The sequence below is a fragment of the Phodopus roborovskii genome, unplaced genomic scaffold (genome assembly GCF_943737965.1).
Source record: "Phodopus roborovskii unplaced genomic scaffold, PHOROB, whole genome shotgun sequence".
NCBI classification, from domain to species: domain Eukaryota; kingdom Metazoa; phylum Chordata; class Mammalia; order Rodentia; family Cricetidae; genus Phodopus; species Phodopus roborovskii.
The window spans coordinates 37,062,481-37,134,569 of record NW_026126418.1 but is presented as its reverse complement, the minus strand read 5'-3'; the positions used below and the strand labels follow the sequence as shown (position 1 = coordinate 37,134,569).

At 37.0% G+C, this 72,089-nt stretch overlaps 1 protein-coding gene across 1 annotated transcript; it reads left to right on the top strand.

Moving 5' to 3' along the window:
• Nucleotides 1-13,433: 13,433 nt before the first annotated feature.
• Nucleotides 13,434-68,565, top strand: Xirp2 (xin actin binding repeat containing 2). The gene is made up of 8 exons (XM_051184546.1): nt 13,434-13,511; nt 19,940-20,077; nt 50,414-50,500; nt 50,873-50,945; nt 52,263-52,393; nt 53,137-62,431; nt 64,480-64,597; nt 67,077-68,565. The coding sequence occupies exons 1-8, from the start codon at nt 13,455-13,457 to the stop codon at nt 68,563-68,565; spliced, it is 11,388 nt and encodes a 3,795-aa protein (XP_051040503.1). The 5' UTR covers nt 13,434-13,454.
• The last annotated feature ends 3,524 nt before the right edge of the window (nt 68,566-72,089 follow it).

Sequence of the window (72,089 nt, the reverse complement as noted above, 5' to 3'; positions counted from 1 at the left end):
TGATGAGTACAGAGCAGATTGTTTGTCTCCTTGTACTCTGACTTTGTTGGACAGGAGGTCCAACAAAGACTGATAGAATCGGATTTATAAATCTTTTTTTCTACATTGAATTACATGCTGATGAAACATAAGAGAAAGGGGAAGTAGTGGGGTCTGACACAGACTCAATAAGGAATCAAATATTTCTTTTAGAGAATGTACCACCAATATATCCCAGGTTTCAGAATCAGGAACTTTCTGCCTCGGCCTCCCTAACACCGGAATTTAATAGTTTTCATCATACCTGAGTTTGAAGTATAGTTCCTAAATATTAAGCTCCATTATTTAATTTAATTGGGAAAAATTGAAAGGGAAAATAAGTTGTCCTTAGATTAGTTTTAATTCCTTCATCAGTTTGGGCTGTATTCATTTTAACCTATTTTTTTATGCAAATCAGTGTGGTTTGGGGTTTGGCCAAGATATATACAATGTATGCCACTAGCTTTCTAATGATGACTGCATATGAAATGTCTTCAGAGAAGCTGGATTCCTCAGAAAGACTGACTAAATAAGATTTTTTTTTTGTTTAACTCATAAGTCAGCAATAAAATGACACAATCTGTTTTATTTCTAATTTTAGAAATAAGGGTCAGATGAACACTTCTTAGAATACCATATTTCTTGATGATTTCCTTAGTATTTTTCTTTCCAAGAAAAACATGACTGAATATAATAAAGATAATTTGTGTCCATGGTACTGACAGGCCAATGATTGACTGCTCTGCAAGAATAGGATATTAGTTCCTTTCAATAGTGGGGAAAGGAAAATTTAAGCCAAAGAAAAAGAGGAGCATCATTCGACCCTTCATCTGGGGGAGGAGAATAAATCACTAGAAAATTAAAGCCATGACCCCTGCAATGCATTTTCTTCATCTTTCAGTGAAGTCCATTTCGTTCCCTGTTGTCTTTGTTTATACCTTGCCTTTCATTAATGTGATCTCTGTAATAACCAAAGCAATGTAACTTAACAATCTGCTGTGATTTTCACCTCTAGATGCAAGCTTGTAAGAAGGAAAAAAGTTTCCACTTAGAGCTGTAGAAACTCAATTCACTGTTTTTCCTTTAATCTGCCTTAGATTAGACTGAAATCAATATCTAGAAATGATAAATATGTAGATATTTGGGAAGGAGACAATATTCATGCCCTAATTTAAAATTTACTTGGAAATATAAACATCGTATTTTAGTAAAAGGATCTTTACTAAAAGACTATGCAGGATGAAATAAGTGCATATAAAGAAACTCAAGTAGGTCCAGCCACTGTGCATTTGGTTCCATAGTTGTATGCACAGTGAATGTATAAGTTCAAATTCATGTGTGTGCACATATGTATGCTTGTCTACCTGCATGTGAGTCCCAGAGGTCAGCATCAGGTTTCTTATTGCTGTTTGTTTTATTTTGAGAATCATCTTTCCACAAACCAAGAGCTCGCTGATTTGCTTACTTAGTTAGCCAGTCTCTGTAGTGATCCACCTGTCTACCCCTCAAATATTAAGATTACAGGTGTGTATGATCAAGTTTTTGAAAATATTTTAACTTATTCTTGATAATTTCATACATGTACAATTTTGGTCAAATCCACCCCCTAATCTCTTCCCTCAAACTCCTACTAGAAGAGACCCATCATTTCTTCCTCTCAATTGTGTGTTCTCTTTGGTAAAACCCTGAGTCCATTAGCACTGCTAGTATATGCATGGATATATTGGATCATTCACAGGAACATGGACAGCATACAAGGGCCACATCCTAGCTCCCCATCCAGGAGCCATTAACTAGCTACACCTCCTCAACTGTGGGTGGAGCTTTGTGAGACCCTCCTTCATTCTGGCTAGAATTTTGGCTGAGTCTTATACATGCATGCAACCATGGGTCACAAGGAGTTCATGTGTGTGTGTGTGTATGTGTGTGCAATGATCTTGTTAATTCTAGAAATCACTGTTTCGATCAGCCCTCTAAAATCATTGGCTCTTACACTATTTTATGTGTGATTGAGTGATCTAAACTTGAATCTTCATGCTTACATAGCAGGTACTTTACTACTGCAATGTTTCCCCAGAACTTGATTTAATCTTCTGTTCACTACTTCATCAGTAAAATAGGAATACAATCCCTACCAAATATAAGAATCAATGTCTAATGCAAGGAAAATGAGGAGCCCATAATAGGCACTCATTAACTAATAGCTTATTATGGTGGGAGAGGTCTGATTGTTCTAGAAAAGAAAAATTGCCAACAGGAAACTTATGCTGAGAATTATAAACCATCTATAAGCATTTAATGGTTTGACTTATTTGACCATTCCATTGAAACTTAAATCATTTTGTTCAATTATTGATTTTTTTAAACAGGCCAATTATCTAAGCTAAGCAATTAATTTAAAATGTTTAATACCAATGTGATTAAATTCTCAAATATGCCCAAACTGGCAATATTTTCATTCTAATGATTATCAAATTTCTTCTTAAATCCTGCTCATTTATAATTGCTCTCCTACAAGAATTCATTTCCATTGTGATTGGGATCTTGAAAAAGCATCTAGAAAATCTATAGAGCAAATTATTTTCAATGAATTATTGATTATAAATTAAATGCTCATTTGACCCAAGTGTGGTTCAGTCTCTCCCTCTTGTATATGTGTATGTGTTCTTACTTGGGCAACTATCTGTATGTGTATAATGATTATATTCGTTTCTATCATAGTTTGGGTTTATATTGCTGTGATAATCAACTTGACCAAAAGCATATTAGGGAGGAAAGAGTTTATTTTATCTCACAGATTGTAGTCTACCGTCCAGAAAACTGAGAGCAGGAATCTAGTGACAGAAGCTGAAACAGAAACCATATGTCCAGGGGTGATGCCACTCATAATAGAGTAGGGCCTCTTGCATCTGTTACTAATTAATAAAATGCACCATATGATTGCCCACAGGCCAATCTCATGGGGGCATTTTTTCCTAAATAATCTAGGCTGTGCCAAATTCACAAAAATAGTCAGTACAATTTCTTATTGCTTTAGTCTCAAATAACCACAAAAATCAGGAAATATTGTTATACTGCAGTTTTAGGAATCCTGTGTCCTAAAGGAGATTCATTGAAGTTCTTTGGGATTGTGATACAAGGAAATCATCCCCTATAAAGATCTTTAGCTCCACAGCATTTGTAAAAAATAAATTTTTAAATTTAATTTATTATTTTACATGTCGATACCAGTTCCCTCTCCCTCCCTTCTTCCCTCCCTTTTACCCTCTCTGCCCCCTCACATACACACTAACCACCCTCCCCTCACATCCGTCCACCCCAATTCCACATGTAGGGCAATGCCATCCAGGGGCGTTCATGTAGAACTGACAGGTCATTTGAAGTAGGGACTAGGACTTCTCTACTGTCTCTAGGTTAAGGCAGTTATCTCTACATGTGTTAACAAGGTCCCTTTGTGCACCAGGGATACATCCTGGCTCCACTGTCTCAGGTCCCTTAGATTGCTCAGTACTTCTGGATGAGACCCATATTCGGGGGCCTGAGTCAGTCCCATGCTGGCTTCCCAGCTATCGGTCTGGTGGCTCATTAGCTCCTCCTTGTTCAGGTCAGCTGTCTTTATGTGTTTCTGCAACCTGGTCTTGTCCGAGAGGGAGACCTCTGCATCTGGGTTCTAGTTCGACTCAGTGTTTAGGTATGTGTGTATTCTTCTGTTTCAAAGAAATTAAAGAAGATACCAGAAAATTGAAAGATTTCCCATGCTCTTGGATAGGTAGGATAAACATAGTAAAAATGGCAATCTTGCCAAAAGCAATCTACAGATTCAATGCAATCCCTATTAAAATCCCACCACAATGCTTCAGTGATCTTGAAAGGATAACAATCAACTTTATAAGGAAAAACAAAAGACCCAGGGTAGCCAAAACAACCCTATACAATAAAAGAACTTCAGGAGGCATCATCATTCCTGACTTTAAGCTCTACTACAGAGCTATAGTTCCGAAAGCATCCTGGTATTGGCACAAAAATAGACAGGTAGACCAATAGAATCGAATTGAAAATCCTGATATTAACCCACACATCTATGAACACCTGATTTTCAACAAAACAGCTAAAATTATACAATGGGGCTTCAACAAATGGTGCTGGCACAATTGGATGATGGTGTGTAGAAGACTGCAGATAGACCCATGTCTGTCACCATGCACAAAACTCAAGTCCAAATAGATGAAAGACCTCAACACCAATCCAGCCACACTGAACTTCTTAGAAGAGAAAGTAGGAGGTACCCTTGAACAAATTGGTATAGGAGACCACTTCCTGAACATTACTCCAGGGGCACAGACACTAAGATCAACAATTCATAAATGGGACCTCCTCAAACTTAGAAGCTTCTGTAAGGCAAAGGACACAGTGGACAAGACCAAATGGCAGTCCACAGACTGGGAAATGATTTTCACCAATCCTATATCTGACAAAAGGCTGATCTCCAAAATATACAAAGAACTCAAGAAACTAGTCAACAAAACACCAAATAACCCTATTAAAAAATGTGGTACAGAACTGAAAGAATTCTCAATAGAGGAAATCAAAAAGGCTGAAAGACACTTAAGAAAGTGCTCCACATCCTTAGCTATCAGGGAAATGCAAATCAAACAACTTTGAGATACCATCTTACTCCTGCCAGAATGGCTAAAATTAGAAACACCAATAACAACTCATGCTGGAGAGGATGTGGAGAAAGGGGAACACTCCTCCACTGCTGGTGGGAGTGCAAACTTGTACAGCCATTTTGGAAATTAGTATGGCAGTTCCTCGGGAAAATAGGAATTAGTTTACCACAGGACCTGGCAATCCCCCTCTTAGGTGTATACCCAAATGACCCACATCCATGCAACAAAGACATATGTTCAGCTATGTTCATAGCAGCATTATTTGTAATAGCAAGAACCTGGAAGCAACCTATATGCCCCTCAACTGAAGAACGGATAAAGAAGATGTGGCACATCTACACAAGGGAATACTACTCTCCAGAAAAAAATAATGGAATCTTGAAATTCACAGGCAAGTGGATGGCACTTGAAGAAACCATGCTGAATGAGGTAACCTAGTCACAAAAAGAGGAACATGGTATATACTCGCTCATATATGGATTTTAGACCTAAATCAAAGAATCACCAGCCTATAATTCACACCACCAGAGGAACTGGGATACAAGGTGTATTCTAAGAGATTCATATAAAGTCCCTCACAGAAGCAGGAAGTGACAAGTCCTGCACAGCAAAGTGGAAGTGAGGGAGGCAGTGAATGGAGAGAGAAGTAGGAGAAAGGAACGGGGAGGAGAAGAAAATATGTGCAACTAGGAAGATTGAGTCAGGGTGGGAATAGAAGATGAGAGAGAGGGGGGGAGAGAGAGAGATAGTGAGAGAGAGAACATAAAAGAGGGAGCCAGTATTAGTTTGAAGAGAAAACTGAACCCAAAGAAAAGTCTATAGACCTACAAGACTACCGCCAACTAACAATTTGAGCAACTGTGGAAAGGCTACCATAAATGCTCTTCCTGGATAGTGAGATCAACAACTAACTTATCCATGAACCCTCACCTAATACCTGTTGGAAGCAAAAAAAATATTTTAAGTTAATATATGTTATAAGGTCTGGTCTATAAACAAAAATCTTTAGGTAAACTACTACTTTGTTCAATTTACACTAAATCTTCTCTTCTTCCTCTCCTGGGTAACTTCATTCACAAGCTGTCCTGTGGTATCTGGTAAACAAGACTAGTTGGAGAAAACCTGATAAGGAGACAAGAACCAGTCCTCTCTATTTCAGTAAGAGACACATCTTTGGGAATGAACAGTGTGATGCAACATCATGATGTTTGGGGAAAAATAAGATAATAGGGTGATGTGTTGAAGAGACAGTGTCCCCACATTAAGAGGATGGTACAAGACAGTTTTTGTTCTGCTGTGCCTTCCATTGGTGCTCATTTTATTCCCCTGCTCTCCCTCATTGTAGTTAAGAGCTGTGATTTATGCAAGTCTGGGCTAGACACTTGCTCTTTCATTTTGTTATCTATTTCCTTGTTTTAGAATATTCAAATAAGGATAAGAATATAAACTCTCAAACTTATTATGTATTTGTCATGACAGGAGTATTTGAATGCTTACAGAGACGGATTTTCTTACTAGCTAAGAAGTATGCAAATATTAAAATTAGATAAAAATGTATACTTGCTAATGGAATGTTATATCTAATGGTATTGTGTTTGGCACCCAAATCCAAACTTGGTTATAGGTCATCTATTTAGATTTGATAGAATTTAGCTCAGCCTTTTATCATTCAATTCTAAATCAATTTCCCAAGTACTAAACAGTTGACTTCTTTATTACACATCCAGACTAACACAGCAAGACAACTACTGCCTCAATGAAATGGGAGTTGCCTTCTCAGTTGCAGTATCTAAAATATCCTTGGCCTCACAGAAATCCATGAGACCTCCTTCACATTAGTTTCCTGCATCCTGGAATCAATTGTTGATATCAGAGAAATTTCATAGAAAAGGGGTTCAAATCACTTTTTTCTTCTAAGCTGTTTAAATTTATTTTGAACCTTAGAGTCTCTTTTTAGTCATTTACAATTGTGTTAACCATCCAGGAGTCTTTTAGATGTTTTATCGTACCTGTGATGTAAATCAGTTCATAACAGAAAGACAGTGTATTAGTTAGTGTACTCTAGAGGAACAGAACTGATAGAATGCATTTTTATGAACTCAAAGGGCATGTATTAGTATTAGATTGGCTTACAGGCTGTGCTCTGGCTAGTCCAAAAGTGTCTGTCTTCTGGGTGAAAGGCCAAGAATCTGATAATTATTAAGCACGCAAGGCTGGATATCTCAGCTGGTTCTCAGTATATGTCAGACTCCCAAAGAAGTGAGCTCTAATAGCAGAGAAGGAATGTCTCAGCAACACAGCAGATGAACATGGCAGCAAGACTGAAAGCAAAAGACAAAAAAGAAAACCTTCCTTCTTCTATGTCTTATTTGGGCTGCCACCAGAAGATGCAACCCAACTTTACAGTGGGTCTTCCTGCCTCACATGATCCAGCTAAGAAAGTCCCTCAATGTGTGCCCACCTAATTAGGCTTTAGTTGCTTCAAGATGTGGTCATACTGATGACTATTATCTATCAAAGACTCTTCTTAATTTTTTCTTCAGGTGCTAAGTAGGAATGCTAATAGTTGCTGAGTTCCAGACACATGTCCTTCCTAAAAGATGACTGAGACTTGTGCCTAAGGCATAAACTGGAAACAGAGATTCTAGCTCTACAGCTCACCAGCCATGTGACAAAAAGGAAATTTTAAAAGCCTTCTGTATCTTTGCTTTCTTGCCTGGAAAAAAAAATGTCAAAACAGTCTTTCCCCCTCAGCGTGATCAGGAAGGAGTATTCAACAAAGCTGTCTGATTTACAGAGGCCTGTTCTTGTTTTTCACTTGTAAATCATTTCTAGTTCTTTTTCACATAGTTCAGTGATGTTAGCATTTTCTGGCTTGTCGGTGTTCTTTATTGAAGTTGAACACTTAAACTCATGGCTTATTCTCCACCACTAGTTTTCTTTCCTCCTACAGACTTTGTCTAAAATATTTGACCTTCAATTTTTTGTTCCTGACATCCAATCCCAGCTTTCTTCTTGCTAGAAACTTTGTGTAAATATTTTGAGGTATTTTTATATCATGACATTCTATTGAAAACATTTTGTAAACTGCCCATTATCTTCTAAAGATGTTTTTTACTTTAAAAAATACTTAACACTTCATCCAAACCTGTACTTGATTTCCCATGTATGGTATTCACAAAGTCACCCTTTTTCCCCCTACACAATTTCTTGATGTTGCTTGATGTTTCATACTTTCTGCATCCCTTTCTCTCTCTCTCTCTCTCTCTCTCTCTCTCTCTCTCTCTCTCTCTCTCTCTCTCTCGCTCGCTCTCGCTCTCGCTCTCGCTCTCGCTCTCTCGAGCTCTCTCTCTCTCCCATACATGGCACAGCAGGTGTTTCAGATGTTATCTCCTGCAAGGCCCCCAACCCCCACTCCAACATCACACACGTGTTGCCTGCAAGCTCACACTTCACCTTGTAAAAGCAGACTACCCTATGTTCTTTGTGGATTTACTAAAGTAAACCTTATTAACTACATTATTAGAATTATTTGTTTTTAATCTACTCTGGCAAACAAAATCAAAGGAGATACTTATAGGCAGACATTCCTAAATGTCCCCTTTCTTATTGCTGACCTTATCGTGTGTTTCTATACAATGATAACTAGCACATGGAGAGTTGTAGGTATTAGATGAGCAGTGTCTTTCACCAATAGAATGCTCTTCTATCTTATTCCATACAATTTGTTACCATGAAGATTTTTGTTTGTCAAGAATATAGATTAGAAACCTTTTCTTCATTTGTATTTAACATAATTTGCCCAACAACTTCCTTCTAAATGGTTTTAGATTTATTGCCCATTCTGAGTTTATTCTTAATTTCTGTCTTTCAATATAAAGGTCAGTCAATCTGAAGTTTGTGTGAGTTATAATTGAGGAAGTACTAGCTAAGAGCCTTTGCTTGTTTTTGACTAGTTGTTGTTGTTACCTGGCCAGTATAGATAATGTTATTCTTTTTCTTATGGTTATCGATTTAGCTTCTCACAGACACTTTGGGTCACACAACTACCTTTCCATTAGCCAATATCTGGTTATATAGTTCCCCACGATATTCAGTTTATAAAGGGGATGTCTGAATTATGCTCTTTCATCACAGAAACTCTTCATATGTCTAATTAATTATAAATTTCTGATTGCATCTTAAACTTAAATGCTCACAAATTTTTATCAATAAAATGATATGGTATTTGATTAACTTCTGGGTTATGGTAATTATGTCCAATTATAATGGAATTTCATCTTCAACTATATATTTCCTCTACTTATACCTCACAGGGTGATGTGGGTAGCTTAGATTTTCCTCTGCTCTCAGTCTGTCATCTTCTTTCATGCTGTCCTTTATTTTCAGTCTATGGTTTGCCATAGTGTCTAATTTTTTTTTTCTAGTCTTGAAGCTTTCTTGTCTTTTGGTTTCACCTTGATCTCCACTGAGAATTTGGCTTGACTGATGTTGATTATATACAACAATGAGTTTCATTGTGATATTTCAATATATTATAGGGTTTTGCATAGTCAGTGCTTGGTAGGCAAAAGAGAAAAATAATATAATTCACATACATTTAAGTTATATATAAATAAGTCGGTTTTAATGTGTCTAATGCTTGTGTTTCAACCTAAGGAATATATTATTTTATTATAGAGTCATCCTTTTAATAAGACTTTTTCCAGAGCTACAGTCAGGGAATGTGCCTCCTGTATTTCAAAAGCAATGAGAAGTATATACATTTAGAAAACCTGCTGACAGGAAATCTGGCTTTATAAATGAGTCAGTGACAAAGCTCTTGTCCCTATGAGCCCTATCACACTGAGCCTTTTATGTGTGGACATTTTTTATGATTCTGGCAGCATTTTGTAGTAACACTCTGACCCTGGATTTATGTATCAGGATGCTGGCCTTTATTTCACATTGCTACTGTATAAAGATATTAGGACTGAATTTACAACATTTAATATTTTAAGATAAGTGTGTGATGAGGTATGCTTGTCATCTTTTATTTTTATTCTAATATTTAACTTGTGTAATTTTTTAAATTCAAATTCGAAATGTTCTAAATGGCTAGTTCATACTTGGATAGTTCATACTAAATGTGTGAATGACACTTTTGGGGTGTTTATTAATGGGAGCCTCTGAATATTGTTAAGTACTGTTCCTTTGACAACAGACTTGTGAAAGTAGGAGAAGAATCCAGGTTGAAATAATCTCATTGACTGACCGATGTTATATTTAGTATCTGGCCACTGATATTCATTATTAAAACACCTCAGACAAACACCAACTGGTAAATCCACAATATTCTTGGATTTATTGTTCAGACATGATTAATTTGTCAGGAATTCCCAGATAATCAATATTGCACTGGTGTTCTTTAAAAGCCACTTCTATCATGAACTCTCTACAGAAAGAAAAACTGAGACTAGTATAATGAATTTTTGAGGCCTGGGAAAAAATAATGAATTGATTAATTGAGTTTGTTACTAAAAGTTGTAGAAGAAAAGCTGTGTGTAACCTCTAGTTGCATGATGTTTTTTGAGGTACAAAAACAAGAATGTACATAACAACTTGGATTTAATGTACTATCGAATGAATTATATTACAAAAATGATCCTGTACATCTCTTTCCTAAGACAAATGCAACACTTAATTAAAAACATTCTTGCCTTTGGTCTCTGAAACTTGTCTTGAAGACATTGTATTTTTTAATATTAATTTTCTTTCAAAGTACTTCTTTGTATGTTATTTCTTTTTCTATAGTTTATTATGTTACATAAAGAATTAATGTTTTAATGATTTGGCAATTACATTGGTTTAAGCAATATATGGGGATAGATTCTAAGCAGAGAAATGCCATTAGCTCAGGAAACAATGGAATCTACCCTACTTCTGTGGATATCTTTACTTACTTGCACAATGAATTACCTGTAAGGCACATAGATAAGTAACTTCTAATAAAGTCTTTTTGTGATGAATAGTACCTATGAGGCTCCCTAACAGGGTATGTCCTAATATTTGGAAATTTCTCTTCTTCATGGAACACTTTTACGTTATTCTCTTGTCTTATTTATAGCAATGATTTTTGACTTTTCTCTGGGTACTATTTGACAACAAACATATTTATTTGTTCTTTTTATTGCCTTCTACTTTAAAAAAAATATTCCAAACTCATTTGTGTTGTTCTCTAAACTCAGATGCCCCGTTGTGTTTTTAGATGAGGGAATGATGAGGTCCAGTGACTCCCCCCACATGCCCTTAATGAAAGAGGAGTCTAGTCAAGGTTGACTACCATGTCAGATGTGATGAGTACCATATTAAGAGTATATGATACCTGGCTTAGTCAATAAGGAAAGGAACTTCATTTTGTTTCTCCATAAAGAAATTAGCAGATGTTGACTTAGAAGATTTGGAAGCATCATGGTTTCCTGTTGGTTCACTATTATTTTTCTATTCCATGCCCATAAAAGAACATACAGTTACTTATGAGGTTGGAGAACACATCAGAAATGCAGCCAAAAGGCTATGAGGCAATGATATCCAAAGTTCTGAACTTTGGTCGCTGATTAATAATAACATTGAATACTTTCCCAGAAAGTTAAATAAAAGAGTTGAATACTTCCTACCAAAAGACTATCTGTAAATTTGAACAAAAAGAAAAAAAAATGTTAGGTTAGGCTAAGATTAATCACAAAGGAATGATATTTGAAACTAGTAGTATACAAAATAACATTTCTAATATGAATGTTTAGTGAGTCACATTCCATAAAAATCTATATGGTTCTTACAATGAAGTGAGACCAGTGTAATTGAACATAAGATGGGCTATGCATGGGATAAAATTAGGATATCTCTTCTTTAGCATGTGAAGGACTTAGGGTGACAGTGGCAATTCTTTTGTCAGAAATGTTGTGATCTTATATAAGATTTTGGATGGCAGTTGAATTTAAAGAGAGCTGATCTTTGTGAGTCTATCAGTGTAGTAGCATCAATCACAGTGATCATAGAATCTAACTTCTTGATACTCTACAGCTTATATTTTAAAAACATGTTAAATAAGATACTTCCATTAAAACATACAAAAAATGTGTACTTGAACAAGAGTTCACAAATACTTAGACAGGGAGTTGAGTTGCAAGTTGTCCTGATTATTGTGAAGCCACAGAAGCTGTGCTTACCATCCATTGTGTACATAAGTCTGGAAGACACAAAGAAATTAAAAGTGAAGTACACAATAAGTGTTTTAATATGGAGGCTAAGTGTTGAGGAGAAAGAAGGAAGTGGTTATGGCTTGTAGTGGTTTAGACCTTGGACCAGAGAGGTTATATTAAACCACCTACACAATAAAATATACCAAACGGTTGTACAGGTTGTACCTTCTTTGTCCTGGAAGCTACAAGTCCTATGTGTGAGAAGTATGGTATGCATGATTAAGAGGTAAATACACACACACACTCATATTAGTGTGAATAGTAAACCATCTATGAAGTGGTATCACAAAGGCACTAGTTTAAGATTCTGGAAGATGTAGTAGAGAGGAGTCAAGATGTAGGACATGAGAGAAGAGGTCCAGACTCTTTCTCCGGTAAGATAAGACCGCAAAAACTCTTATATTGATAGAAATAAGTTAATATTTAAGACAGGGCTAGCCAAAAAGAAATGCTAGTAACTGGCCAACAGTTTTTTAATTAAAAACAAACAAACAAAAAACAAAGGTACTAGATTAAATAAGAAAACCTGGCTTTGAGACCAGTTCTGACATCCATGAGCTATCTAACAGTGGATAGTCAAGTAACCACAAGAGTTTTCATGCTCCTTTTACCAAAAAGTAGTACTAAGGCGCATGTTGTCTTATGTCTAAGGATGTATTTAGATTGTCTTAGAGTTACTGAGGTCCTTCTGCTTCTAGCTACCATCATTCTGTAAGCTTGTAATTAGTCTTTTTCTCTGGAATCTGGTGTACAGCTGAAATTTTCTGTGCCTGGGAGATGGTTTAGTAGGAAAATACCAAACTCTCTGACATGGGTGACAGACAAAGCTGTTTCAAACAATACTATTCATCTTTCTTATGTAGCATATGCCTTTGCAAATCACAGTAACAAATCAAAAGCATGTAATCCTTGGTTTTAGCTACATGCCTTCAGTGTTGATGCAAAAGGAAATATGCAAGGAACAATGTTTTACTTGCTCAATATTCAAACTTGCCCCCTTAGGAATTATGTGATCCTGGGGAGGCTCTGTGTTGCTGTTCTTTGTATTGTTTTAACTATTCTGCACTTTTTTTTTCCTGATGTAAACTTTAGGGAGTAGCATCTACCCACAAAGTTGTTTGTGAAGCCTATGAAACGTTTATGCAATGTTTGGCATAAACATAGCATATAGTGTTTTAAGAATGTTAATTATTTAGATTATGTATCCATTACTAAGTCATCATACTAGCTGAAGAATGAAGGGATAGGCATTTTCCAGCTTGGTCCTAAAGCTTGAAGAAGAAGAAGACATTAACAAAGAATGCTTGAAAGTGCTGTGATATTTTGCAGGCTGGTTAGGGGACCAAGAACATTAGGAGCCCTTGATAGTCATAACTTGATGCTGTTTTCTTCTCAAGTTGACACCTATCTGAAAATGCTACATTTGTTTTCAGTGACCTTCAACCAAACAAAGCCCAGAGAAGCCAGTACTGCTGGGAGTGAGGGTGAATCTAAGCTACTTGAGGCACTCTCCCTGAAAGAGCGGATGGCAAGGTACCAGGAAGCTGTTTCCAAGGGTGACACCCGCAGCTTCTCAGCTAATGTAAGCAACACTGTAGAACTGTGAATGAGGTGATATGCATGCTGTCTATACATACCTCTTAATATTTTTGAAAACAAGAATAGTACTAGGTGTTATGATACTTCTTACAAAAGAGAAAAAGAACAAATACATAAAAATGTGAATGCAATCCAGACCTTCTGACTTGAAGGACAGGTGTGCAGTTTGATGGTTCAACAAATCTGAACTATTTATTCTCTTGACCCCTCCCTGAGCTTTATTTTTCTGCACTGAACAATGGCACTAATCATCTACTATATAGGGTCTTGGGGAAGAACAGGGAGATAGCTTGTGTGGAAGCCAAGAGGCACTGCATAAATGTGTTATTATTGTCATCATTATAACACTTAACCTATAGCTATTCTCCCCAGGAAGGTTGAGAATTAATTTCATATTTTAATAATGTGGGCTTATGTGCTGCCCTCCTTCTTTCTGTGTATCATTCATTTAAATTCTCTTGCAGTGTAATTTCTTTTGCTTTTCTCTGTATGTACTGAATCCATTAGGAGAGGCTTAATCAACATAGAAATGAGATTATCAATGCAGGCACTTTACTAAGCCAATTATGATTATGGGAAACTCTGAGATGCAGAAAGACCACCAATTTTAGAGCCAACCCATAATAAAGTGATATTCAAAAGAATTTGTTGGATTCTGCATTCTGTGCCCTTCAGCTTGATGAAATATAACAATGTTCTTTTATAATTATAATCCCCAAATTAGTCTTGAGTGTATGTGCATGAGTGAGAGAAAGACAGTGAGTGAGACAGAGAGTTTCCCAAAGGTAGAATTTAAAAATAGCTATTCAACATTTACAAATTATTTAGAGGCAGGGCTGACTGTGCCAAACTCATTAACAGCCCTGCAATTTCAAATGACATTTAAGTTTCTACATAGTCATTAAAAACATTTTGGATACTGCATAGATTTAGAATGCATGTGCAGAAGTGACATGAGTAACTCGATCATTTCCAAAACAAACACTGTCAGCTCAACATCGCTTCCTGCTAGTCTTCCTAGTGAGCACCCCCTGCTGGAGTATTTAAGAATGTTACCAAGTAGTTTTAAATTACCAGGGAGTCGACAGAGAAATATATAAAACCTTAGAAGAAAAAAAAAATGTAAGCTATCAGATAGTTTCTAAGATGAGAAAATGCCTCATTAAATATGTGTTATTTAATAAACAATGGTTTTACTTAGGAAGACTTAGATCTCTTCCCATAATTGGATAATGTGTCAAAAAACAGATTAGTATCATAGCATGATTTATACTTCTAAAAATTAGAGCACAGTTGATTTTCAATTCAAAAATTCTAATAATTAAAAATACTTCTATAGAGGATGTTAACTCTGTTTAGTCATTGACTGATCTTTCTCTAGCCTTAACATTTTGTGATTTATTGACCTTTGCTACATTTATTCTATCCCTTCCATTGTCTAGCTGCTAGAAATACCAACATTTCCCCAATGTGTTCATACTCAGTGCCCTGTTTATTATTGCCCATTGTAGTTTCTGTGCCTTCAAATGGGCAAAATTTGAAATGCTACTTTAAAAAAAAATCCTTTGACCTTAAAAAGCAACTAGAAAAAAAACTCTTTTGTAATGGGAAACTCTTTCTTTTGAAAATTGTTCCCGTCCAGGATTTAGTAAAAAGAGGCCTATTTCAACCATTTTGACATTTTGTTACTGTTTGCAAACAATGTTCTTTGAGCCAGGATCACTCCTTATGCTTCTTTTATGCCCAATGCTTTTATCATGGTGATCAGAAATGAGATCTCACTGTATGCTGGAAGGAGTTCTTCCCCAATTCATGGTTAGTGAAGAATGAGCTGCTGTTGGGTCTGATTAACTGTCCATGGACTAGGAATATGCTGTGTTGTATCTGGAGGCTACTGAATGCCTAAGTAAAATGTATACAAATAAATTGAATGATTCTGTTCAATAAATGACAGAAATTAAGATGGATATGGAAGTTTGCTGTGTAAAAGAATACAATAATTATTTTTATTTCTGCCCATGTTATAGGCTGAAAATTTATCGAAAACTACTTGTAAAGGATTGTACAATTACTAAGTTAAATTCCTAGATCTATAATGCCAGTGCTATTCTTACTGTATTTAATGTTCCGTTTTCATACAAGAGAGTGTTTTAGCCTCCAAACTTCAAATGTGTCTCAAATATCATGACCAAGAAAATATTGCAATAAAGAACAACATTTATAAGCTCAAAAGCATTCTAGTAAATAGCATAAAACAAAGTAAAATGAGGTCTTGTCAGTGGTCTCAAATGCTGCATCACTTAGGTAAATTAAGCAACTTGTGATTATCCTACACCACTGACACAAACTTTGCAAGTGGAAAAACTAGAAGCCACAGATTCAACCCAAACTGAGTACAGTGTGCTTGAGCAGCTGACAGTGAGCAACATTCCCATTGTGCTAACTGCCACCTGGTATGTGTGTCTCTAGATGCCCACCATGCCCATGTGATAGTAGCAGTCTGTAGACAGCCCTAGAAGAAAGAATGAAGCAATATGTGCAGAGCAACAAATTAAATGCCAGATTCTGCAGTGTAGCTATACTCTTTATCTTTTTTAGCAGACACCAAAAATCTGCAAAGAGACATATTGCTCTGTCCAGTTCATAAAAAAAAAAAAAAAAAAAAAAAAAGTAGCTTCAGGAACCGGAACGTTAGCTCAGGATTTTTTTTTTTTTTTTTTTTTTTTAATCAGAGCAAGGAGTTTTGCGACATCCTAAATTATCCTGCTTCTCTTTAGTCCTAGTACCCAAAACATTTTCTTTGTCATTGGTTACAATTTGCATCTTAAATTGGTATTTACCTAGGTTTAAGTAGCGGGCATTTAAATTAACTCATTATTATTATTGACATACCCATTAGATTCCTGATCTTATTTCCAAGTCTAAGCCTCAGTTAAGAGTTCATTAAAAGTAATACACACTAGTTGAAGCATTCAGAGCACTGTAATAAACAAAGCAAGACCACTGGGGTGTTCCTATGAGTAGGTGTCACTCCAGATACAGCTACCAATGGCAAATCTTGCCATCTCACATGGGAAGTCCTTCTAAAAGAATATTTCAAAGCAGACTTAGCACCATTACTGTTCTCCTTTGGAGAGAAATCTATCTGACTCAGTTTGACAAACAGCAGCAGCAACCCTATGCACTTGTGTATGTGTAATGTCCCTGCTCCCAAAGTAGATGTCAAAGAAAAGGAAGGGTAAAGCTAAATTTTAATCCATATGGTAGGTAAGAAGTGAGCTGTACCTGTAAGCAAAGAACTAATACTTCTTTGAAGAGTACCTTGTATTCAACATAATTACTGAGGCTTTAAAAATAATTTGCATATGATTGTGCATTGCTTATAGATTTTTAAATAATGAGGTCCTTAACAATAATCACTAAATTCCTATAACCTAAAAGATATTTTATTTTCATATGGTCTATTCTAAGAGGAAACGTTCAAAATATTGGTAGATGGGATTAAAGGAACTATTGTGTCTTTAATGTTTCTGATTCTTTTTTGTTTGTTTGATTTTGTTTTTATTAATTTTTTATTTGTATTTTACATATTGATCCCAGTTCCCTCTCCCTCCATTACTCCCTCCCATTTTCCCTCCCTCCTATCTTCTCATACATCCTGACTACCCTCCCTTCCCATCCCACCCCACTGCACTTGTAGGGTGATGCCTTCCAGGAGGGGGTCATCTAAATCTGTTAAGTCATTTGAAGTAGGGACTAGGCCTTATATCCTGTCTCTAGATTAAGGGAGTATCCCTCCATGGGGGATGTGCCCCCAAAGTCCTTCTTTTGTACCAGGAATACATCCTGATTCCACTGTCTGAGGTCCCTTAGACTGCTCAGGCCTTCTAGCTGAGACTCATGTTCAGGGGGTCTGAGTCAGTCCCATGCTGGATTCCCAGCTATCAGTCTGGGAGGGGCCCATTAGTTCTTCCTTGTTCAGGTCATCTGTCTGTGTTTCTGCAGCCTGGTCTTGTCCTCCATCTTTGCATCTGGATTCCAGTTCGGCTCAGTGTTTAGTTGTGGGAATTTGTTTCTATTTCCATGAGGGCTCCATGATGGTAGATAAGTTAATTAGTCGTCGATCTCATTATCAGGGAAGGGCATTTATAGTAGCCTTTCCACTGTTGCTCAAATTGTTAGTTGGGATCAGTCTCGTAGGTCTCTGGACATTTCTCTAGGTTCAATTTTCTCTTAAAATCTATAATGGCTCTCTCTTTTATACTCTCTCTCTCTCTCTTTTCTCTCATCTATTCCTCCCCTGACTTCCTAGTCCCTAGTGCTCTCCTCTCCTCTTTCTCCTAGTTCCCTCTCTATTCACTGCCCCCCCCACTCCCCAATCCCCATATGTTCTGGAGATCTTGTCTCATTCCCCTTCTATGAGGGACCTTATATGAATCTTTTAGAATCCTCCTTATATCCTAGTTCCTCTGGTGGTGTGAATTATAGGCTGGTGATCTTTGTTCTAGGTCTAAAATCAATATATGAGCAAGTACATACCATGTTCCTCTTTTTGTGACTGGGTTACCTCATTCAAGATGCTTTCTTCAAGTGCCATCCATTTCCCTGCGAATTTCAAGATTCAAAATTTTTCCCCCACAGAGTAGTATTCCTTTGTGTAAATGTGCTATCTTTATCCATTCTTCATTTATCCATCTTCTTTATCCATTCTTCATTTGAGGGGCATCTAGGTTGCTTCCAGGTTCTTGTTATTAAAAATAATGCTACTATGAACATAGTTGAGCACATGTCTTTGTTGCATGGATGTGGATCATTTGGGTATATGCCTAAGAGGGGCATTGCTGGGTCCTGTGGTAGAATGATTCCCATTTTCTGTTTCTGATTCTTTGCTCTTTTAAATTTCAAAGTGAACATCAACCTTTTTGTGACCTTAGCATATACTAAATGTTGTAATTGTTTAGGAATTGCATTTAACATTTCAAAGAACTACAGAATATATATGGAATACATGGAAGAACACAACCATTTATCTTCCCTTTGAGCAATTCTGAAATGACTGAGAAAGCATGAAGCCAGAGAAAAGTTGTTATGGTAATACAAACACTCTAGTGCTTGACAGCATTTCAAATAACACTGCAAGAGCTCAGACTCAGGTAATTCCATATCAGTTCCTGAGATAGATGTATTTCTCACAGCCATTCCAGAAACCCCAGGTTATGCACCTAACTGTCAGGACTCCTGTGATTTCATGACTAATACGGTCCTAGGCTCGCAGGCCTATTTGTATCAGTACTGGACCAGAACCTCAGGAGTTCTGCTATAGTATGAAATGTCACTGAATCTCCACCCAACACATGTAGAGCTATAAGTTTCCTAGGGAAAGAGCTGACATGGGGTCAGGTTGCTTATCACTTGGCATCCAATCTGGATGTGAATTTCTAGGCTATTGAACTGTTTAATCATCAAAATGAAAGCCCTAGGCACTTTTGTACTTCCCTGGGAGTCATATACTATGACATGGCTCCTCGGTACCATGCAAGCTGTTTCCCAAGTTATGTATAAAGATCAGTTTTCTCATCTGAAAATGTGCCCCTCTAGCCAAACCTCCTATTCATGCTACTTGGTTCTGACATGGCAGTGCTCAAGGCCAAATTGGAACACACCAGCTCTAGTGAAGAGTAGCAGTGTCCCTGTCTAGTCATTGAGGTTATGACTGAGACAGACAGGAGTGATTCAGATTTGATGCCTTAACTTAATAGCCTGCATTTCAGAAAATAAGCTGTTTTACATTTCTATGGCTCATCTTCTTTAGATTAAAATGTAAATAAATGATGTCCATAGCTCATAGAATACCAAGAAGCATGAACTGTTGGAAATATAATGTATCCAAAACTCACCTCACACTGTAACTCTGGAATGTTGTGTTTTTACTGATATTTTTAAGTCGTTTTACATAAAGCACTTTATTTTGTTCATCCAAAATAATTTAAATAAAACTTGGTATTACTAAAAAAGATTTGAATAAATATTCTTGATAATGTGTCTGTTGCCTGTACAGGTGTTTGAGATTTTAATGACAGCTTTAGTTTGAGTAACAATTGATTTCATTATTCTCATACACACAAGTTATCTAGTATATTATTAGAGGAACATGGTACTCAATCTAATATAGACATCAACATTTACCTGGAAGAGGGTAATATTATTCAGTGTTATGAAGATATATTATATACAACTCTAGTAAATGGCAAAGCTGGACAATTTAGTTTCAATGGAAGGCTATCACAATCATTTATGTTAATATCTTTTTTGTGTTCCACCCATAAATAATTGTCAACTATAATGCAAAAATAGCCTGAGCATACCATCTGCACAGATGAAATGCTGAAATATCTTCTTAAATCACCTTAGGTCATGGAAGAATCAGAAGTGTTCACAGTGCCTGGTGGTTTAGCCAAGATGAAGAAACAATTTGAAAAGGATGAAATGACTTCAACCTGTAATGCATTTTCTGAGTATCAATACCAACACCAAAGCAGATATGAACAGGTAATGCCACTATGGTTGATGGGTAAATCATTTAGAGGCAAATTTGTTCTCACTGATGTAGAAATACTCCTTTTATGGTGGTAGAATTATTTTCATTGCTCATTTAAAAATGATCATTTAGAAAATCATTTAAGCATATTGATGTGTTGATTTACTCAGCTGGAATACTTTGCCATGTGAGCCATATTGGAATGTTCTCTTTCAGCATCTTCCATTTCAGACATAAATGAAAGTTAAATAGTATAACTTAGTCAACAAGTAAATAGAAATGCTGAGAGCAATGTTTGCATTGAGCTTCTGTTTCTAGGATGTCATTCATAAAGGGCTATCTGTTGGTTTGTTTACATAGTTGAAATATGAAGCATTATTCAGCTTTTGTGTGGGGAGTTTTATTTTGTTTTCTTTAAAATCACCAAACATTGTGCAGTAGAACCCAGATGTTACATAAAATCACATAATATGACTTCTGTTACACATAATGTTTCCTCTTCTACTACTTCAGTATCATATATCATTAGATATTTTCATGAGGTATAATGGTTTTTAAGTGTGAAAACTCAAGAAATAAAACCCATCAGACAGAACTTGTCACTCAGAATATTCACTTCAGCATAAACAGCTATACTTTGAGCCTGTGTTTTCCATGAGGAAGGAAATAACTGGGTTGTAAAATTTTGCATCAGGAAATAATTGGGTGTGTTTTATTATTTTAAAAAACCCAGAGTAAATGCATAGCTAAATAAATTTTATGAATATAAAACAGTCAGGCACTACATGTGCCAAAGAGTTATTAAAGCATCTGGTGGAATGATTAAAGTCTAATACCTCAGTTATAGTTATCTTGTTTTAATTCTGCCAAAGCATGGAAACATGTAATGTAGTTAGCTGAATATACCTACTACAGTAACTCTAATGATGGCTAAATGCATATAATGTGAGCAAGAAAGTAAGACATGGTATATCTTTGATCACATATGTAATTGTTGAAATATAGGAAACTAAGTGGGTCAAGTGTAGATGGAGCATTTAACTGAAATTTGTCAAAAAATACAATATAAATATGTTAATAAATTAAGTAATCAATTCCTCACAGAAGCAAGAATATGTTTGTAGACACATTACTCTTAAGAAAACGGTGTTCTCTAAGACCATAAGTTTTTGGGATTCACAAATCAGAGTTTCAGAGTAGGTTCAATCCTTGATACTCATCTGTCGAATGACCTAGAGCCTCCTTCTTTAGTATACACAGTTGTATAAGGCCTTCCCACAATGCTTAGGAGGGCCTGTTCTTAGTTTAACACTGCACTCTCCATTCTGAATTCTGCAATAGTTTTCAAGCAAATGACTCCATGCTTTCATTTCATTTGATTATGAATATGATATTCAATATATGATTGTTAAATTGTACTCACATATGTAAACATAACAAAAACACAAGATCCTCCTAAATGAAATTCACAAGTAAGTAGTTAGTTTAGGCTCCTTGTAAAATTTAGGCTGACTTGTAAAATTCTCTAATCTTTACATTTTAGGTAAAGTTTGCAAAACAGATGCTATATTAGTAGCTGGAAGATTGGCATAGTGTGGCCTCTTTGTAGTAGTCAGGGACACAGATATTAGATTCAGAACAGAGGTTCAATTATCTACTCCTTTAGTTATACGAGTGACACCTGACAGGGCCCTTAACTTCTCTGTGATTTAAGATTATAATGGAATCTATCTCCTGAATTTATTTACATAAACAAGTTAACATTCAAAGGGATTAAAGCAATGCCTAGAGCCTAAGTTAGGTAACTCAGTGATGAAGAGTATATACTGCTCTTACATTTGCATCATGACTCACAGTCACCTGCTTTTGAGCTCCTAGGGATCCATCACTCTCTTTTGGCTTCTACAGACACTATTTGCTCACAGACATGAATAAACCTACATACATAAATACATATATACATATGCATATGCACACACACACAAAATTAAATTTAAAAAGAAAAATTCAAAGGACAAGCCAATGCCTAGACCATCAAATAGACTACAAACTACATATTTGTTTACTAATTTGTTTCATTTTTCACTTTAATTATATTTCTTCTTATCATTAAGTCTTGTTCCATCTTAGTCTGTCTGTCACTCATATTTACTGAGAATGCTTTTTCCAGGGTTAAGACACACACACATACATCATACATACATTCACATAGAGAGAATAAATAAATAAACAAACAATAAAATAAAATAAGTAGCAGCCTTCAGCATCCTGCCTCTGAATGGAGGACACACATTCATCATTGAGCAAATTGCTGTGGCCAGAGTGCACTGTCTAGCTCAAGTTCCTACCTGCACCTTGTTTACCTACAAGGAAGTTCTCAGCATATGTTTATCAATGAAGAATACATCCTGTAGAAACCAGAATAAAGGAAGCACAGGGGCACTATGTGCTTCTTATGAGTTACTAAGATACAGACATGTTTTGTGGCTAAGAAACACAGAAGTACATGAAAGCAACAAGAACAACACATCAAGAAGTGTAGTTACTGTCTAAGCTTCACTTTCATTATTTACCTATAGATAGTGTAATAATATATGAAAATTCCCTAAGGATAAATAGACCTATGTCTCTACAATGCACTTTATAATACAAAGCAATCACAGGGAAATTAAGCTAACAAGCAGCATTTATTTAATGCCTCTTTCATATAGAATCCTATGAGAAACAAGTTATCTTTACCTTTAAAAAAAGAAAAATCTTTAGTTGAAATCTTGATTAGAAAACTGATATTTAAAAAAAAAAAACTGTAGAAATGATCCCTGAGAGGGAGGAGAGATGAGCAAATGGGTCAAGGCTGTGCTAGAGAACCCCACAGAAACAGCTGACCTGACCAAGTGAGAGCAAAGGACCCCAGTCATAAAGCTGGGGAACCAGCATTGGACCAAACCAAGCCCCCTGAATGTGGGTGCCAGTTAGGAGGTCTGGGCAGTCTATGGGACCTCTAAGAGTGGAACCAGTATTTATCCCTAGTGCACAAAGCGACTTTGGGAACCCATTTCCTATGGAGAGATACTCTCTCAGCCTAAATACACAGAGAGCCTAGGTCCACCCCCAAATGATGTAACAGACTTTGATGATCCCCCATGGAAGGCCTCACTCACCCACCCTGGGGAGTGGATGGGGGTGGGATTTGGGGTTCAGTGGAGGGAGGCAATGGGAGAGAGAGGAAACTGGTATTGATATGTAAAATAAGATTGTTTCTAAATTAAATAAAAAAGAAATATGAGATAAATGTTAAATCTGATTCTAGAGGAGAAAGGGAAAAGTATCTTAGATATCCACTTAGACTTTTTAAACAATCTAAATACATACTAAAAATGTATATTTTTTTTCAAGAGATGAAGGATGCATGCCAATAGATGGTTAGTTAATTTTGTATTTACATAGATATTTTCGGCTCAGATATTTGGTGTATTGAAAGTACTTGAGATCTATCTTCCTGCTCAGTCTTCCTTTGGCCAAAGATATTTAATTTGATGACATGCAGTAACTGATTTTAATTTGGAAGGCAATTTAATTAGGGTGAAAAGAAAGAACATTTGTATTGGGTTTCTGACAATATTTAGTGTCACTGTTAGTAATGTTTTCATTACTTGTAATAATTAAGTCCAATCTGCTCCTCACCTTTCTAATGTATTGAAGTCAGAGTTTCAAGGTAATTGAGATTTGGTAACAGTTTGCCTTAGAATCAGCAATTGGCTTGAAAACAGAGCTATATGTAAATTAGAAGTTCCTTATAGTTGCTTTATACCTTCTGCAAAGAAAATGCTTAGTTATTTTCCCTATAACAGACACCTGAGAGAAAGACCATGAGGAGAGTGGAGTTTGTTTTGCCTCAAAGTTTCAGGGTATTTAGTCCCTTAAAGTGGAGAAGGCAAGCAGAGAGGCCCGGCTTGTGACAACAGATTGCTGCTACTCACATTGCGGGAGGTCAGGAAGCAGACACTTTAGAACTGGAACCAGACTTAATGAGATTAATAATTAATGTATGTGCCATCATAGAGCCCTCATCTAGTAGCTGATGGAAACAGAAGCATACACCCACAGCTAAACACTGAGCCAAACTCCTGGAATACAGATGCAGCGAGGGAGGAGTGATAAGAAAATGGGGATAAGACCAGGCTACAGAAACCCACAGAGACAGCTGACCTGAACAAGTGAGAGCTCATGGACCCCCAGATTGACAGCTGGGAAACCAACATTGGACCGACTCAGATTCCTTGAACGCGGGCCTCAGTTAGAAGGCCTGCGCAGTCTAAGGAACCTATGACAGTGGAAGCAGGATGTATTCTAGGTGCACAAAAGGACTTTGGGAGCACATTCCCCATGGAGGGATAGATACTCCCTTAGCCTAGAGGCAGGAGGGAGGGCCTAGTCCCTACTCCAAATGACTGGATAGATTTTGATGACCCCTCCTGGAAGGCATCACCCTGCCTGTGGAGTGAGTGTGTGGGGTGGAGAATTGGGTGGGAAGTGGGCTGGGGGGGGGGCGGAATAGGAGGGAGGGAGAGGGAACTGGGATCGATATGTATAAAAATAAATATGAGCAATAAGCTGACTTCCATCACCATTGGCAGCCTTTCCAGTAGCTAGGCAACATACTAAAGATTCCATAATCTCCCCAACAGCACTACCTGCTATGAATGAAATGTTCAAATCCATGAGTTTATTTGTTAAAGTCAGCCAAAACAAGGGAACCAAGACATAGGAACATTCATTGATGCTAGAGACATTAATCATGATGAAACCTCATCTCAGATGGGGAACTACCCAGGCTATATGGTTCCATTTAACAGCAGCCTTACTGCTGCCCAGTGAAATAGCCAAGGGAAAATTATTAGAGGCATCCTCAGTCCCTGGAAGAAGAGGGATTAGTGGTAGGACAAATTTACCTTTGTAGAAGAAGAGAATTGTGGCTGGGTGGTAGAGCATGCCTGTCATCTGTTATCCCAGCATTCAAGTAATTTAACAGAAAGATCACAAGTTTGAGGCCAGCCTAGGCTATTATGCAAGTGGCCAGCCTGTGCTACATAAAAAGACTGGTGTGTGTGTGTGTGTGTGTGTGTGTGTGTGTGTGTGTGTGTGTGTTAGGGAATATTCATTCCTGAGTGGTTGCTCCACTGATTAATACTAGTTTTTAACAGCATTCATGTACACCTTGCCTTTCATAAAAACCAGTTTTGCTTCTAGTAGGAATGATTGACATCTGTCTCCCTCTAGGAATATTGAGACACTCAGAATACCTCCTGTTTATTATTTATGTCAGATTTATCCTATCAACCTTTAATTTTCTTTTCATTTTAGGAGTGAGTCTTCAGCATTCTGCATTAGAAAAAAAAATTAGTTGATCCTTCATGCTAAAAGGCAAATATCACTTAAACGGATACCTTTTTTAACTTTAATTTTTTCGTTTTAGATTTACTTATTTTGTTTGTATGGTTGTTTTGCCTGTATGTATGTATATGTATTTATTGTGTACCTAGTACCTACAGAGGACAGAAAAGGGCATCAGATGTCCTATAGATGGTTGTGGCTGCAATGTGGTTTCTGGGAACTGTTCTGGTCGCCGTAGAAGAAGCCAGTGCTCTTACCTCTTACCTGCTGAGGCATCTTTCCAGTTATAGAGGACAGGTTTTCTTTTTCTTTTCTTTTCTTTTTTTTTTTTTATTCATTCATTCACTACAACAGCCTCTGAGAGGAATATATTAAAAATTCTCTCAATCTCAAATAAGGACCTCAAAATATACTGTGGAGCAGCATGTAATGGGAAACAGACTCCCGCTTGTCTCCCCGTGTTCTTGCCCATGTGCCAGTCTACTGTTTCTGAGGGTTTTCATCATCTTGTTTAGACGCTTCATTAACATATCATTTGCATGCCACAATATTCACCCACTTTGTGGGTACAGCTCAGAGAGAGCTTTTTACACTTTCAGAGTTATTTAATGTCAGCAAAACCTAGTTCTAAAATGTGCACAGCCCTCCGAAAGAACCCTCAGATCCCATGGCACCAGTCCAGAATTCTGCGCTCTTCCTAAGCTCTGCTTTTGCTGACCATCTACTTAAGCGACTTTCTCTTCATTCTCTTTCATACATCTTTGTGCACCACCGAGGAGGTCTCTAACTGCTGAGTTCCAAAAGCATCTTCCTTTGGGGAGTTGCTTAGTTTCTATTTCTTGATTCATTGTGTGGCTTCGGTGAGAAGGAACAGATGGGGATCCATATATTTTGGAAGGGCTAAGTGTGTTCGAGCACCCAGCAAGTGGTTTTTCCATGGAACTGCTGCGGTCCTGAATCTTAGCAAGAACTTCAAGTGTCTCTGTCCATCTCTCTCCGCCGGCATCCCAGATGCAGTGGGTGGTGGCACGTGCTTTCTGTATACATCTGCTGTTGCAAAAATGCAAATATAAACATTCATACTCTGAAAGACTGCATGGCTTTGGAGGAATCTCTGGATGATTTCAGGTCTAAGGAAGCATTTCTGACAGCTTGTGACAGATGAGATCTGACATCTGTGTGTTTTCAATTCCATAAAGGTGACCTGCAATAATTTTCAAGCAAACCAAATATACTTTTTGTCAGTTGGATGTGCACATTTCAGAGTTACTCATACTTTAAAACAACCTTTAATTTATGCCACATCATTTTTCAGGGTCATAAATTGATACTACCAGCTCTGCCCTGACCCAAATCACCATTGAAACAAAAGGTAATAGCCTAGAATGTCCTGTATTATATTTTAATTATATGCACTATTTAAGCAAATATTATTACTGAAAATAATAGCATTCAAAATAAAGCAATCTTAAGTAACTGTTAGGTTCCTGGCTTCCAAGTCAGACAACTAGGATTATAATCCCTGAATCAAACACCTATCCTAGTCTATATTCTGTTGCTAAACATAATACCACAAACTGGTTCATTTATAATGATCTGAGAAGTAGAAGTTCACATTTCTGAGTGGTAGTATCAAGATTGTGGAACCCAGTAAGTGTGTCCTTGCTGCATCTTAACAGGTAGACAAGAGAGTGAGGTATGAAGAGAGATAGAAAAAAGGATGGAGAGGGGGTAAAGGGAGACCCAGATTAACTGAGCATTTCATATATGTTAGGTATTTTACTGAGAATAATCATTCTTTATGTAGAATATGAGTTTTTTAAGTTTTCATGCATGTATAAGGACATGAAGAAGTTTACAATCTAACAATCTTGTCAGTTCTTTGTTTATCTCTAGGTAACAACAGTTTCTTAGGAAATCCAGAAATGATTAAAATTAGCTTTAAATGAGCATACCTGTATGTGCTTTGGGCATATGTTGTTCTGGAATCGTCAGAAACACTGCTGAGTGCACATTTTAAAAATTAGAATAGTAAGCAGGTCTTCCTCTGAGGAAAAGTGCTTAGCCTCATTTTAGAAATAAAAAAGATGATGTGTCAAACCTCTCAGAACACAGAGGAAAGGAAAAAGACTAAAGCCCTTTTTGTGCAGGCATTGCATGTCTCCAGGATGCCACTGTGAATGGAGTTTGGTTTTTAAGTGGAAGCAATTGAATAGGCTAGCATTGGCTTTTGGAGACCACTTTGTTCACAGAATTGTGCCAAGATATATGAGAAAAGATGATTTCGTTAGTGTATGAATTGGACCAGGCAGAAAAGGAAAAACTACATTATTTGAAGAAGTGAAGAAAAGATGATGGATAGAAAGGATTGGTTTGCCATTTCTACTAATAGTGAAACTACTATATTGTGTGCATTTACTTTTTGGCACAATTTAGCTATTGGGTGGAAGGGAAGAAATTTGTAAAGGGAAGAAAGTAAGCTGTGGCATATTATGACTTGTGCAGTTGGAACAACCAACAAAGATATACGGGTCCCTCATAAATAGGGGCCTGTATAACTCTTCCCATATAAGGTTTGTTTTGTTAAAAATTAAAATTAATGATAAACTGTCCTCCATCACTGTACCCCAGATCTAGCCCTTTAACCTGTTTATTCTCTATAGCTCCTCCTCTATGTCTCTGGCTGAAGTTACAAAAGATTAACTTAATGCTGCCTCAGAATCAGAAGGCCAAGTGTTTGCTAAATGGTGCTCTGTGGCCTTGTCTGCTCACATCTGTAATACTCATGTAGCCCAATCTGCAAGAGTTGCTGTATGCAAATCCTTCAGATGACTGACTGGTTATTATGTGAACATCCTAATTTTTGATAATACCTTAGCCAACAACTGTTGATCTACACATTTCTTTACAATCCCCTTTGGTTTAGAAGTGCCAAACTCAATTCCATTTTGGGGTTTATAGGTACATGTTTCATGACTGATTGTTTTTTTCTCTACTCTTGCAATAATAACTTTGTTCCAGGCTCATGAGTGTAAATGTCCATGGTTCTCTTGTTGTACCATATTGCAGGTGGCTGTTACCAGTCACCAATCTTTCTACGCTTTTCCTGTTCATAGTCAACTTTCTGTATCTCTATAAGACATGGCTAAACCACACACCTTTTTAATAGAAACTGAATCCCATAAAATTAAATTCTAAAAGAAGCCCTTTTGCTCAAGTTGTAAAGTTTATTCACTGCATTTTGTACTTCCTATATCAACTATGTGGAGCAAATCACAAACCTAACTGCAATAGGGCTTGTATTTCTCAAGATGGAAAAAGAGAGTCACCTATTCTATAATCCTCTAAAAACAACCATTTTCCCCCTTGCCTGCTTGAGAATAATCTGTCCCACTTCTTGGATGGAGTCCCAGATGCAATGGTAGTTAGTAGGTTTGTAGGAGTCTGCTGTCTGTTGTTTCTGTAACCTTGTGCACATGAAACAAGCCATCGAAATAGCCATTCACTCTTCTTGATCTTTCACCTATAAGAACTTAGCATCAAGGCATCTTTCCTATTGGTTTGTGTCTGGGAGTCTCAGTAGAAATTTTGACACCAAAGCCCATTTCCACTTGCACCTATACAATGGAATTCCTTGTTCCGGGGGGACTGATACATTGATCTGATAGGTCAAGGATTGGGAAAACATATCTCTCAGAATTGTTCTTTGCTAGTCTGTGTATCTGATTGTTTATTTGTTTGTGATCAACAAAGTCTTATATAGTCCATGCTGGCCTTGAACTCACTATGTAGCTGAGACTGCTTTCAACTCCTGATTTGTTTGCTTCCCGTTTCCCAAATACTGGAGCTACAGGCCTGTGAAGCGTGTCTGGCTTTCTCAGAGTCATATTGTCTGTAACAATGAACATGCTACATATCTGAGTCAAAGTAATTATTTCAAAACTGACACTTTTTTCTCTCTCCTCTCTCTCCCTCTATTTCTTTTCCCTCCTCCCTTTGCCCCCTCTTTCTCTCTTCTCTCTTTTTCTGTCACCTGAGGCATGTGCCTTGCCTACCACTCTGGCCTCTCCTGATACTTTGACATTATTGTTCATGTGGTCCTCTCTTGAGATGACAATTACAGTCAAAGAATAGAACATTAAAAGTGAAGAAAGCAGGGCTTTAAAGAAGCCATGGTTAAATGTAAAAACATTCATTAGCCAGCCAAGCAGCCAATTTACAAGAAGCCCAAAATCCAATTAATATATTTCCTAGTAATAAACTATGTTGAAAATAGTGTGCTTGTGCATCTAGATGATACATTAGAACAAAAATCCAAAGAAAGGAATAAATTCATTAGCTTATTAATGTGGTATTCTACAAATTGATTAAAACTTGGTTTTAATGAACTCTTTATTTCCATCTGTAGTAAAAAAAAAAAAAAAAAAAAAACAAAGTACATTTACCATGTTATATAGTCTGTGTTCTTAATATCCCTTGGATATGAACCTTTGATATTTTTATAAAACTAACAATATTCTGTGAATGACACAGAATTTTATTTAATTATAAGGGTAAAGCTTTATTAACTCATTATGTAAAGTTATCTGTAGGGTTTTAGATCTTAACTAAACAAGTAATTTTCCCTGAGATACAAGGTATGCTCATAAAATAGGATAAGACAGACTTCCGTTATCTACTCACATCAATCGCTTTGCTCTATAGTCATGCATGATAATTTGCAACCTCTGCTGTCCTCAAGTGAAGTGGATGTTAATTGCTAACTTCCTGCTGAGGCATGACTGTAAAGTCTTGGTCATGGTCCCTTCATAATTTGCCTTTCAGCTTTGTGAGGTGTAACCTGTTGGTATATGAGTTATCCTGCTGGAGCATAGAGGGAATGTCACCTCCCTCCTCCTGGCAACACAGCAGCATGTTCTGGTACCTCATTATAAAGAGAATCTCATCTCCCCCTTCACTGTGCAAATCATTGGCCTGAATCTTTTATGAAAACTCAATCCTCCTGGTAAAATAGTGCCATTTGTATGAATAGCCATTCAGTGTCAGTTTCTGTACTGTGTAAAGGGGGAAGGGGGAAGTTTAAATTAACTGATCTCACTGGCTTCAAGGGGTTTAGAAATGTTAATATATGGGGGATACAGTCGATGGGACAAATAGCCTTGAGAAAAACTGTGTTAGAAAAAATGTCTTGTAAAAGTTGCTTTTCTTTTTGAAATTTATTTTATTCATTCTTTCAAATGGAATTTGTACGAGCCAGTGCTCACCCCAGCTATTGAAGTCTTACTGCTACAGAACCTCTACTTCTTTTTTTAAATTTATATTTAAATTAAAACAATCTTCTTTACTTTTTTTATTAATTTATATTTTACATTCAAACCCAAAATCCCCCTCTCTTCTCTCCACCCACATGCCCCTCTACCCCTCCCTTCCCATCTGCTCCACAGAGAAGGTAAGGCCGTCCCTAGAGAGACTACTAAGTCTGTCCCATATTCTCATTGAGGCAGGAACAAGGCATCGTCCTACCCCCACACCCCTAGGTTTAGAAAGGGCAAGGTATCTCTCCATACAGAATGGGCTACACTAAGTCAGTTTGTGCATTATTGTTAGATCTCGAACCCACTTCCCTTGGCCTCATATATTGTCCCAGTCACACCACTGTCACCTATATTAAGGCATTCTAGTTAGGTCTTATGCAGATCCCCCATTTGTCAGACCAGAGTCAGTGAACTGTCACTATCTCAGAGCAGCTAATTTTGTGGGTTTCCCCCATCATGGTCTTGACTCCTTTGTTCATACTATTTCTCCTCCCTCACTTCAAATATTCTCCAGGAGCTTGGCCCATTGGTTTGTTGTGGATTTCTGCATTTTCTTCCATCTATTTGTGGAAGAGGGTTCAAGCTTCTCTGGGGTTATGAATTGTAGACTAGGTATCTTTTGCTTTATGTCCAGTATCCCCTTATGAGTAAGTACATACTATATTTGTCTTTCTGATTTTGGGTTACCTCACTTAGGAAGATTTTGTTCTAGTTCTGTCCATTTGCCTGTGAATTTTAGGATGCCATTGCTTCTTATTGCTTAGTAGTACTCCATTGTGTAAATATACCATATTTTCTTTATTCTACAGTTGAGGGGCATTTAGATCGTTTCCAAGATCTGGCTATTACAAATAATATTGCTATGAACATAATTGAGCAAATGTCTTTGTGGTGTGAATGTGCCTCTTTTGGATATATGCCCAACAGTGGTATTGCAGAGTCTTGAGATATGTTGATCCCTAATTTTCTGAGAAATCACCATACTGATTTCTACAGAGTCTGAACAAGTTTGCAAGCCTGCCAACAATGGAAGAAGGTTCTCCTTTCTCCACATCCTCTCCAGCATAAGCTGTCATTGGTGTTTGTGATCTTAGCCACCATTCTGACAGGTGTAAATTGGTATCTCAGAGTTGTTTTTATTTGCATTTACCTGATGACTTAAAGATGTTGAGCATTTCCTTAAATGTCTTTCTGCCATTTGAGATTGTTATGTTGAGAATTCTCTATTTAGATCTGTACCCCATTTTTTAATTAGATTATTTGGTAGTTTGATTTCTGGTTTCTAGAGTTCTTTATATATTTTTAGAAATAAGCCCTCTGCCAGATGTGGGATTGGTGAAGATCTTTTTCCATTCTGTAGGAAGCCATTTTTTCTTGTTGACCTGTTCATTGCTTTCAGAAGCTTCTTTGTTTCAGGAGGTCCCATTGATTAATTATTGCTTTCATGGTCTGTGCTACTAGTGAAAAAAATTTATTTTACATATCAATCCCAGTTCCCTCTCTCTCCCATCCTCCTGTTTCCCCTATCCTCCATGCACTCCTCAGGGAGGGTGAGGCCTCCCATGGGATCATCAAAGTCTGTCACTATATTTGGGGCAGGACCTAGGCCCTCCCCTGTGTATTTAGGCTGAGAGAGTATCTCTCCATAGGGAATGCACTTCCACAGCCCATTCATGCACCAGGGATAAATACTGGTTCCACTGCCAGAGGCTCAGAGAATGTCCTAGCCCCCTAACTGACAACCACATTCAGGGGGCCTGGTTTTGTCTTATGCTAGTTCTCCATCTGTCAGTCTGGAATCCATGAGATCTCACTTACTCAAGTCAGCTGTTTCAGTGGGTTCCCCCAGCATGGTCTTGATCCCATTGCTCATCACTTCTCCCTCTCTATAACTGGATTCCAGGAGTTTGCTCAGTGCTAATATCAAGCTGTTTTCATTACTGTAGCTCTATAGTAGAGCTTGAAGTTAGGAATGGTGATGCCTCTGGAGGTTTCTTTATACTATAGGTTTTTGGGGTTATCCTGAGTTTTTTGTTTTTCCATAGAAAGTTGAGTATTGTTGTTTCAAGGTCTGTGAAGAATTTTTCTGGGATTTTGATGGAGATTGCATTGAATCTGTAATTGCCTTTGTTAAGATTTCCATTTTTACTATGTTGATCCTAACTATCCAAAAGCATGGGAGATCTTTCCATTTTCTGATATCTTCTTTAATTTTTTTCTTTAAAGACTTAAAATCCTTGAGTTCTTTTCATACAGGTACTTCACTTATTTAGTTAGAATTATACCAAGATATTTTATTTTATTGTATTTTATTTGTGGCTACTATGAAGGGTGATTTTTCTTTGATTTCATTCTCAGCCCATTTATATAGCCCTATAAGCCCTATATGTAGGTAGACTACTCTTTTTTTTTTTTTTTTTTTCTGTCTTGCATTCTTCCACTTTACTGAAGGTGTTTAACAGCTGTGGGAGTTCCCTAGTCGAATTTTTTTGGTCACTTATGTAAACTATCACATCATTTGCAAATAGTGAAAGTTTGACTTATTCCTTACCAATTTGTATCCACTTGATCTCCTTTTGTTGTCTTATTGCTCTAGTTAGAACTTAAAGTACAACTGTGAAGAGATATGGAGAAAGTGGACAAGCTTATCTTTTTTTCTAAATTTAGATGAATCACATTAAGTTTCTCTCCAGTTAGTTTAATGTTGGCTGTTGACTTTCTGTATATTGCTTTTATTATGTTTAAGTATGTTCCTGTTATCCCTGATCTCTTCAAGAACTTTATCATGAGGAGGGGTTTGATTTTGTCAAAGGTTTTTCAGCATCTAGTGAGATGATCATATGGGTTTTCTTTTTCAGTGTGTTTATATGATGGATTACATAGACAGATTTTCATATGTTGAACCATCTCTTCATCTCTGGTATGAAGACTACCTGATCATGTTGGAGGATTTTTCTGAAGTGTTCTTGGATTCGATTTGCCAATAATTTATTGAACTTTTTGCATCAATGTTCATGAGGGAGATTGGTCTGTAGTTCTCTTTCTTAGTTGTGTCTATGTGTGGTTTGTGTACCAAGGTAACTATAGTCTCATAAAGAGTTTGGCAATGACCTTTCTGCTTCTGTTGTATTGAACATTTGAGGAGTATTGGTATTAGCTCTCCTTTGAATTTCTGTTATAATTCTTCAATGAATTCATCTGGCCCTGAACATTTTTCGGTTGGGAGGCTTGAACCTCTACTTGTTAATTGTATTATGGGTCTGCTGTTTCTACAGTCCTATTGTTGCTTATAGAACATGGTTTCAGTTTCATGTACAGAAGACAGGCACTTTTAAATTTGATCTGTTGATCTTTTAAAATTAATTGAGTCAGAATTGCTTTATCAAGAAAGTATGAAAACAACCTCACAGTACCAGGACCAGGCAAGAAACACTAAGTCTTCTCCCTACAAAAAGATTGTAGCAAAATGACCTTTCTACACTTCATTAGGTGTTTTCAAAATTATTTACAGTTGATAATTATGTGAAATACTTAGTGAAATTTTATGTCTCTTATGAGAGGTAACAGACATTTAGGAAAATTTAAAATGGTATTATACTATTTCTTCTATCAGAAATTCAGACTAGCTTAGAAATATGGGTTATCTTTTTATATGTCTATACTAAAAATAGTTTTCAAGTTATGGATGATAATGCCTAATATACTAGTTAAATTTGTTGTGTTTTCTGGTTTTTAATAATGGAATAGCAAGCTATACAACCTTCAGTTCTTATATTTGAGTATGTGGTAGGAAACAAAGAAGACATAACAACAAAAGAAAACATTCGAACTACAGAATCATAATGTTCAAAGAACTTACTGAAATATGAAAAATATTTTCCCCCAAGGTTTTTTTTTTATAAAAATAGGTGCCTGTTATAAGTACTTGAATTCAGAAGATATTATTAGCTGTTTCTGGTACGCTTCCCTGTCTGTAGCTCTCAAAATAAACCCTTCCTCGTGGGTCTTTGAAATGATTGGACTGAGTCAATTTTGTCTATTCTTTGTATGTTCGTTTAGTTATTAATTTGCATAATTACAAAAAATTATCCTCCTAAAAAAGAGCTGGGAGAACACAAGGCTTGAGAAAAGGAAGAGGCACTCAGTTGTTCTGTCCTTAAACAATGCTGTTGCAGAAATATGTTTGGAAATTTTTTTCATTTCTCTAGTTTCTTCATGAATCTCAGCATTTCAACACAGACAGTACAATTGCATCTTCTAATGGAATTTCCTTGGATTTGTTTGTCCTTTTTCCCTCATGGGAAATCTACCTACACTAAAGTGCAGTGTTAGTAACAATGAGTAAATGGAGGCCTCTTCATGTCCCTCCCCATTGGTAGAACAGGCTATAAAATATATCTTCCACTCAATCAATACCAACAAGAGATGTTATATCCACTTGGCATGTCTTGTCTTGGTGTAAACATCAATGTCCTGTAGAAATCTGAGCATATCCTGCTATAGTATCTGAAATATATTTTCCTCCATTTGCATATAAATTGCAAAACAGATTGTACCATTACAAAGCATTTGGAGGTAATATTGTAGGCTTCAATGAGGTCATTGTTATATTTTGGCATTCTGTTTATTAGTCTTTTATCATAAGAATTATGCTCTATTTTTTAAAACCATATAAACCACCTAAGTCTTAATTTTCTTCTTTAATTTTTAACTAAATTTTTCCTCTCCCCTGTAGTCTTTATTCTTTTATATTGGCTACTTTATAGGGATTATCATAATGAGAAATTGTAACAAAACTCTACTTTATGAAGATTGCAAATTCATATTGGTGACTTCATTTATTGTGTTCAAGTGTTAAAATATTAGTACAGTGGGATGCTGCTTAATGTGCTGTATTCATAGTACATCTTTAGATTTTTCTGCTTAATTTCCTAATAAAATTTTTAAGACAGTGTCACACTGTATAGCAAGACTGACCTCAAACACATGAAGATCTTGCCTTATCCTTCAGGTATCTGTCATCACCCAGCTACCTTTGTAAATTTATTTATTTATTTTATTATTTTATATGTCGATCCCAGTTCCCTCTCCTTCCCTCTTACCCTTTCTGTCCCCTCACATGCACCCTGACCACCCTCCCCTCCCATGCCCCCACCCCAATTCCACAAGTAGGGCAATGCCATCCAGGTGGGGTCTTGTAGATCTGTCAAGTCATCTGAAGTAGGGAATAGGACTTCTCTCCTGTCTCTAGGTTAAGGGAGTATCCCTCCATGGGAGATGTGTCCACAAGGTCCTTTTGTGCACCAGGAATACATCCTAGTTCCACTGTCTGAGGTCCCTTAGACTGCTCAGTCCTTCTGGCTGAGACCCTTTTTTAAAAATTTGTTTATTTCCCCTTCAACTCCTTTGTTCTTGTTAAACTGATGTGTAATTAATGTGTCTAAAATTATAATTAAAATTTTCATGAAATTGGAAATTACAAAGCATGTTGGTCATTCTGCATTGAATAATATGTTCCAAAATTCTTTCAGGAGTAGCCCTGTCTCTTTTGGCCTTTCTACAAACTCTGCCTCAAGAGCTTTGTAACAGGGATTCTATGTGAGTTTGAGATTAGTTATGACTTTTACATCATTTCTCACATCAATTGATGGTGAACTCTAAGGACAATCCATCAGTTCTGTGTGTCACTATAAGTTTTTTTCTTTTTTCCTTTGGGTCACCAGTAGGTACATTCATCGATGCAATTACATGCAATGTCTTTATTTTAAAAGATAACCCAAGTGATCAACCTAATTCATCTTTAATTAGAATTAGTATTTACAATGAACTGCTTTATTTCCATAGACAGCCTAGGGTACTTATGTGAAAGCCAGATCTATGTTCTCCTTCACCTTTCTTGTTTGAATTTTATACAAAGATTAAGAATGTCATTTCTCCCAGTGAAAATGATTGATAGCCGTACAGACTTAGAAACCAGGTATAACAGGACAGGTTTGTGCAGGAGGAACTCTTAATGACATTCTTAGCAGGAAAGTTGTGCTGTCAAATTTTGCATATAGTTCTTACAAAATTACAGGAAATTCGTTTCAAATAAATAAACCACCCTTAAATCAACTCCTTCAAAAACTGAGTAGCACTTTCTACTATAGTGTCTAATGTCAAACATGGATGTCATTGATTCTCTTTTGCTTCCCATTTGGTTAAGAAAACTTCAGAATTCATAATTAAAACTTTTTAGAAAGAGAAATGAATGATCACATATTTGGACATTCATACTTTCTTCAATTTCACTTCTCAATAAAGCAGAACCTGTCAACACTAGGAAACACTTTAATTGTCACATATTCTCTAGCCCTCTGGAATCCTGGTTCTATATCTGTGACTTAGACTGCACTGATCAGACCTCCAGCTGAGGGCTGGCATAACAAGTTAGTGATGTAAGATGCCAAATCGATCACCATAAGGTATAGCAACTCTAATCTACACTGTTAACAGACACAGATTATTCCCTGTTTTTCTAGAGTCTCGAGGCAATGCTCTATCATCCAGTGTGTCTTTAATATGTTCTTTTCTGTTTATACCATTAATTGGATCCACTTAAAAGTGGAAGGTATATGTGATAAAAACTAAATGTCTAAAATTTTAATCCTGTTTATAGTCAAGATTAGAGCCATACAACAATGACTTTTATTAAGAAAAAAAAAGTGGGGAAATCAATCTGTATATTTTCCCACTTTGTTACTGCAAACTGACTGACTGTTGACTATGTAGCAGTTCATGAAAAAGAGAACAATAGACCCACTGACTAGGGGGTCACATGGCCACCCACTGGCCATTATCTTTAGAGATTGTTTCCATGCTTAAGGGATCATAATGATCTGGAAAGGGCTGACAATATATACAATTTGTTCCCCTCTCTTAAAGAAACCCCTAAAACACATTGCTTTTCCACCAGTGGGAAATAGGTGTGCATGATACTTGATTTTTCCTTTGTTTCTGGACTTGTGATAAACTTAAGCAATAGAAGAACAAGGACAACTGAGAGCAGAAGAACCATCAGTTGAAACTCAGAGTAAGTTTAAGCTAAATAACAGATAACATGCCACATGAAAATACACATTTATAAATATTGGGAAGAATGGCATAGGCATTATAGTGGAGACATAAACAAAAAGGAAACTACTAGGACAAAAATGATACATCATGTTAAAGAATTGTCACCTTATTCTCAAGCCACTAAGGACCACTGAAATGGTAACAGGGGAATAAGATGAACAATTATGCTTTCTAGAAAGAATATTATACCTACAAATGATTGACAGATGTGATGTTAGGGTTAGGTGGGATAGAGTATTAACACAGTTCAGGTTCTGCAGAATTAAATAGGTCAGAAGAAAGAGCTCTAGGTAAAGAGGCATACATAGTGTTAACTAGCATGTTCCTAAGTAAGCTAAAGGCTATTGCTAAGCAAAGGGTGTATTCTTCCAACTTGGCCTATATTATTTAACATAGGAGAAATTCTTGCCATTACCTTTTTTTTTCCTTTGGCTATTTTAACCTTTTTAATTTTGAATGGGTAATTTTACAGCTTTTACAGTTTTAGCCACTTTCCCTTTGTTATATTACTACTATTTATAACCATAGTTTCCCTTTGATTGTAAGTTGTTTTAGTTTATGTGGAACTGATATATTATATATTTGTATATCTTAACATATTTCTACATAACACTTCTAGAGAGAATTTTTTATTTATTGTAAGTTGAATGTTTATAGCAAGCCACTTTTTCCATTTGTCAAATAAATATTGTTATTTATGTAACTAATATATTTGATGACCCAGTTGGGAGTATATATTTCATATACTGCTTTTATGAATCTTCAGGCCTTTTAGACTCAGGCTTCATGGCTCTATAAATAAAATGTTTAAAGACAGCCCATTTTGCAGCATTTAAACTTAGCACTGAGAATTCAGAAGCCACCCTGAGGAAGTCAACCATTCTTTTTCTCTTTTAAACTAAAAATCTTTTATTTAAAATTATTATTGATATTATAATTAAATAGAACCAATATCCAATTTGATTAAAGAGTTTATATTAGTTGGATCTCAGTCCTTTCCTAGATTATTACAGTAAACTTTCATAATTACAGACACTTTGGTATGTATTTAGTGTTTTGTCTAAAGTTAATCCATTTAATGATAAATATTGTTATAAATCAAATATCTCTACAGGAGCAATAGAGATTAAGTTATATAGATTATAGATAGTTATAGATTGATGATGATTACATAATATACCGACAGGCAGATAGACAGACAGACAGATAGATAGTAGATAGGTAGTTAGATAAATAAATAGACATAGAAAGATGGTACAAATATGGCCACATAAGCTTGCTATAATAATGTTGCCAATGATTAGTATAAATACCTGGAGATAGTTTTGCAATATGACTAGTTGAGCAGATAAATCCATTTGTCATCATGTAAGAAAGCAATGATTTTTTAAAAGAAAAATCAGTATCTCAAATTATTATATATTTTAAATTGTCACCCCTTAAGATACTTTATGAGAGGTTTGCTTGCAAGTTTTCATAAGTTTAGTCATGATTATTACTAGAACAAGTAAAATTTTGGCTGAATATATTAAGTTACATAAAGAATAAGAGCTTAGATTTGCCATAACATTTGTTTTTCTCCAATTTTTATTAATTTAAAATTAAATAAAGCATTTTCCATTATTATAAACATCACAACCGAGTTTTCATATCATAATACTATTTCCAATGTATTCTAGTACTGTTTATATGTGGTGCTTGTCAGCATGTAAGATTCACATCTGTGAGTTAAAGCAGTTTACAAAGAAGATTAACAAGAACTAGTTTTCTCAGCGCCATTAGCATATTTTTATATGGATAAGATTTATTTATTTATTATGTATACATCCTGGTTCCACTGTCAGAGGTCGCATAGACTGCCTAGGCCTTCTAACTGAGACTCACATTCAGGGGGTCTGGGTCGGTCCTATGCTGGTTTCCCAGGTTCAGCCTGGGGTCCATGAGCTCCCCCTTGTTCAGATCAGCAGTCTCTGTGGATTTCTGCAGCCTGGTCTTGACCACTTTGCTCATCACTCCACCCTCTCTGCAACTGCATTCCAGGAGTTTGGCTCAGTGTTTAGCTGTGGGTGTCTGATTCTGTTTCTATCAGCTACTGGATGAAGATTCTAGGATGGCATATAAGGTAGTCATCAATCTTATTATCAGAGAAGGGCATTTATGGTAGCCTCTCCACTCCACTATTGCTTAGATTGTTAGTTGGAGTCATCCTTGTAGATCTCTGGACATTTCCCTAATGCCATATTTCTCTTTATACCTATAACGGCTCCCTCTATTATGATATCTTTTCTTGCTCTCTTCTATTCCTCCCCCAAGTCAATCTTTCTTCTCCCTTATGTCCTCCTCTCTCCCTCTTCTTCTCCCCTTCTCCACTCTTTCTCCTTCTGTGGGGAACCTTGTATGTCACTTTCAGGGTCCTCCTCTTTTCCTAGCTCCTCTGGCATTGTGAAGTGTACCATGGTGATTCTTTGGTCTATGTCTAAAATCCATATATTAGTGAGTAAATACCATGTTCATCTTTTTTGTGACTGAGTTACCTCACTCATGATGCATTCTTCTAGTTCCATCCATTTGCCTGTGAATTTCAAGATTCCGTTGTTTTTTGTTTGTTTGTTTGTTTTTGGTTTGTTTTTATGCTGGGTATTGTACTTTGTGTGAATATACCACATTTACTGTATCTGTCCTTCAGTTGGGGGGCATCTAAGTTGCTTCCAAGTTCTAGCTATTACAAATAATGCTGCTATGAATATAGTTGAACAGATGTCTTTTTGCATGAATGTGAATCTTTTGGGTATATGCCTAAGAGTGGAATTGCTGGGTCCTGTGGTAGACTGATTCCCATTTTCCTGAGGAACTGCCATACTGATTTCCAAAATGGCTGTAGGAGTTTGCATTCCTACCAGCAGTGGAGGAGTGTTCCCCTCTCTTTATATCCTCTCCAGAATAAATTACCTTTAGTGTTTCTGATTTTAACCATTCTGACAGAAATAAGATGGTATCTCAGAGTTGACTTGGTTTGCATTTCCCTGGTGGCTAAGGATGTTGAGCATTTTCTTAAGAGTCTTTCAGCCATTTTGGATTTTTTCCTCAGTTGAGAATTCTCTATTTGGTTCTATACCCCACTTTTTAATTGGATTATTTGGTGTTTTGGTGTCTAGCTTCTTGTGTTCTTTGTATATTTTTGATACTAGACCTCTGTCAGATGTGGTGTTGGTGAAAATCTTTTCCCACTCTGTAGACTGCCATACTGTCTTGTTGACTATGTTCTTTGCCTTATAGAAGGTCCTATTTATTAACTGTAGATCTCAGTGTCTGTGCTACTGGTGTTATGTTCAGGAAGCAGTCTCCTGTACCAATTCATTCAAAGGTACTTCCCATTTTCTCTTCTAAGAGACTCACTGTGGCTGTATTTATGTTGAGGTCTTTGATCCATTTGGACTTACATTTGTGCATGCAGTCTTCTATACACTGGCATCCAGTTATGCCAACACCATTTGTTGAAGATGCTTTCCTCTTTCCATTTTATAATTTTAGCTGTTTTGTCAAAAATCAGGTGTTAATAGGAGTGTAGGTTAATATCAGGATTTTCACTTAGATTCCATTGGTCTACCTGTCTAGTCCTGAAAACAGCTTGGTATTGAGATATATATATATATATATATATATATATATATATATATATATATTCATTTTTTATTTATTGTTTTATTGTACATTTCAATCCCAGTTCCCTTTCCCTCCCTCCCTGCCTCCCTCCCTCTTATGCTCTCTTCCCCCCTCACATGCTCCCTGATCACCCTCCCCTCCCCCCACCCCCATTCCACATGTAGGGCTATGCCATCCAGGTGGGGTCACGTAATTCTGTCAAGTCATTTGAAGTAGGGACTAGGACTTCTCTCCAATCTCTAGGTTAAGGCAGTATCCATCCATGGGGGATGTGTCTGCAAGGTCCTTTTATGCACCAGGAATACATCCTGGTTCCACTGTCTGAGGTCCCTTAGACTGCTCAGACCTTCTAGCTGAGACCCATTTAAATAGTAGTTGAAAACATTTTTTGTTGATTTGAAGATTCTTTACCTTTTTTGTGTATTTGTTGTTTCCTGGTACAGTTCCTTTTCCCTTTAATGATGCTCATTACCTTTCACCTTTCTACTTCAATGTGCACATTATTCCGCAGACATTCTGACCACTTCAGTCAAGAACTCTTTCTCTGATTAGAACTTGTAAACTAATTGATATGTTAATATTATATACATTAACTTTGGTAGCTGTACCTACTAATTATGCCTTTTAGCTAAATAAGAAAGATGTGAGCAGACAGCTGCAGGAATAAAACCAGCAGAGAAGCAAGAATATGTAACTACATGAAGAAAAGTCAGAAATGCTGTAAAGGGGAAAAAGTGATTAAGCCAAGCCTTCAAAAAGTTTTATATATATATATATATATATATATATATATATACATATATATATATATATATATATATATATATATATATATGTGTGTGTGTGTGTGTGTGGGTGTGTGTGTGTGTGTGTGTGTGTGTATGTGTGTGTGTAATTGAACCATTAACCCAACAACTGTATGCCACTTGCATATTATAACTTTTAGCAGACTTTTAAAATTGTTTAATAAGAAACAGTAAAGGAAAACATTTGAACTGGAATATAGGCAAGTCAAGTCAGATGACAGAATTAGCCAGAGGTTTTTAAACTCAGACCTACCAGCCCTATCAATCTTGAATCAACAGGATACAGGCATGTTTTTGTTTTGTTCACATCTGTTTGAGAAAAAAGCAGCTAAGTTAGCAAGCCATAGTTCTTCCTACTTTTGTTACAAATGAGATTAACTGTAAATAAAATGTATGAACTGATATCTAGCAAGAACTATTTTTCACTTTGAGATTCAGGAAGCCATGATTCTGCCAGTTTTCCTTCATTTGTTTCTATTTTGCATAGAGATTTCTAAGTTCATAAAAATGGCAAGTTAGCATTATTTCAAGTTTTTTTTTTATTTCAGTTTTCATTCCAAGCACAGTTCTCCCTCCACCCTTGTCTCACCCCAATCCCCCATCCACTCCTCCCACAGGGAAAGGGATCCACTTTTTTAAAAGACTTATTTCTTCTTGATAGCCTTAAAATGAATATGATTTATTTTTTGATGAAAATTAAAGTATTTTCCTGTAATGGCAATAGCAGACTGAATAAGCAGAATGGGGACATTCTCCTTGCTAGCAAAATTTTCTATAAGATTGTATGTGATGCTTGTGGCTATTATATGAGCTGACATCAAATACATGTAAGTCATGCACACTTAATAATATTTTGTAACTATGCTTAAATCTGTCTTTCAGATTTCATGGTTCAAATACTTATACTGTCTCTTATTCTTACTTTTAATGGCAACATGAAATGGAAAACCTGGATTTAAGTATGATTTAGTGATTTGACAAAGATTATAATGTATCCAGTCCAGTAAGAAGTTAATATTGACTCCTCATTCTTAGCTATTGGCAAATTTACCTGAGAACAAAACAGCATGTTTTTCTCATTCAACCCGGTCTCTCCTCGAATTTAATTTCAGCAACCAATTTCATGAATCGTTTCATGTGAACTTGTGTGTAATGTTCTGACTAGAATTCTTTATTGTATTTTATTTGTGTAATTTGAGTCCTGCCTGTGCATTTTAATGATATATCCTTTTACCTAATCCTAAAACTCTAGACAACAAAAATTAGAAGGAAAGAGTCAAATTTAAAATTCAAATTATACTACAAATTATACTACTTCCATAATGGAAACCAGAATAAATGATATATACTGATGTTGGAATATTTTAAGAGGTTATGGCAACCAGGGGACAGTAAAATTGATGCAGTGATGTTCACATATCAAACTGGTCTAGCAATTACACTACTACTTAGCAATGGCATATAAATGCTGAAGTTGAAATCCACATCTATAAATAAAATTGATGTGCACTTGTATTGCTTATGTTGACTCATCTCTTATAAGAAAATGTATTTGGCGGTGATAAGCACTTGCTAGATTTTTGAATATGTACATTCTAACTAGAAAATGCTTTCCCCCCTCTGGAAAGTGATACATTTTAAGTCATATATCAAAAATGCATTTTTGATTTTGCATTTGATTTTGCATTTTGATAAATGCATTATTTCCAGTTTTCGTTACAAATATTTTGCCTTTGTCTCTCTTACAACAGAGAAATTTGTCACTTTATTCTTTCAGAATAAGAATTGGTGGCAAGTACCAGAAGCTATCATTTCTATGGGTACCAGAATAAAAACATACTTTACATATAATTTTGACAAATATGGGAAAATAATAGGGATATTGGATTGGTAGTACAAGCCCCATTCAAGAAAATTGCCACTACTTTGTTGACCAGATACTGTTATGTCAAAATATGAACCAGTTACAATCAGATATTCTCCTTTCAAAAGGTGAAAGAGGCATTAATTTTTGAAGCATAAACTAACCCAAATTATTAAAAAAGCACTACATAGAACAAATGTAGTATGTTGGGCATGCAGCACTGGCATACAGGCTTCCAAACGAAATGAGTACTGATTCAGTAGACGTGATCATCCTGCACTGACACTAAGACCTTGGTGTAGGTTTGGTTGTCAGTCCCCTTGGCTCTGTCCCTATCCAGCTGGCATTAAGAACATTACAGTAAGCTCTCCCTACTTCCTTAGGGATGGAAAGCTCAGCCACTAATGAAGAGAATCACCATTTGTTCTCCTGTGTTTATTCCCACCTGCTGTCTTTGGGGGCTTTTATCATTCTGTCCTGCACAATGCTACCAAATCCATCAGGTAAACGCTAACTATGCAAGGCATCTCATCACATGGAATTCTGATTCTTTGAACTTACAAGAAGCAACATGGATTGCCTATATTCTACACACCTCCTTGAATAAATAAAGATGTTTTTCTTCCTTCTCTTTGTTCTGTCCCTCAGTGTCTCTAACACACCTGATAAGTGTGTTTAAATAGAATTAATGAACTAATGGGATTTTGCTATTTTATTCTTCTTTTATGTTCTGATTCATTCATTATATGAACTTGTATTTAATGGAAATTATGTGACAGGCATATACCTAATATCATTTGGAGTGCATAGCCCCTTAACTAGGAATGGGAAACTGTTCTCTTTACAAAAACATATTCACCAATCTTCTTTGTTTTTAATAAAATAAAACATCACATTTTAAAGTATAAAATCCATATTTTTCTGTTATATTTTGTGGATTTCTCTAGCAACTTTTTCTTAATTCTCCTTCCTGACAACTATAATAGAACCAGATTATCCTACATATCTAACCCAACACTTAGCTTTTCAGATGTCTATCCTTTCATGCCAAATACCCTTGTAAGAAAGGGAAGTCATATTTTACACCCTATGTGTATGATGTAATTTACAAAAGATACAGTCCAGAACAAGATGCCATGAATTAATTCTATACCTTAAGAGATTAGAAACTGACACTTTAAATTATTTTACCTACTGTAAAAATATAGCTTAATTCATAACTATCTTTTTCCTTAAGAAAAGCAATATACATGTACCCACTAGATTATTCTATCTCTTTCTTTTTTTTAAATGTGCAATAGTGCTTTGCCATAGGTTTCAGGTCACCTGGAACTGAGTTACACAGACAGTTGTGAGCTGCCGTGTGGGTGTTAGGAGTTGAACCTGGGTGCTCTGGAAAAGCAGCCAGGGTTTTTAACTGCTGAACCATATCTTCCCTAGATTATTCTTATTAGTATTAAAAAACTTTAAAAATTTCAAAATAGTTTTAATCAGTTAGACATAAAGATAAATGAGAGATTTCAACTTTGCATAATTCTAAACACATGCATTCTCATAAAAGCAGTTGTGCATCACCCCATTGTCTAGTTCATTCCAAGTTCTTATAATTTTACTTATGGTATGCCTAAATCTTTAAATCAGTTTCCTAAACTTTTATTTTATTGTAAGTCATTTCCCTTTTATTGAAAATGCATTATTGTTTTTCCTACTATAGATCCTGATTACAGTTTCCCCTCCCTTGACACCTCCAAGTTCCTTCCTACCTCCCCTCCCATCTGGATCTATGTCCTTATGTCTCACATTTGAAAAAGAACTGGATTCTAAGAGATGACAAACTTAACAAAATAAAATAGAAAAATATAAAACAAAAGCCATCAAATAGAAGTTGGATAAGAGAAAACAAACAAGCAAACAAAGAGGAAAAATAAAGAGAGAAAGCACAAGATTCAAGACCCACCTTTTCACACATTAGGAATGCCATAAAAAACTGGAAAGTTTAATATATATGCAGAGGACGCAGTGCAGTCTGGTGCAGGCCCTGTGTTGCTGTTTCAATCTTTTTGAGTTCATATGAGCTTTGTTGATTTGATTTAGAGGGCCTTGCTCTCCATGTGTCCTCCATTCCCTTTGACTTGTTTTTTTTTTTTTAATATTTTTTAATTTAAATTTGCAACAAGTGTGTTTTACATATCAATCCCAGTTCCCTCACCTCTTCCCCTGTACCCCTCACAACATCCATCCCATACCCTTTCTGCTCCCCAGGGAAGGTGAGGCCTTCCAAAGGAGAATCTTCGAAGTCTGTCATAACATTTGTGGGAGGGCCTAGGCCCTGCCCCCATGTTTCTAAGCTGTGAGAGTATCCGTCTCTGTTGAATGGGCTATCAAAGTCCATTCGTATACTAGGGATAAATACTGATCCACTACAAGAGGCCTCATAGACTGTCCAGTCCTCCCAATTAACACCCACGTTCAAGGGATCTGGGTCAATTCTATGCTGCTTTCTCAGCTATCAGACTGGGGTCCATGAGCTCCCCCCTTGTTCAGGTCAGCGGTTTCTGTGGGTTATTATAGCCTGGTCTTGACCCTCCCTCTCTGCTACTGGATTCCAGGAGTTTGACTCTAATTAGCTGTGGGTGTCTGCTTCTGCTTCCATCAGCTACTGGATGAAGGCTCCAGGATGACATATAAGGTAGTCATCAATCTCATTATTAGGGAAGGGCTTTTAAGGTAGTCTCTCCACTATTGCTTAGGTTGTTAGTTGAGGTCATCCTTGTAGATCTCTGGACATTTCCCTAGTGCCAGATTTCTCTTTATACATCTAATGACTCCCTCTATTATGGTTTCTCTTTTCTTGCTTTCCTCTATTCTTTCCCTGACTCAATTTTCCTGCTCCCTTATGCCCTCCTTTACCCTCCTCTTTCCTCTTCTCTTTCTCCTAACTCCTTCTCCCCTTCCCCATGCTTCCAATTTGATTGGGTGATCTTGTCCATTACCTTTTCTGTGGGGGGCCACGCATGTTTCTCTTAGGGTCTGGTATGGTTTCAATCTTGTAGAGTGGGCCTTAAGTCAAATCAGATGTTAGTTGACTACTCCCACAAGCTTTGTGACATCATTGCCCTAGCATATTTTGCTAGATGGTTTAGTATTTATGTTTCTCTTTTGGTAGCTTGCAGAATATCTTCCTGTATCAAAGACACTAGAATAATAAGAGTGAAGGTTCTATAAAAGTAAATGTTCACTCTTGCCATGTTCAGTGAGTTCTGTTAGTGTTGTCTTTGGCAATAGTGTCTTGCTCTCCATTTGTGGAGATCAATCTACTGTCATGGAAACTGCCTAGGTTGTTCCTAGGTTCCATGGGACCTTCTTTATCCAACAACTCAATTGGATGTAACTGAGTCCTAGCACTGGAAGCTTCATTTGGTGACAAGAGATGGCTAGTTGAGACTCTGTCACCTCCATTATTTGGAAACTTCATTAGGATTAACTTCATATATTTTAGGAGGTTTCCACTTAAGTAGGTTTCCATACTCCTCAAATGCCCCTCAATTCTGACCATCCTAAATTCCCTTCTTAACCTCAGTCCCCTCCCCTTCTCCCCTTCCCCCATACCTCCCCACATCTACTCCAGTCCACCCATAGAAACTATTCTAGTTTTTTTCTTACATACAGGTCCATGTGTCCATTCTCTATTCCTAACACCTCTGGGAATAGATCCCTCGTCCCTTCATCTATACTAACCTCTCTGGGTCTACAGATTGTAGCTTGGTTATAATTTCGCATGGCTAATATTCACATATAAATTAATACATATAATGTTTATCTTTCTGGGTCTGGCTTACCTTAGTCAGGATAACTTTTTTTCCTAGTTCTGACCATTTACCTTCAATTTCTATGATGTCATTTTCAACAGCTGAATAATACTCCATTATGTAAATGTACTGCATTTTCTTTAGACATTCTTCTGTTAAGGGACATCTAAGTTATTTATGATGATTCTAGCTGTTACAAATAGAGCAGCAGTGAACATGGTTGAGCATTATGGTTTTCTAATAGTTGGACTTTAGCAATGTGTCAATCAGTCACCTGTGTCAGAAGCATACTCTGTAGGGGAAAAAAAAGGCAAAAAATTGCCAAGATTTTCTGGATCTTCAGAGTTGAGTTTTCTATCCTAACTTAAACAAAATTAAAAAATGTTCTCAGGAAACAGGGATCCTGTACATAAACCATATGCACCATATGGTTGTATAACTTGGTATTCTTGTGGGACCACCAACAATGGGTGTGGGGATGTTTCCGACGCTTTTGCCTGTGCTTGGGAACCTTTTCCTCCTACTGGACTTCCACGTTTAGCATTGATATGAGGATTTGTGTACAATCTTATTGCGTCTTGTTGGGCCATGCTCTCTGGATATCCCTAGGAGGGAGGCCTCCTTTTTTGTTTTGTTTTGTTTTAGGAAGAGTTGATCTGGGGAAGAAGAGAGGTAGGGGAAGGGACTGGGAGAGTGGAGGGAGAGACTACAGGTCAGGATGTAATGTATGAAAAAAGAATAAAAGTTAAAAATGTTTAAAAATTTACTTCTGTTTCCAACAGGTACTAGATGAGGGCTCTGTGATGGTGGATAAGTTAGTTGTTGATCTCATTATCCAGGAAGGGCATTTATGGTAGCCTTTCCATGGTTGCTCCAATTGTTAGTTGGCGGCAGTCTTGTAGTTCTCTAGACCTTTCTTTAGATTCAGTTTTCTCTTCAAACCAATAATGGCTCCCTCTTTCATGTTCTCTCTCTCTCTCTCTCTCTCTCTCTCTCTCTCTCTCTCTCTCTCTCGTCTTCTCTTCCTACCCTGACTCAATCTTCCTAGTCACACGTGCTTTCCTTTCCTCCCCTTCTCTTTCTCCTACTTCACTCTCCATTCACTGCCCCCCCACTTTCCCTGTGCTCTGAGGGACTTGTCCCTTACCCCTTCTTTGAGGGACTTTATATGAATCTCTTAGAATACACCTTGTATCCTAGTTCCTATGGTGGTGTGAATTATAGGCTGATGATCTTTGCTCTAGGTCTAAAATCCAAATATGAGCAAGGACATACCATGTTCCTCTTTTTGTGACTGGATTACCTCATTCAGGATGGTTTCTTCAAGTGCCATCCACTTGCCTGTGAATTTCAAGATTCCATTTTTTTCTGCATAGTAGTATTCCATTGTGTAGATGTGTCCCATCTTCTTTATCCATTCTTCAGTTGAGGGGAATCTAGGTTGCTTCCAGGTTCTTGCTATTACAAATAATGCTGCTATGAACATAGTTGAGCACATGTCTTTGTTGCATGGATATGGATCATTTGGGTATATGCCTTATCCTCATGTACATACTATCAGAGTGTGACATGTTTATGCTGGTTATACTTAAGGGCTTTTTGTTCTAATTAAACTCTTTGTGTCTCATTTTACTGGATAACCAATATAAAAACTATAGAGGGTCATGAATATGTAATAACATATCTAATAAATAACACAATACATTTTAGTAATAGTTTGCATTTATTTTTATTTTTTATCTTCATGCACATAATGTCACAAGCTATTTATAGTCAGAAGTAGATATGACAGTGGCTTCTAAAGACATTTACCTACTCTTCACTGCAGAATATATGAATGTGTTAAATTATTTTGCAAATTTGAATTAAGATTAAAGTCTAAATAAAGCTACCAGTCAAGTGGTTTTTTGATGAGAAAATCCATGTCCATTTGGGTCAGTGCAACATAGTCACAAGAGTCCTTAGAAGTTGAAAATGACATCAGATAGGAAGGTGGTGATGAGAAAGAATCTCGGCTGTATAAAATAGGATGTCATGAGCCAAGAAGATTGCTTCTAGAAGCTTCCAAAGACAAAGGAATGCGATCTCCAATAGGGCCTTGTAGCACCGGTCAACAACCAGTAAGACATACTTAGAACTAATGAACCTCTTAAATACAAAACAGTTAGATTGTGCTGTATTTACAGATTTTTTTTTTGACAGCCAAACGCTAGAAGGAAGCCCCTTGCTCCTGCTCCCATTCCTGCTGATCTTCCTCCTCCTCTTCCCGCCTCTTTTCAGAATAATCTGTCACTGAAATTACATTAATAAAATAGTTCATTTTACAGAGTTTTTCAAAGACAGTGTCTGTCTGTTTACATGTCTAATTGTTCATTTTCAGGAAGCAATCCACAGCAATCAAGAAATGACAAGGAACGATCAAGAAGTTTCTAAAGTTCATGGAACTGATGTCTTCAAAACAGAAATGGTAATTGCTTAGGAACGCAATAATTTTCAAAGGGTCTCCAGGACTGGATAGAAATTTTTGATTTTTCTGTAAACATATGCTTTTACTATATGTACTTTGTATAAATATACAGCAGTGTATATTTCCATTTATAACTATTTTTAAAAATGAAACAAGCAACCTACAAATATGCCTGCAGTGAGGTGCTGTTCACATATCTTCTGTTGTTAACTTGAGTACACATTAAAACAAACAGTAGAAATAGTACCTAGCCTCCCTCAACACTTACCAAATCCTCAGAAGAAAAACACTATAAAGTAGAGATTATTTTTAATACTTGAATCACAGATTTCTTAAAAATAATTACTCTTTTGAAATTGTCTTTAAAAGCAGATGTCACATCTTGAAGAACAAACTGAGGAAGTAAACCAAGCTTCACAGTTTCATCAATATGTTCAAGAAACAGGTAACTGTCTGGGACTATTGGTCCCTCTCTACCTTTGTCCTTTTTGTGTATGTGGGTTTGGAGGACTTTCAAAAATCAGTCCTTCCCACTGAGTAACCTTGGTGGCTGTGACTCATGCTTCCGAAGGGGGCAAGATTGCATTCCTGCATATAATTAGATTTTGCCTGCAGTAGTACATGTGATTTTTTTTTTAAAAAAAGGAGCTCATTGCCCATCAGACATATGATAAATTCACCCTAATCCTAAAAAGGGTGTTAAGCTAACCATTACTGAATTATGTTTTTAACTTGGAACCTATAATAATATCCATTGCTTATAAAGCACCCTGACAGTAAAATTGTCTTTACTGTATTCATATTAATAGCAAATTTAGGTAATGATATGTTCTCAACCCACATGTAGAAAGTTAGATTATGGGGAAACTTCTACATGTTTGCAGAAGATAAAGTGCAGCTGTCTACTCATATAAGGGAGTGTGGGGGGAAAGACTTGCTTCTCTGATGAGATAAAAGGAAAGATTTTACCTCTGGTATGGCAGAACAGTATTAGAGTCTTGCTATGTAAGAAGTGCAGCATTCTTCTTGCTGGTTTTAATGACTCATGTTTGTAATCCTGGCATTAAGGAGTCTCAAGCAGGAGGACTGCTGCAGGATTAAGGCCAGCCCTTGGCCACATAGTGAGATGTAGGCTACAGAGCAAGAACTTTTTTCAAAATTTTCAAGCAAGCAAACAAGAATAGTGACCTCCACGACACTGCCTTTCGTTCCATAAGATACATCATTGTTTTTTTCTGAATGAACAATTAGAACACAGTTGCAGAAATTCTGAAAATACCCTATCCAAAGATAACCACTACAAATTCTTTTGTTTTGTTTTTATTTATGTGTTGTGTGTGTGTGTGTGTGTTTGTGAGAGAGAGAGAGAGAGAGAGAGAGAGAGAGAGAGAGAGAGAGAGAACAGCTAGAGGCCAGAAGACAGCTTCAGATCAACTACAGTTGGAGTTCCAACTATTGAGACTTGCCCAAAATGGTTCTGGAAACTAAACTTTGGTCCTCTGAAAGAGCAGCAAGATCTTCCAACTTCTGTGCCATCTCCCTGTGCCACCACCAAAAATGTCTTTCATATGTTTCTTCTTTAATATTTCTTGCTTCACTTCTAAATCACTAGATGAAATAATGCCATGTACATAAATTTGCCCTTTGAGTCTTATTCACATTATAATTTACATTATAAGGAGTTTAATACCATATGACATTTTCTTCTCAATTACCATTTTATTCATTGTAAAGTATCCCTGTTATCTACTTGTTTTTGTAGTCATTGATACACCTGAGGATGAAGAGATTCCTAAAGTTTCCACTAAGATTTTAAAAGAGCAATTTGAAAAGTCGGCCCAAGAAAAGTTTCTCTATACTGACAAAGAAACAGCTCCATCCAGGTGTATAAAGGTATGGTAATTCCTCTATACAGGCAAGCACTAAATTTTAAAATCATACTTAAATATACTTGAATTTTTGTGGTATGTTCTTAACAAAATTTTGAACTTGCATTTATTCTGTTTCGCCAGGAGGGCATTGATCTATGAGGTAGAATAAGATCTCCCACCCACTGGAGAATAAGAATGAAGCAAGTTATACATATGATAAAGTCTATAACTAATAACAAATAAATTAACTAAGTCTATTTTAAATGCCATATAGTTACCTGTTTTGTTTTAAATGGCAAAGAAAGCAAAAATCCTACAAGAGCACTTCAAGACATTATTTTTTTAACCATGTAGATTACTGATCAAGTAAAGAGGGGCAAAGCAAGTATATACAATTGTTAAACCAAGCATAGTGGCATATGCCTTTAGGCCCAGAATTTGAGAGGCAGAGGCAGGTAGATCTCTCTGAATTCCAGGCTTACCAGGGCTACAAAAAAGAGACCTTGTCTCAAAAAACAGTATGTGTAAATGTTCAAGTACTGAGTCATTTACTGATACTTTTATGAAAGAACATTTATTATTAAAAATAGAATGATATTTATTAACACATTGAGTATTCTCTCAAATAGGCTTAAGCCCAGTGTATACCTGTTTTCCAAGGAAGGCATCACAACAGAATCCTATTTGTGGACAGGTAAAAGGTAGGGTCCAGGAACTTCCATGATACATTCATCATTATAAGCTTTGATTTTCTTTCCCTTCAAGATGGAAAATGACAGTAAAGAATCCTTAAAGCCATCATCAGCTATGGGTACCTGTTCTTCTTACACTTCAGCTAGCCAGAAGAAGGAAACCTCAAGCTCGAGTTATAGTAATCACAGTGTCACTTCAACAGTCCTGGCACAAGTTAATGGCAATCCTTCAAGAAAAATGGAAGAATTTCCTCCTCCTCCACCTGATATACTTCAAACACCAATGGATGTGACAGCATTTTCCCAGTCCCCTGAATTCCCCAGCCCTCCTAGAGGACTACCAATCCCCAAGGATTTATATTCCAAACAAAGAAATTTGTATGAACTAAACCGTTTATATAGACATATCCATCCTGAGTTAAGAAAAAACTTAGAAAAAGATTACATCAGTGAAGTCTCTGAAATTGTTTCTAGCCAGGTAAATTCAGGAAACTCAGTTTCAGCAGATGTACAACAAACTCGGTATATTTTTGAAAACAAAAATGACAGTTCTGAGAAAGATCTGAACTCAGAAAGAGAAAACCTGGAATGGGATGAAATTCTGAAAGGAGAGGTGCAGTCAATGAGATGGATTTTTGAGAATCAACCATTAGATTCTATCAACAATGGTTCTACAGATAAAGGGTTCACTTCCAAGGGCATTGATGACCAAGAACTTATTGCCGGGGGTGACGTGAAGTATACTAGTTGGATGTTTGAAACTCAGCCAATAGATGCACTGGGGACTCCTTCCCTTGACAATGAAGGAAACACAGAGAAAATTCCTGAGCTAGCTAGAGGAGATGTTGGCACAGCAAGATGGATGTTTGAAACAAGGTCTTTAGACTCAATGAACAAAATGCATGAAATTCAAGAAGACACAGCATATGCTACTATAAATGATATAACTGGGGGAGATGTCAAGACTGTGAGATACATGTTTGAAACTCAACACCTGGATCAACTTGGACATCTTCACTCTGTGGATGAAGTTAACTTATTACAACTCAGGTCTGAACTCAAAGAAATTAAAGGAAATGTTAAAAGAAGCATTAAGTGTTTTGAAACTCAACCACTGTATGTCATCAGAGATGGTTCAGGCCAAATCCTAGAAATTAAAACTGTGCAGAGAGAAGACATCATAAAAGGAGATGTGAGAACAGCACGTTGGATGTTTGAAACACAGCCTTTGGACATAATTAACAAAGATATCACAGAAATTAAAGTTGTTCGGGGACTATCCATGGAAGAAAATGTCAAAGGTGGGGTGAGTAGAGCAAAGTGGTTATTTGAAACTCAACCCCTGGAGAAAATCAAAGAAGACTCAGATGAGGCTGTCCTTACAAAAGAAGCAATCATAGGTACAGATGTTTCTAAGAAGTGTTGGATGTTTGAAACACAGCCATTAGACATTCTAAAAGAAGTTCCTGATGCAGATACTGTATCACTTGAAGAAAGAATAGGAGGTGATGTAAAAACCACCAAACATCTATTTGAAACACTTCCAATAGAAGCTTTGAAAGACAGTCCTGATGTAGGAAAGCTTCAAAAAATCACAGCCTCTGAAGAAGAAAAAGGAGATGTTATGCACCAAAAATGGGTATTTGAAACTCAACCTTTAGAAGACATTAGAGAGGATAAGAAAGAGTATACAAGGACAGTAAGGCTAGAAGCAGTTGACAGAGGTTATGTAAAGAAGTATACACATATTTTTGAAACCAATAATTTAATTCAGGTTGATGCATCACATCAAATTGAGGTAGAAGGAGTCACCAGAGGCATTGTGGAGTTAAATAAATCTCTCTTTGAGACAACCCCACTGTATGCTATTCAAGACCATCTTGGAAAATACCACCAAGTAAAGACAGTCCAGCAAGAAGAAATCCTAACAGGAGATGTAAGAAGTTGTAGATGGCTTTTTGAAACAAGGCCTATTGATAAATTTGATGAAAACCTTCATAAATTTCAGATAATTAGAGGAATATCGGCTGAAGAAATACAAGCAGGGAGTGTCAAATCTGCTAGGTGGTTGTTTGAAACTCAACCTCTTGATTCAATTAAATATTTTAGCAATGAGGAAGAAACTGAAAGCAATACTGAACAAACTACAGATATTGTTAAAGGGGATGTCAAAACTTGTAAATGGCTATTTGAGACCCAGCCAATGGAGTGTCTTTATGAACACGTTTCCTTGAAGACAAACACCGAAGATATCTGTAAGGGTGATGTGAGAAGCTGCACGAGGCTTTTTGAAACTCAGCCACTTGATACTATAAAAGAAGACTCTGAAGCAACAGTCAAACTGCAAACTGTAAAGCAGGAAGAGATACAAGGTGGGGATGTTCGGACAGCATGTTTTCTTTTTGAGACAAAAGATCTGGACAAAATACAGGGGAATGATGGTAAAGAAAATAAGCCTGTGGAAATGGATATACAAGCTGGAGATGTCTCTGGCATGAAGTATAAGTTTGAAAGTCAGTCCTTAGATTCTATCAGTTGCAGTTCAGAGGATGTGTTGAATAAGATCAAAACTCTAAAAACTGAAGACATTCAGAAAGGCAATGTGTTAAATTGCAAGTGGCTATTTGAAAATCAACCCATTGATATGATAAAAGAAAATCAAGAAGGTGATGGATTGGTTAAGACAGTGACAGACATCCAAGGTGGAAATGTGAGAAAGAGGTGCTTCATTTTTGAGACATTTTCTTTGGATAAGATTAAAGAAGAATCTGATGGCATCAGTATTAGGAAAACAGATACTGAAGAAGTAATGAGAGGTGATGTAAAAAGCTACAGAATGCTCTTTGAAACACAGCCACTCTATGCAATTCGAGATCAAGAAGGGTTTTATCATGAAGTGACAACAGTTAAAAGAGAAGAAGTAATTCATGGAGATGTACGAGGAACAAGGTGGCTCTTTGAAACAAAACCATTGGACTCAATTAATGAATCAGAAGATGTATATGTTATTAAATCTGTTACCCAAGAAGACATTCAGAAGGGGGATGTGAGTTCTGTCAGATACAGATTTGAAACTCAACCCCTCGATCAGATTTCAGATGAATCACATAATGTTTTGCAGTCTGATGACAATATTCAAGGAGGCAATGTAAAGATGAGTAAACAGTTCTTTGAGTCTGAAAATGGTGACAAGAGAAATTATATAAGAACAGTAAGTGTCAAAGAAATACAAAAGGGCAATGTGAAGACTTCTACCTGGCTCTTCGAAACTCACAGTATAGATCAGCTGGGAGAAGGGTCTGGATATGGAAATATCAAGACTGTCACCCAGGAAGTGGTACAGAAAGGTTGTGTAAAGAATGCAGTGTGGCTTTTTGAAAATCAAGAATTGGATTCTTTTAAGGAAGTAGATGAAAGTGATGCAAAAGTGACCAAAGAAGAATTTCCTCCATCAGATGTCAAAACAACAACATGGCTCTTTGAAACAACACCTATTCATGAATTTAATGAATCTAAAGTAGAAAAGGTAGAAATAATTGGCAAGAGCATTAAAGAAACCTTGAAAGACCTCTACTCTCAAAGAGTTATTGAAGCTCCTGGAATTATCATTGAAGCTGATGAAGTTGGAGATGTTCGAATGGCAAAATATAAGCTCATGAACCAAACAACTCCTGAGATACAGAAAGAAGATGTTATCAAGGCTAATCTCAGAAGCATAATGATGAATTTACTTTCCCAAAGAGACTGTACAAAGAAGGAGATACTTGTCAGTGAAGAGGAGAAGGGGAATGTCAATTTGACTAAAACTCAATTATTAAACAGACCGACTGGATTTCATGCTGAAAAGGAAGAGATAGTGAGAGGGGATGTAAAACAAGCAATAACAAAGCTGTTCTCAGAGGAAAGATATGCAAAGAAAGGCATCCTAATTCAGGAAGATGAAAAAGGAGATATTAACATGACTATCTATTGTCTTCTTCATGAAAATGCTGGTGACAAGGCTGAGCGTGAAGACATAATAGGGGGTGATGTGAGACGCACCATTCATAACCTGTTATCTTCTACATCAAATGGCAAAATACCTGAAAAGACAAAAATTGATGCCTCAGAGAGGGGAAACGTTCAGTTCTTCAAAACATGCATAGAAACTGGAGCCTTGAATTACCTCAAACAACTCCAAATAGGGACAAATGAAACTCTTACAACTAGGAAACAAGGAGAGGAAGAAGTAATTGGTGATGATGTTGAGAGCACAAGACTGTTACAAAAGAAAAGACAATTGCTGTTTGACCGTACTATTAATGAAAGTGAAATCATCCCAGGAGATGTGAGGAATACAGTTAAAGTCCTCACTAAAGGGCCTCAGAGTCCATCTTATAAGACACAGAAAGAAGAGGTTATAAAGGGTGGCATGAAATCAACCCTAAACTCTCTCAATCAGGCCATGAATCAGAAAACAGTGACTAAAACAGCAGAAATTATGAAAGGTGGCAGGCTGGCCCCAAGGGAGTCACTTAAGGAGTCAGACAACAGACAGAAAGAATCTAAACAATCTGGTGGCATCCCCAGTGATCTTGAGCGAGCTATTGAGTGCCTTGAGAAGGCTACAAATACAAGGACTGAAATATTGAAAAAGGAGCTGATACTAGATGATCTTGAAACATCATTGAGGTCTTTGAAAGAAGCACAATGGGGTTTCAAAGATGTTGATGAAGCAGGAATAATAAAAGAAGATGCACTACCTGGGATAGAGGGATTTTCAGCCAAACAAAAGATAGGGAGTCATCCAGCAGCTCTCCAAGGAGACAAGAAAAGTCTTCTTCAACCAATGCCAGGACCATTTGAGCCTGCCACCAAGCAGGAAATAGGGCCGGGCACTCTCCATGAAACTACCCAGAAGTCTTTAACAGAGGAAAGATCTGAGGTTAATCTTCTCAGAGCCCCTAAGGGTACAGTAAAGATTGTCATTGATCGTGAACAAAATAATGATGCTCTTGAGAAAAGTCTTAGGAGGATGTTTAATTCAGAACACAGAGCTATGAAAAACAGCTTAGACATGGGTGAGAGAATTGACATGTGGACTGAAAGCAAAGAAAATCTGTGTTATGGCAATGATATGAGCAAACAACTAAGTGAAACCATGTCAATGAAGGAAAATCTAAAAACCAAGGTTTCAGAGAATGTGAGAGAATCAAAGGATATCTGTAACTTCACCCGGTCTGTGGATAATACATTTAGAAAGCAGTTTCAAACTTGTGAACCAGAGAATGACTACCGGAAGTCTCAGATCCAGGATTCCTATGGGAATAATCAAAATAGTAAGAAAAATATGAGTATATCATCAGTGGTGCAAAGTTGTACACCAAATCCCACCCAGCATCTCATCAAACAGACAACTGGAGAAATGCATGGGACAACAAGGGACTTTCAGAATCAAGCCTTGCTAAGTCAGGTAACATGGTATTGTGATAAAGATATGAAGAAAAATGACATTAGCCTTCAACCTTTGCCTGTAGATAAGGATGTACAAAATGTAACAGGAGTAAGAGTCTCTGGAAGAAGCCACAAAAAATTTCAGGCAACTGACAAAAAACAGAAAAATGATGTTTGTCTAGAAAACCAGGACTTTCTAATGAAGACAAATACTTCCAAAGACTTGAAAATGGCAATGGAGAAGTCCCTTAATCCAATCAACTTTCAACCTGAGTATAATGTAAAAGAAAATGAGGACTCCCTTCCACCTCCATCTCCCCCTCCTCTGCCTTCCAATGCATCATCCGAAATTGAATTTCCTCTCCCCCCTCCACCACCATTAATGCTGTTGTCTGAAAAAAACGAGTTTCCTCCCTCCCCATCAACAGAGAAGACAAGGACTGAATTCGAAGGCCTCCCTCTTCCTCCACCACCAGTAGATGAGAAATCTGAAAGAGGATGTCTGTCAGCATCCCTACCTCTTCCACCTCCTCCAAAAACATATCCAGCAGCACATCTTCTTTCCTCCTCTGTCCTAGAAAATTATAGTGAAGCCTTCATACAAGAAAATTTCCAAAAAGAAGTCTCAGGCACTCAGCAGATTCACTCACAGGCTAAAACCCTAACAGTAAAATCACCACCTCCTACACTCCCCAAACCCAAACTTCCCAAGAGCATTAAAGATCAAATGAGCCAGGAGTCCCCAAAGGGCAAATTGGGGAGATCTCTGTCAGACATGGAAATTAAATCCACCTGCTCCAAGGATCAGAAAAGATCAGTAGTGGCAATAAGCTGTGAGAACACAGAGACAAAGCAGGAACTACTCAGAAAAAGTCTTGATGAAAGAAAACAGCTGTCCAAAAACTCAGCAAACTCTCTGTCTCAGAGAATTCCAGAAATCCCAGCCCCTAAGGAAAAACAGCTAGCACCCCTTGTTAAATCTCACTCAGTTCCATCAGGCTCAGTACAACAAAGTCCAAAGCCTTACGTGAGAAAATTTAAGACACCTTTAATGATTGCTGAAGAAAAATACAGACAACAAAGGGAAGAGTTTGAGAAACAGAGACAAGAGAAGTCTTGCCACAGTATTGTTAAAACAGAAACCTACCGTCAAAACATATCAGAGAAGGAGAAAAGAATAGAGTCACAAAAAGGGACTGAGGCAGTTCCCATACCCAGAAAGGATTTGGACTTGACTAGGATACAACCCAGCCTGGACTCTAAGAAAGAGGCTGTGCTTGCAGGAATGAGAGCTGACAGCGAGGTCTCCACAGCTTCTACATTGACAGTTGATACTGAGAGGCTCCACCACTTTCTAGCAGCATCGGAAGATAAATGTACCATGAAAAAGGAAGGCATACAAAGCTTAAAGGATATTCTACAGTGGAAATCAGCTTGTGAAACTAGCCAGAGTCACAAAGAGTGTAAGACACAACAAACACCTGAGCAGCATATGGAGAACTTGCCCTTTCCCCAAAGCATATCAACTTTCCCAAGTTTCAAAGCGAAGACCATCAAGCTTCCAAATCTAGATCGTTCACTGACTGAACCAGATCTCAGTTCTGAAAGTCACAAAAAGCAATCTGAAGTTCATGTTCAAACCACTGCTACACATATGAATCAGGAAATCAAGAAAACCCCAGATAGGACACATTGTGATAATAAGCAATCTGTGCCTGAAAAATCTTTTCAATTACCTAAAACAGAGAAAAGGGTGACAATACAAATGCCTCAAGAATCCTCAGAGAAACATCATAAGAGTAAGCTCAAAGCAGTTCCCAAGAAGCAGAGGGGGTTTGGGGAGTTTGGCAGAGGGAATGTCCCAGGGAGTGAAGAAAGCAACCAGGACTCATGGATGAGCTGTTCAAAAGAAGACAGATTAATAGTTGAGAGAAAGCAAGAACATCTGCAGGACCAGAAAGTACCAACGTTGGCCCAACAAAAGATTATCAATGCATGTCTGGACTCACAGATTCAGAATTTTCAGCAAACACAAATACAAACTTCTGAAAGTAGAGTTGAGAATAAAAAATTGCCCCAGCCACATAATGATGTGCCAGACAAGGGCAAACAACAGAGACATGTCTTTTCTGACACTGAAGATTCAAAACAAGAGATTACACAGAATGAATCTCCATTTTCCTCTATGAAAGAATCCCAGCATGACAATGGAAAATGTGCCATAAATATATTGGAATTCTCGAGAAAACGTGAAGAACTGCAGCACTTTTTGTCTAGAGTAAAACAGTTTGAAGCAGAATCAGATAAAAACGGGCTTGAAACATTTCAGACACTGCTAAATATTGTTCCAGTGTGGCTGATAAGTGAAGAAAAACGAGAATATGGAGCTCATGTTGCCATGGAGAATAATTTAGAAAAAGTCAAAGAAGAAATAACACATATTAAAACTCAAGCAGAGGATATGCTTGTGCACTGTGAACATATAATTCAAACAGCCATGATGGCCTCCCCAACAGGGAAGCAGAGAGATAAGCCTACCCATCTTAATGAAATGTCATTGAAAGTGTCTAATGTTAATGTCAACTCTAATAAATGCACTGAACAGAAAGAAAATAAAGTTGTGGAAAAACAGTTATCACAGCACCAAGTAACAATGATGCATAATCCTGCTAAAACACATCAGGAGATTAAGAGAGAAGATAATAAGATTGCTCCTTCCTCTTTGAAAACTCGACCACCATCACCAACTTTCATTACAATAGAGTCCACTGCCCGACGAGCAGAAACCTCCACGAAGAGTGAGCTTTCTCAATCCCCTAAAAAGATCAGTTGTACTGAACCTCCACCCAGAACATCTACAGAGCAAACATCTGGACTTCACAGAACATGCACCTCCCCATCCCCACCAAGGAGTCGCTCAGAACAACTTGTTAGACTCAAAGACACCACTGCCAGGTTAGCCAAAGGTACCATCCCATGTTCACCAGGGACCCCAGTTCCAATTGTAGAGAAGAGATCTCAAGTTGTCATGTCTCCAGCCACACTCCGCAGGCAAATTAAGATAGAAAGTCATGCCAGGGACTCTCCACCCACCATCACAATACCTGTAAGTGTAAACCATGCCATTAGTGGTTCCTTCCAAGAATCTTTAGAAGCCCAAGACACAATGAGGAAAATAGAGAAAAAGGGGTCTTATGTTCATAAAGATGAGCTGAGTTCATTCAACAACACAATGCCAGAAACTGAAAGCTATGATGCAGTTGAGATCATCCGCAAGGTAGAAGGGCCTCGCCTATCAGAACACACAGAGAGATTTGAAGCAACCAATCAAACAGTTCAAATGGCTGAACATTTTCTGAATGGCCATGAAAATGAAATAAACAGATGGTTTAGGGATTTTGAGAACAACCCAGACTTTAGAGCAAAGACAGATAGAAGATTTTATGCAAATGGTGAAATAAACCACAATGTGAAACAAGAGAGTCACACGTTTTGTAAGGAGGGATTTGGACTAGCATCTTCTGGAAATGCTAATTTTACAGGCATTTCATACAGACATCCTAGAGAACACCAAGAAAAAGTTCCTGCAATGCAGCCCAGGGTTCACTCTGAAGCAAGGTCTATGAGTGAGCATTTCTTAGGGGTGGACACATTTGATAGTCGGATTATTGGGTCAAAGGTAGCAACTTCAACATCATGCACCTCAGAAGGTGGCAGATCCGGCTTGGACTTCAAGCATGCCCCACCAACCTATGAAGATGTGATTGCTGGCCATATCCTAGATCTTACCGATTCACCTAGAAATCTCAGAAGAGATTTTCAGAAGACATGGCAGGAGAGTGAAAGAGTTTTTAGTCGCATGGGATATGAAACCTCAGATGCACAAGCCACTGAAATGAGCAGAGTCTTCCAGGAGGAATCTTCCTTTAAAAGTGGTAAATGAAATTGAAGAGTGTGAAAGAAGATTAACCCATTTGAAAGCATGTGTGCCAAAGCCAAATGATTTGCAATTAAAACAGTGTGTGGAAATAACCTAGTAACAAATTAGGACTAACAGTTACCCCTGTAGGCTTGTGATTCTTTGCTGCCCTTGCTTTCATTACTTTCTTTTTTAACAATAGCATTTAATAAGATTGATCTGCAGTATCCATTGCTAAAACCTGTTCTTCAAACTCAAATTAAACAGGAGTTTGAAGAACTCATCAGACAAAACAACTGTTATGGTGGTTTTCATAATGGTAGAACTATTTGTTTGCTATAGAACAAATTCATTATTAAAATTTCATAATACAATTTACTTCACCTAATAGTTTATGGTGGTATCAGACCAAAACCTTTGGCCTGGTATTTACCTATTTTAACTGAATACTTAAATAGTCTCTGCAGGGAACTCAATACACATTAGTAATAGCCTCAGACAGAACTTGCAGTATATGTATGCTGTCAGTATCTTCATCAATTTATGTTAAAATTGTAGATGTAACATTAGACAGCTAATATATTTAGTTATTGTAGTTAATTGAGGTGGTAACATCACCTGATACCAATATTTTCTATCTATAACTGATATTTTCATCTTTATGACAATTCAATTGACCTCATTCATAGATGAGTATAAACAATACACATTAAAACTTGATTATGTTTGTAAGATGAGAGATTTAAATCATAAGAACATAGTACATGATATTTTTAACATCAGAAGATAGTTTACTCCATTCTATTTACCACGCTTGTTGCAATTAATGAGTTTTCATGATAAAAGGATCGGATATAATTAATAGGCATCATTAGTATAGTCCATTCTTTTAGACAGATTGAAAGAAATAGCAAACTTAAAAATAAAAACCACTGAAATTAATAATTATGCCTCTCATATTTACAACATATGTGTCTAGTTTATCAAGTTAATATGGTTTCTTAATGTGCTTGCTTCTGGCATAATTAAGCAAAGCTGTCTAATTAATTTCAAATGCTCAGTTTTTGTTAAGGCAGATCATAACCATAGAAAACACAAAGAGGCTGGTGTTAAATATAGAAATGTATCCCTCAAAGCAAAGGAGTCCTCTCAATCATGGAAAGGCAGAGTATAATCACTAAAGTAGGTTTACATGTAGGACCTTGACATACCTGCTTTCATAGGAGACAAAAACAAAAGCTTAGTTAGTCCCAGAAGAGTATAGTGAAAATCAAAACTAATATATAATTGATGTTTCTATGCCCATTGTAAGCCACTACAGAACCCATGTTAGTGATATAACTAGTGGTATTTATAAAGACTACCCTTCACATGAGAGCAATGGGAAGCAACTGTAGGTACTGAGTAAGAGAAGCAGCACAAAACAAAAAGAATAGTTGTAAGTGTCTAAATGGCTGTAAAAGTTCAAATCGCTTAGAAAAAGAGTAGAGGTCCCTCCCTGCTCATTTCATGTACAAGGAAGTTAACAGCTGCTGTCATGAAGAAACCCTGATAATTATTGAGATAATACTTAATCTAACACTATACAAAGTCTTGGCTTATAAAAACCTGTATGTACTTTAGAATTATTTGTACACATAGTTTTAGAAATTAAAACTTACAAAGTTTTATATTTCATATGTATGGAAAATCTAGTTGCTTCAAATGATACATTTTCTTAAGGTTCTCCATGAGTGTGTGTGTGTGTGTGTGTGTGTGTGTGTGTGTATTCAATGTAATAATGTAAGTGAGCATAATATCATAATATACATTTATGTGTTTATTATATAATAATCCAATTTCTATAAGGTGTAATGGTACAGGCATTAAATCTTCGTACCAGATCCTCAAATTTCATGTTAGTTTACACTGTCCAGGAAAGAGATATATAAAGACAACTATTAGGGTTTTTCCCCTTTAACTGCATGTCCAATTAATGCATTATTTTTTATGCTATTGAAATTGTGATGGAAAATAGAAACACATAAGCCTTTATAAATTTCTTTTAGAAACTGCTGGTCCAAGACAAGGAAATCTGCATAATTTGTCAAAAGACAGTTTATCCAATGGAGTGCCTCATAGCAGACAAGCAGAATTTTCATAAATCGTGTTTCAGATGCCATCATTGCAGCGGTAAACTGAGGTAAAATGTCATGTTGAGTACGTGTGCCACATAGATTGAAGAACCTTAGAGCATATGTATAGTATTTAGTCTCTTGAGAGGAGAATTCTCCAGATCTCACAGGTGCCCTAAGTAGCTAAAATCACATGGGGGTGGGGATACAACATTGTTTAGGTTGACTCTCAACACTTCTCTTTCAAGTTGGGAGGATTTGTGAGGGTAAGAAAGCATTCTGAGTTACTTATATACATCAGGATTTTTAAGCGAGTCTGGTGTCTGAAAGTATTAGCTCTAGGCTAGAAGCTGGTAAGCCCTTTCTGTAAAGGGCAGATAGTGAATATTATTATTTGGCAGGCTATTCTGTTCCCATCAGGCAGGATTCATGTTTCATTGGAATCCAAGAATGCTGGTTGGAGAAAACAGGTGGGTGTATCTGTAAATGAATAGGCTTGGATATGTTCCAGGGAAACTTTGTATCCATAGTAGGTGATGGCATAGAGCTTTTCTGTTTGAGCTACAGCACATATGTTAAGAAATGGAATTTGGAATAATGTTAGTGACGGGTCAAGGAAAAGCTGTTTATTTTTGAAGCAAAGGAAGCATGCTAATCAACACAGAGGCATGAGTATTCCTTTTCCACACCTCTCAAAATAGATGCACTTAACTGAATGTGACATTTGATAAGGATATAGTTTGAAATGCTGGAATGGGATTTATTTTGCTGAATCTAACTAATGTGCACCTCTCAGACTATCACTTTCCTGATTTTAATTGGCAGTGTCAAATATTGCTCATTGCAACATAATTTCTTATTTTTCCCTCAGTTTCCATGGCAGTATGACATAATGATTCCACCTCTGTTTTTGGGGTGCTCCTTCTCAGGCACATATAAAGGTGACTCTTTCTAACCATCAATGAAATAGAGGAGCTTCAGAAGCCTGTGATTTAGATATAGTCGTCTGGTTGTTTGTTTTTCCTTCTGGTAGATCCCATACCATCTTGTACCTTCCATGTGGGGATGACTCTAAAATGTGCACTGCTGGTCTAGATTGCACCATTGTTCACTAAATGTTAATTTCCAGTGAAAGATGTTTCTGTAAGCATGATGACATCAGTAGGACCTATTTTCTTCTCACTGTTGCCATTCATTCTCTGAATGTAGTATCTATCCCTCTGTATCAGTAAATGACATGAACATTAACTGTGGCCTATTCATGAAGCTATCTTTCACTCATTCTTTCCCTCCTTTCCAGCCATCACCCACTTCTTTAATTACAAATTTCATAATTCCCCCTAAGTTGTGCACATTTCACCCCATAGCCCAACTCTCCTTCCAGTAAGTATTGTCTCTCACTTGAGCTAATGCCACAAACCCTTTATATAACTAGTGATGTGGTCTCCCTGTGTTCACATCTCTTACCAGCACCACTACCACCAAGCCAACCTAAGGCTGTATTCTATAATGCAGTAAAATTATCTTTCTGAAACACAAATTGGAAATAACTTCTCTGTCTAAAGTGTAGACTAGTTTCCCCGTCCATGAAAAAAAAAAAAAAAAAAACTAACACTAAGGCATAAATAAACTTTTAGTATCAAAATTATCCACAGATACATAGTAAGTTTTTAGCAAGCCTGGCATACATGAGACCACCAAACACATGGCTGCTCACAACTGCTCTTAATGCCAGTTCCAGTGGACCTGAAATCCTCTTCTGACCTCAACCTGCACCAGGCACTCAAGTAATGAACATTCGTACATACATACATGCATACATACATAATACAACAGGCAAATACACAGCTTTTAAAAGTTTAAAGTCATTTAATTAAAAAAGTCTACTGATGGTAACAATCTGTGAATGAAAATTTCATAAAATTTACATTTGATAAAAGCCAGATCATTTACACACTGCATTGCATACTGTTCCCTCTCTGTCCCCTTAACCTTTCATTTTACCTTCCAAGTATAGTGACATTAGGGCCTAGTCCCTAACATTGATCCTTCTATATATATCCTCATTATTTCTTTCATGGAGGCAGTATTTCCTGAATTCTGATATGATGCTAATATCCACCCTGTTTTTCTCATGCACACCATCACAACTGGTGACACAGAGTTCTTTTTCTCTGTAAATTTTAATTAAAAGTTTGGTGGTTTTGGCAGAAAAGTTCTTGGCACTGCCCATTCTGGATATGGAAGATAGTGTCAGAAGTCATTGACTTGGCAACATTTGGGCCATTGGTTTAAGGACATGGACTGTACCTGAGAATACCTATTAAACCTCTAGTGATATGCAGGAATTTTAAATGCTGAAAGGTACACATCACAGTGGTAATGGTGATAATTCACCTAAAAGGAATTTTAATTAACTGGACCATTCCTTTTAGTACTAAGTGGTTTTACTGAATTTCTGATTCATTATTAAAATAATTCTGCAATACTCTATGAATTTCTAGTAAGTATATAGAACACTAAATATTATTTCTTTTCTTTTGGCAGTTTGGGAAATTATGCATCACTTTATGGACAAATATACTGCAAGCCTCACTTTAAACAACTTTTTAAGTCTAAAGGAAATTATGATGAAGGTTTTGGACACAAACAGCATAAAGATCGATGGAATTGCAAAAATCAAAGCAGCGTAGTTGACTTAATTCCCAATGAAGAACTCAATGTGTGTGAAAACCCTGTAACAGATACCCTTTTGTTTGGGGATCTTACTAGACATGCAGATGTTTGTTACAGCGATTGGCAGAACAATGATTTGAGAAAATGGAGAGAGAGGGGGAAATTAAAAATTGTTTGGCCTCCTTCCCAGGAGATGCCTAAGAAAAACTTTCCCCCTGATGAAGAATTCAAAGTGACTAAACCTAAATGGCCGCCTCAAGTGACAATCCCTGTTTCCTTGGAATGTAAAAGGGAGTCACTACCAGAACATGTGAAAAGTTTGGGAAATCAAGAGCAAGACAGCTTCCCTGTCCTACCACCATGTCAACATGTGTGTCAGAAAGGGGACATCGTGGGAGTCACAGACATGAAAGTGTATGAAACAAGAAAGGATGAGAAAGAAGGAAAGAGAAATGAGCAGGATAAGATGAATGAAGCAGAGTGCGTAGCTAGTAAGAGAAAAAGTGGGATGGAACTTAATGGCAACGCTGTATATGTGCAGAGTGATGGAAAGCGAAATAGTGGACATGCCAATGAACTTGACTGCACAGACATTCTACAAGTCACAAGCACTGGCGATGAGGTGGGCCCAGAGAACCACAGAGAGAACTTCAACAACAATAACAATAACAATTCAGCAGGTGTCTGCTCTATGAATAGTGGCAGACAGGGGATGTCCATTTTAGAATGTCCTCAGCTATTACAGATAGCCAGTGAGGCAAACCCCTACCCAAGTGAAATCCAAATCAAAAAGCTGAAACATGCATCCAGGATCTCAGAGTTACTTGGTGTATTTGAATCTGAAAAGTTGTCCTCTAAAAATGTCCTAGCCATGGCTCTGGAGAAAAAAGCTGACAGAGTGACTGCGGGCAGTCCTGTGCAGTTCACTCTGGAGCCAGTCTTCCAGCAGGGCTTAGCAGATAAAGGGGAAAGCTGTGCAGCCTTTCCAGATGCAAACCTCTTACACATTAAAGAAAACCATGACAACAGCAAAAAAGTGCACCTTCTCTTTTCTAACACTGTGAAAATTCCCTCCTTTTCTAAGAAACACAACATCCTTGCATGTGATTTCATAGATTCTGTTGATCAACTTAAAAATATGTCATGCTTATATCTGAGAGAACTTGGAAAAGACATCAAATGCTGGCCTGATGAAACCGCAGGGGCAGCTTGGAGTGGTGGGAAAATGGGTTTTGATGCCCCAAGCCAAGGACGTGCAGCTAAGCCTGTGTTTCCTGGAGCGCGATGCCAGGCAGAGCATCTCACTGTGGAAGAGCAGATTAAAAGGGACCGGTGCTACAGTGACAGTGACGCCGACTGAGACATCTCTGACCACTTGCAGTTCACAGTCCAGCACTGAAGAGGATGTTCTCAGATAAGACCTTGGGATAGTTGCTCATCTTTTGCTTACTATAAAGATAATGTCTCATAGCCTCCTCTTTCACAGCACATTACTTCTTGTATTGCACGCCATAGTTGTTTTCCACAATTCATTTCAATCTAGTTTTCATCTGAACAGAGTGCTGAGATGAAACAAGGTGGCCATGTTTTCTTCTCAAAAGGCACATGTGCTGCTTTCTTTTTTCTTCTGTATCGTACAGTGGGCGAGAGTCTGTACAGCTGATGTGTATCACCATTCTTACACCTTCTCTATAATTTCTGATGGAATAAAATTGAATCACCTGAGATACAAACTGCTATAAATCTGTGTTCTCCTTCTGTTCTATATATTGTCATACTGACTATCATGTGTTCCAACATTTGAGAAATATAGAGGAGGGGGGGTGTAAAGCTCATGCCTTTAATCCCATCCCCCAGGAAGCAGAAGCAGATATAGCTTTGTAGATAAAGAGCTCAACATGCAAATGTGAGGGCTGAAATTCTGATTTACAAGCACATAAAGAATATCAGGAGACACTCACATAAGTTCTCATTATCAAGGCTGTCTAACATGAGATGATCAAGGATGACACCAATAGGCATCCCTATGTGGAAATGGTAAGCTAATGGGCCTTCCACCATGCCAAAGAGCTACAGACAACAGTCTTCTTCAGGGAAGAGCACACAAATTGGTTACACTATACCAATTCCCAATTACTCAGCCCTGGAAACTGTCCTATTATACAAACTATGTTCACATTATTGTTTTTAGGAATACAAACACACACACACACACACACACACACACACACACACACACACACGTGGCAGATATCTTCGTTATACAAATAAAGCCTGTCTGAAGTCATAGAGAAAGAGCAAGCCACAGCCACACTTCAACTCTTTCCTGTCTCAGCAGACAGCAGACAAGAGAGACTTCTTGTTTCTCCCTGCTTATACTCTGTTCCAGCCCAGCTAACTCACTTCTGTACAGATGTCCAAACCACTTCTCTGACCTTCAGACAGGCTTCATTTGTACCAACAAGATATTACCACACACACACACACAGAGAGAGAGAGAGAGAGAGAGAGAGAGAGAGGAAGAGAGAGAGAGAGATTTGGGAGGAGCAAGTATCTTACCACTGTCTTCCTACCTTTCTACTTCAAACTATAATGTTAAAATGATAAATCAAACATAATAACAGGAAATAAATTATTTTCTACTGGACTATCATATAAAAACATAATTATTGAGGTTGTTTTTAATAATTACCTAAACTATCATGCCTATAAAGATTTAGCAAAAATTTTTAATATTCCTCCAAAATAATGTCAATTCTATATTCAGAAATCATATCAACTGAAATTTGTAAGAAAATCACTTTAAGAAATTCTACAGATTTGTATTTTTCTTGCTTAATCCAAGGAATATGTTAGTGCAAAGATGTATAACTACAGCTTGTCAGGCTTTTTAAAATCATATTTGATGAGTTTTTTTTTCTGTTACACAAACATTCTTTTGAAAATTTGGCTTCTAAATTATCTGCTGATTTTGCCTTTCCTCAAATACATCTGATGATCCCGAGGAAAAATAGCACGGATATAAATGAGTAGCTTTGCATACATTTGGAATGTGCATGTATGAAACAGACCTTAGCCCATATTCTCCTACATAAAAACAAATTGCTGATTTTCTATAAATATGAAACCAAAAGGCAGTCTTGGAAATAATGTCTTTTATATAGAAAATGTAACAAATTCCTTCTTGCAAATAATTTCTCAGCCAATAACTGAGACCTACACAGTACTAGTTCCATGTATACTCTATAGCCAAGCCTCATAGCCTGGAAATTATATTCTTTTAAAGCAGAATTAAAGTTTATTTATAAAAAGCATGTTCAACATCTTCCATGGAGGGATACCTGCCTTAATCCAGATACAGGAGAGAAGCCCTAGTCCCTACTTCACATGACCTGTCAGACCTACATGATCCCTACTGGATGATATTCCCCTACATATGGAATTGGGGTGGGGGGATGTGAGGGTGGTTAGAGTGCATGTGAGAGGGCAGAGAGGGTAAAAGGGAGAGAAGAAGGGAGGAAGGAAGGGAGGGAGGAAGGGAGCTTGGGAGGGAGGGAGGGGGAACTGGGATCGACATGTAAAATAATAAATTTAAAAAAAAAATGCTTTGACTCCAAAATTTAAGTTCAAGGACAAGTTACTGGGGAAAAGGATTTCTATTTTTGTTTCCACAGAAAATGAAAAGATGTGGATTCCTTCCAGACTAATGTGGTTTGATCAAGCCAGACTACCTGAAACAGAGTACCAGGTGATCCTACATTCAAAACAGCTGGACAAAGCAGCCTGACAGACTACAGCCAATATTTCTGAATCTTCTTCAAATCCCTCATGACAGCGCCCTTACCAGCAGGAAGTAGTTTGGAAAGAACAACGCCCAAATTCCCAAATATTGTCTATACATGTTTATTTTCATTTAAATGGACTTGGTTATATAAAATAAAATTAAAAAAAAAAGCATGTTCAAGATTTAAAATGGACAAAAAGAAATACTCTTGGAAAGAAAGTAAGAAATGGACATGGACTTCTTAAAACTTTCCAAGACTGAGGATTTTAAATAACTGAATCTTACTTTCTCATAGTTGTGTATGTCATAAGTTCAAGGTCCAGGTAGAGGCAGGCAGAAAAATCTGTCCTTTCAACCTTTCTCATTGGCTTATTGGTACTCTCTAGTCATTGTGGTTCATACATTATCTTCCCTCTATATTCCCTGTGTATTCACACTACAGAGGACTCATGAAACATCAAGTCTCCTTGGGTTAGGGACCACCTACCTGACTCCATGTAGTCATTATTAAATCTTTAAAGTCTTATTTCCAAATATAGTCACTGTGGGTGTTGGGTTAAGCGTTCAACAGATAAATTTTATGAGGCTATAATTCAATTCACAACACATATTTCTATCCAATTTAATAAAATACTGTGAAATTCTGCCAAGAAAAATGGTAAACTATGGAGCAACTACAGCAAATTTTATTTAAATTGAATTATTATATTTTTATTATTCTTTATAAATTTTAATAGCATGGCATTATTTCTACAATCATGCTATGATAACACAAAGTTTCTATAGGAGAATAAATAATTCATAAGAACCCATGACTTGATATTTTGAAATATAGATACTTAACACCAGTGATCCTTCTAAAAATATGGCTCATGGTTTACAAAAGTCCTCTTATGGGGCATCTTCTATTTACTCTTGGTAGCAGATGAGTTTTGTGCAATTGTATTAAAGTCTAACATAAAAACAGGCTAATATCTATTTCACTGAACGTGTTAATTCTTCTGTTTATTTTTCACATAAATAATGTAATGACCCCAGTTGCATTTTAAGATTATATTACTATGACTAGAGACCTGCAAAACAAAGCTACTTCAAACCAG

Coding starts and splice junctions, on each gene's coding strand:
- Xirp2 (XM_051184546.1), top strand. CDS start 13,455: ATGGCAAGGTACCAGGAAGCTGTTTCCAAGGGTGACACCCGCAGCTTC. Junction 13,512..19,939: donor CCCGCAGCTTCTCAGCTAAT/GTAAGCAACACT, acceptor AAATCACCTTAG/GTCATGGAAGAATCAGAAGT. Junction 50,946..52,262: donor TCAATATGTTCAAGAAACAG/GTAACTGTCTGG, acceptor TTGTTTTTGTAG/TCATTGATACACCTGAGGAT.